This window comes from Quercus lobata, chromosome 2 (assembly GCF_001633185.2).
Source record: "Quercus lobata isolate SW786 chromosome 2, ValleyOak3.0 Primary Assembly, whole genome shotgun sequence".
NCBI classification, from domain to species: Eukaryota; Viridiplantae; Streptophyta; class Magnoliopsida; order Fagales; family Fagaceae; genus Quercus; species Quercus lobata.
In genome coordinates this window covers 54,413,130-54,474,398 of record NC_044905.1, presented here as the reverse complement: position 1 = coordinate 54,474,398, position 61,269 = coordinate 54,413,130, and the positions used below count along the sequence as shown (strand labels likewise).

At 35.7% G+C, this 61,269-nt stretch overlaps 4 protein-coding genes and 1 pseudogene across 6 annotated transcripts in view; all 5 read right to left on the bottom strand.

Moving 5' to 3' along the window:
* Window positions 1-601: 601 nt before the first annotated feature.
* LOC115975879 (TVP38/TMEM64 family membrane protein slr0305-like) lies at window positions 602-4,238 on the bottom strand. Its single transcript, XM_031096918.1, has 5 exons — window positions 3,832-4,238; window positions 2,921-2,982; window positions 1,616-1,670; window positions 1,202-1,300; window positions 602-772 (listed from the first exon to the last, which is right to left on the bottom strand). Exons 1-5 carry the CDS (start codon window positions 3,925-3,927, stop codon window positions 617-619), a joined length of 468 nt encoding a protein of 155 aa, XP_030952778.1. The 5' UTR covers window positions 3,928-4,238; the 3' UTR covers window positions 602-616.
* A 6,110-nt stretch (window positions 4,239-10,348) lies between these two features.
* LOC115975875 lies at window positions 10,349-13,106 on the bottom strand. Its single transcript, XM_031096916.1, has 2 exons — window positions 12,915-13,106; window positions 10,349-12,614 (listed from the first exon to the last, which is right to left on the bottom strand). Exon 2 carries the CDS (start codon window positions 12,572-12,574, stop codon window positions 10,757-10,759), a length of 1,818 nt encoding a protein of 605 aa, XP_030952776.1. The 5' UTR covers window positions 12,575-12,614; window positions 12,915-13,106; the 3' UTR covers window positions 10,349-10,756.
* Window positions 13,107-15,951: 2,845 nt separating this feature from the next.
* On the bottom strand, window positions 15,952-19,464 carry LOC115975878 (annotated as a pseudogene).
* A 10,664-nt stretch (window positions 19,465-30,128) lies between these two features.
* Window positions 30,129-35,751, bottom strand: LOC115978165. 3 transcript variants are annotated; one of them, XM_031100186.1, is made up of 4 exons: window positions 34,912-35,751; window positions 33,888-33,942; window positions 31,272-31,606; window positions 30,129-30,885 (listed from the first exon to the last, which is right to left on the bottom strand). In XM_031100186.1, the coding sequence occupies exons 3-4, from the start codon at window positions 31,392-31,394 to the stop codon at window positions 30,361-30,363; spliced, it is 648 nt and encodes a 215-aa protein (XP_030956046.1). In that variant the 5' UTR covers window positions 31,395-31,606; window positions 33,888-33,942; window positions 34,912-35,751; the 3' UTR covers window positions 30,129-30,360. The 3 variants fall into 3 exon arrangements, with proteins under 3 accessions (XP_030956046.1, XP_030956048.1, XP_030956047.1); XM_031100188.1 differs by having other exon boundaries at window positions 34,935-35,751; XM_031100187.1 differs by having other exon boundaries at window positions 35,455-35,751.
* Window positions 35,752-61,190: 25,439 nt separating this feature from the next.
* LOC115975874 (zinc finger protein CONSTANS-LIKE 2) overlaps window positions 61,191-61,269 on the bottom strand; it is a 2,641-nt gene continuing 2,562 nt past the window's right edge. Inside the window, exon 2 of the mRNA XM_031096915.1 lies at window positions 61,191-61,269. This exon is cut by the window's right edge and continues 481 nt beyond it. The gene's annotated coding sequence lies outside the window, so the exon portion shown is untranslated.

Here is a 61,269-nt window from a genome sequence, read left to right as displayed (position 1 = left end):
TTGCTGCCTGAACCTCCATATTCCATCACCAAGTCTCCTTAGTTGATCGCCTACATCCTTCTGACTCTCCAAGTATGTCTTTAGCCATTTTTTTTAATACAACTAGCCATTTCATTCCACATCTAATCAACATCTTCGCCTAAATTCCACTTGCCTTCTTTTGTCATTTTATCTTTAAATACATTTTTGATTCTCTCCCTTGAAACCCCACCACCTAACCATTGAATTTATTAGTCTAATACCTCTTCTTTTCCATCTTCCAATACAAATATCTAGTACCACCACCCTATGTTGCGTGGCTACGCTCTCTCCAAGTATCACCATACAACCTTTACAACACCTACCATCCACTTTTCCAACATGACCATTCATGTCTCCTCCAATAAAAATCTTTTCCTAATTTGGTAACCCTTGAATCAATTTATCCATGTACTCTCAAAACTTTTGCTCAATGGATCCTTCCAGTCCTATTTGAAGAGCATATGCACTAATTATGTTAATTTTTTCTTCTCCTAGGACAAGTATTATTAACATACTTTTATCCCTCATCCTCCTAAGTCCTAACCTCAACAACTTCTTTTTTAGACATTTATCAATGATTATACTTATCTCATTTTTATTTTTTATGTTTTCCTGTATATAAGAAACAAAAATCAGTTCTAAGAGAAATATGAATTTTACAAACCTTGAATCCAGAACCATGAATTGCAATCGCAATTGACCGAAACTGTGGATAATCCTTCAACTTGGAAATAACAAATGATCTTCCAATCTGTGCAGGAATCAAGATAAACATATTTACCCCATATGCATAAGTATAAAACAAATAACTCCAAAATAAATTGTACAGCTGAAAAACGGAATAAAACACCACAAGAAAAAAAGAATCTGAACATTAGAGGAAAAATACAAAAAATTAGTTTGGTAAGATCCTTTCATGACCTTGATTGTTAAGTTACAAATGCACCCAATGGGTCTTGTACCCATGACCTCACTCTCCATCTAGAACTTATAAGGGGAGGAGGTGCCAGTTGAGTTAGAACTCATTGGGCATCTTATCATTTGAATTTGTAGTATTGACAAACAGTATATGAAATTTTAATAAATGAAGTGCCTCTCTCTCTATCAGCATGTACAATCGACCATCCAGTGGAACTAAAATACTAGCAAATATGCGCCACCTAAACAGTCAAAGACTTACTGTTCTTCCAAGAAGAAATGCAGCCCCTGCACCAATACTGGCACCAATCGAGTCAGCCACAAAGCCCACGGGCAGCCCAAAAAGATAACCACCACCGAGCTGAAACATGGAGAGAAGATCAGATAAGGCAGCACTCTTTTTTTTTTGGGTGGGGGAGGGGAAGAGGGGTAGCTTAACTAATGCTTTTCACAATTAGAAAATTCAGAAATGAACAGAAAATGAGACAGGACTGCAAAGGGAAATGCTTATGAGAAACAGAAGTCGATACCATCATTTGCTATTTTTGAGCATATTCAATTTTTTAAAAAGAAATCGTAATGCTTCCAAAAAAAATAAAAAGAAAAGAAAAGATACTAGTATCATTGAAGTTGGGTAAGGGTTTGCTAAAGCATTGCAAATGGGGATATTGCTTACAGTTAGTACTGATGCTGGAACTGCCAAGACTGTCAGGGGAATGTATGCAACAGCCCTGCCAATTATCCAAAAGAGTAGAGTTAAAAGGTTAACAAAAATCAACATTCAGCATTAAGTTATTCATTATTCAGAGAACCAGTTTAATGCTTAAGTAAGCAATCCACCATGCCTAAATATTTCCTGATTGACTAAAAGGCTGAGAAATCATGAAGATTTCGCATAAAAAATGTGCATATTACTATTCCAAAATATCGAGTGTTTCATAGAGATCTCGATGATAGGGTTCTTTTACTTCATGCCCTTTAAATTAATAGCATAAATAACAGAGAAATCAAAGCTCTTTAATTTAGTTTAGAGGAATCACGAAGCAAACTTGAAAGTCAAAGAAACAAATGAGAAACCACTTATTAATATGCAGTCCGCATAAGACTTTAATTCCTAAACCTATTGAAATATGAACTCATCTGTGCTCAGACTTGTCAAGGAAACGAAATCATAAACTTAAACTTAACCATTAATCTTAATAACAAAAAGGGCCAGTCTCTCAAAAAATTTCAATTAAGCAAAATAACTTTTTCGTTCTATAGCACCATTTCCAATCGAAAGGGTTAGATTCAAGTCAGTCTTCTGAACATCCCTAACCAAATTAATCAATGACAAATAAATTAAATGAAGTTCGAAATCAGCATATATGTTCCAAATATAATATAGTTTTCCATAATCCCAACATAACATAATCAGCAGGTTGGTTCAAGTTGGGTTCGATTAAGCAATCTAGTTCGAAATTGTTTTTCCATTAGTATTATAAGTGGCCAACTTCAGTTTGGATATCCATGTGATATAACAAGTAGATAATTTACGAACTCATTAATATCATTCACACATATATAGGATCTACTTTTTTTTAAAGGAGGGGAGGGGAAGCAAAATTGGTTAATCACAACTTTCAGAATATGTATTATCGACCATTTTTAAGCTGGCCAGATCAGACTGTCAAACAGTCCATGAAACATGAAAATAGGATTAAAATTCTGCAAGCATAGTTGCATAAAACTATTAGGAAAAAATTTACAAAGAATATACTTCAGGCCAATAATTAATTGAACTCTTCAAACAGCCCTTCTAACATGTGCCATCTATAACAGGGATTCCCACTTAAGCGATGAGTACAATAAAAATGTGATTTGCAATTATATCAGAGTTAAGAACCTTATTCCCAAAGACAGGAGCCAAAAATCAAGATTACCATTTGATGCAAAGTAGAATAGTGAATCACTAAGCATTAGAAGTTTGCAATTGACTTACAGCACAAGTGGACCCCAAGGTCCAAGATCCTGCTCAACCCATAATAAGAAGTTCTTCAGAATCTGCAGAAAGCAGATGATGCGTAAACCTTTTACTTACTCAAAAAATATTGTAAAGCTTTTATAATAAAAAAAAAAAAGGTTTTCCAGAATGTTCAGGATATAATGTTTATCAAGGACGAGATCCACAATAAAACACTCTTGTTGCAACCAACAAAATAGAAGAACAGATGCTATAGAGTAGAAGAACACACCCTAACATAAACACACTACATTGTCAAATATGATTTAAATGCAAGACTGTAGACTGAGACTGCAGGCTCTGATATAGTTACATAGTACCAAAGCACTATCCTTTTCAGGAATCCAAATTATATCAAACTTAGAAACTGAAGCTAGCATAAGAATATGAACTAGGTTTTGCGACCAAGCTGATATCTTTATCTGTAGACAGCCTGAATACCAAAGTGCCATACAATTTTTCATGATAGGAAATGAACTCTTTTGCAATTAAAAAATCAAACTGGGTACAGAATTACATGCCTACTTCAAAGTGAAATTATATCCCCATAAAATTGGGGGGTTTTTTAATCTTCCTTCTGTTCTAAATTTTAATTTGCAGTGACTCAAAAAATGACCATTCAGGGACAGAAACATCAGCTCAGATTTCAATCCAATCCCAGCAAATTGCTTACAAACTCAAAAAAAACTCCCTTAATTGATCTGAAACCCCAACCTATCCTAACCCAAAATCCAAAAGATTCACAAACGCCCCACACAACAAAACTAAACAAAAATACCCACTAATCAATTTCACCAAATCTGATACAAACACAAGAAACTCATCTCAGGAAACCCACAAAAGATCCTCAAAATGCAAAAATGACAGAGACCCAGATGAAAAAATTGAACCTTTTCAATGGGGAAAGTGAAACAAGCGGTGACCACCGCAGCGAAGAGGAGTAAGATAAGTGTGATCCTGAGCGCTGAACCCCATGTGAACGCCATGAAAAGCCTGCGACGCCAAGGCCTACACTCCTCGTCGTCAACGCTGTAGTCGGAGATTGCTTGCTTCAGCGACAAGCGAGCCCTCAATCCACCAAGGTTTGCCAGATTTTTCACCTTTTATTTGGTTTTGTTTGAGATTTTTTTTGTAACACTCGGAAAAAATCCAAAAAAATTGCACAGTAGATTTGGATAATTTGGCTTTAATGTTATCAATTTTCCAAGTAACAACAACAATAATGCGATGCGAGGCCTCAAACAAAAATGTTCGTTCTGTCTCTCAGTCTTTGCGTCTCTGACTCACAGATATATATATATATACACACCCGTTTGCATTGCGTGTGATCGTTTGTTGGGTTAAACTTAAGCACTATACTTAAACGTGGAAACAGGAAAAGTTTGCAATGGGCCCATAGAGAGAGAGCACTGCTATTTTCTCTTTGGGTTTTTTTTTTTTTTTTATTTTGCTAATTTATTAGATCAAATTTTAATAAAAATTTGGCACTTTGATTAAAGGTGAAAGAAAAGAAAATATTAGTAGGAAAAAAAAAGAATACGAAGAAAAAGAGGAAATTTGCCGAGCTGAATATGTTTTTTTTTTTTTTTAAAGTTTATTTGTTTAGCTACAATTTTTAAAATTTTAATTTTTTTTTTTCTATGTATGACTATGATTATACTTTTTTTCCATAAAAAAAAAAGAAAGAAATGGTTATACTTTTAAAAACTTAAATTAGTAAATACTAAATTAGGTGGTATCTAACCTCTTTTTTCCTATGTGTAATGAAAATTGATTCAAAATTTGATTGTGAGCATTAGTATTGGTACTTGGTAGAGGCAAATTGCTAAAATTTTAAATTTATCAACCAAATATAACAAAATGCTCCTGTATCAATGGAGGGAAAGCCAATTTTTTTTGTTATTAAGCTACAATGCATAGTTATCTTTACGTGTGTACAATAGCCAAATTTTTTATTGTGTTGGTGGTGTTGGCTGTTGTTTATTGTAGTAAATATATTATTTTATTGTGTTGAATGCTAAAATAAAACCACTAATGTAAGGTGTATGGTTTTAAAAACTAGATTGGGGGCAAAATCATATTTGCCTTCGGTTCCTGATTTTTACCGATTTTAGACATTTTTACCAAACTGGACTGGTACCCGGTTGAATCGATTGGATCAGTCGATCCAATTCAATTTTTTAAACCATGGTTGGGTGTTTTGTAAAGTGAAGTGGTAAAATCATGGTTTTAAAAACCAAACTAGACGGACTGGTCAGACTGGTTCTACCAAGAATCAGTACAAAATGCCCAAACCGATCAAAACCGGGAACCGGAGGCAAATCTGGTTTTGCCTCAATCCGATTTTTTAAATCATGGATAAAATAGATAAAATAACTTTTTATGGTACCAAATTGCTAAATTTTTGGCACCATCTAATACTCTTTGGTATTTAACCTCTTTTTTACTTTTTTATTTAGATATTAATATCATGTGTGTACATACGCGCATGTGTGTTATATTTACATATATGATGCATATGTATGTATAATAAATAAAAGATCAATATTGTTTTTGGATTAGAACAATATGTGAATATATATTTTGTTTATTATTTTACCTAAAAGCATGGCCAAATATATTCTAAACATAATAAATACTTAATTAGTTGGTGTTTCTGATGTGTATATCGTGAATATCTTATGTGTAATTTTTCGATAATAAAAGAGTTGTCACATAAGTTAAAATAAGTCATGTCATTGCTCTATTAGACATAGGCCAAAAAAAAAAAAAAAATCTAACAGAAGTTAATAGAGAGACTAATAGTGCTTTTTTTTAAAAAAAAAAAACTGTAGGAACTAATAACGTTCACTTGAAACTTTAAATATCAAAAATGCATAATAGGCAAACTTTAGAGACTAACATTGTATTTTTGCCAAAATTATCAAATTTATTCTTTTTTGACTAGATTTTCTATTCTTATTAGTTTTTTTGTTGAGAAGATTCTATTCTTGTTAGTTGGTTACCGAATGTTTTTAGGTTTTGGTTTGTGAAATTATTTTGTTCCATGATATTTTTAATATCATTTGGAGTAGGTTTTGTATCTTGTCTTGCTTTGAATTGTAAGACGTCATTTGAGAGTTTCTCGCATATATTACAAGGCTAACATCTAAAATAGGGGTAATAGGGGTTCCTCTTCTTTTTCTTTTCTCTTTTCCTTTTTATACATGTCATGTGACTCATGTTGTTAATAATTATGCATGTGATTTGAAGCATTTGGTTTATGTTCATTACTGTAGTAGAACTTAATAGAAGATGTTTGTTGGAGAAGCTCATTGAATCCCGTTTCCATTGAGAAAGCTAATTTTTGGCTACCTAAAAAAGAGATTTAAATTTTGAAAATAGAAAATATTTCATTGTGTATAAAATTACACCAAAAAATACACATTAAAAAATAATGTGTTTTTTGAGTGGATTTTAACCATACCATTCATATTTTATTGATGTATCTTTAAAAAAGGAATATATAAGTTTGTATCGTAGATAGACATAAAGTGTGATAGTTGGAATTGATATTGGATTTTTTTTTTTTTTTTTTATAGAAAAAGTATTAGAGTAATTTTTGTTAATATATAAATTGATTGATAAATCAGGTTACAGATTAGACTATGGGTCTGATTATGGGGGGGTTATGAGTTTTTTTTTTTTTTTTTTTTTTTTTTTGAGAGAGACGAGAGAGAGAGAGAGTTTCAACCTATAGCGTTCACTCCTGATAATAGCTATTTATTATTAAACCGAGACATCAATTAGTTTTTAACGTAGGCAGAAATTGAACTCTAAATCTCTTATTCAACCCACCTCTAATTATGGGGGTGGGTTATGAGTTAAGTTGGGATTATAAGGAGTTCAATCTTAGTCCAGCTCAAATCTAATATTATTGATATGTTTCAACCTTAGAAGTGACTATTGACTAATTCCCTTCTTGTTGTGTCCCATTTTCCTTTATTTTCCTAGCTAGCTGGGTAACCAAACTCAGTTGTATGTCATTGGACGATTTGGGCATCAAAGTTTCCACTAGTTGATCAACATGATGTTTTGCGAAATTATTTATAGAACTCACTTTTGAATTTTCAAATCTTATTATCTGATAACTAGAGCCAAACAAGAATTCTAATAAATACTTGTAATTATATATTTGAATGATATTTCACATTTGCGAAGATGGTGGTGTGAATCAGTTACCAATGCAAGTTTTGAAGAATTGTTCGCGAGAACACCCTAAACTTGTGGAAGTTTTATTATGTAATCCAGACAATTCATGGCCCAAAAAGACATAAAACCAGTATATCCAATCCTACTGTTTGAGACCCAATAGTAATATCTTGGCCCAATGAGATTGCTAATTAAAACCACAGACAGGTCTCACCAAATAAAGGAAAAGACTGCAGGCAGGTTTGAGGTCAGATAGGAACCCTATTTTATTTAATTTTTCAAGATTGTTTTTTTTTTTTTAGGAGTTGGATGATTAGATAAGAATATGATAGATTGTTAGGTTAGTTCTTTCTACCAAAAAAAGGTTTGTCCTTGAATAAATATGACACAGATCAGGGTTCATTTGAGTTACTTGACCATCTATATATATATATATATATAGTTTGATGTTGATTAATAAAGTAAACTAGAAAAATTATTATTGAGTTAGTTTTCACTTTAAAGGTTTAGAGTCTTAGCTCTCTCTAAGTATTCCATTTATCAATTAAAAGGTCTTACCAATTGAGTTTGTATCAAAAAAAGGTATGATTTTCTATTGATTTATTGGAGTAAAAAAAAAAAAATATATATATATATATATATATATATGCAAGAAGATGGGAAGTAGATGGAGTTTTTCATCATGCCCACCATTATTATTATTTTTAATTTCCAAAGTACAAAATTACCCTAATATTTTTATCCTTCTATTTTTAATAATAAGAGCATAATAGTAATTTACTCCTTATTCTTTCAATTTTTATTTATCTCTACCAAATAGCAAATACATGTCTAAAAACACAAATAGTTTCTATCCGTACAGTACTCTCATTCCAACCAAAATAGAGCATAATTGATTTTATTTCTTATTATCTTAAACATTGATTGTCCAATAAATCTTAAAAAAATAAAATAAAGGAAAATATTTCGAGCGGTTCAAATAATGAAGTACTAAAATCCTATTCTTATCTATAAATAAAATAAAATAAAATAAAAAGACAAAAATGCTTATTCTTCTTGTTTTTTTTATTTTGTTTTTTTATGATTTGTAATTTTTACATAGACTATTAACATAGCAAATGTGGTTTTTTTTTTTTTTTGCTAAAACTTGTGTTTAATCATGTGGGTTTTGATAAATAATAATAATAATAATCTTCTCCATTTTGAAATGGATAAACATATATCCCATAATTTGTATTAATTACTATAAATTTCTATTAAAAATTTCAGTTTTATGATGATTGAGATCTTTATCATCAAATCAAAATATCAATTGATTTTTTTTTTTTTTTTTTTTGGTAAATGAAGATTGAACCCAAATCTCTTATTCTTATAAGAGACTAATATAAATTTTAATGGATACACATACGGCCCATAATTTGTATTAGTTATTATAAATCTAAATGTGTATAGAAGACAACTTAATTTAATATTTCAAATGAAGTGACATTCTTAAATATATTAATGTGAAGTCTCTCCATTTTACATGGCACCTTTTGACACAACAAGAAAATTTAAGTATATGTTTGACTTGACCTTTTAAAAAAAAAATGTTTACATTACAAATTTTTTTTTTTTTTTAAGGTATAATTATATTTTCATCCAAATTATTATTGAATAAAATAAGCCAATGCTATCCCTATCAATCAAAATTCAAAACTCTAGCTTAACCTACTGATTATACTGACTATTCCTTTCATTTCATACTTGGCCGAGAAGATTCTTTAGAGCCAGCGGAAGAGTAAAAAGTTGCATTTAAACGACAAGAAGTTGACCTCAATGTCCTTTATTAAAACCAGAAAACGACACTCCTTTTGCAATCGTTTCCAACGGTACAACGTAGGAAACAACCTTTTCTTTTCTGGCTGCTGCCTATGGTGGAAAAAGGCAAGATTTTTTGTTGTCGTTTTTTTCAAGGGATATCTACATTTTCTTCTCTTTTTCTTTGCCGTTGATTACGTTCAAAACTCTTTTTAAAAATTTTTTTTTTTTTAAATCTCCTTCAGAAAATTAATTATTACAAAAATAGAAAAAAAAAAAAAAAAAAAAAAAAAAAAAAAAAACAGAACAAAACAATAATACATTTAATTTGTGGACATAAAGAACAAGTAACACATATAATTTACAAAAATTAAATGTTTAATATTAATCAAACCATACTTTGTCAATAGTTTTGTAACTCATTTGACATTTTTTTAGTATCAAAAAATAAAAATAAATAAACCATACCTCTTACAACACTACATAAAAAGGTTTAGACAAAATAGAATCTTCTGCTAAGTTTAAAACTGAAAAACCCAAATCTAATGAACAATGTGGGAAGTGAAACCCTATGGATCATTAACACAATCCTATATTAAAAAAGAATAAGATTTTCTTTAACAATTAATTGTAAAACTTTCTTCTCAAAAAAAAAAATTTTTGTAAAACTTAAGAGTTTGGTTAAGTGCTTTTCAGACCTCATAAGATTTATGAGTTTATGGTTCATGTCTTTATTTTTTGAAAAAAAAAAAAAAACATCATTTTTATAGAGCAATAATTATACCTTAATTTATGTCCTTAGAACACTAGTTAACAAAAACCTAAGCTAAAGATCTTATGAACTGCTTATAATAGAAAATTAATTACTCCTAGTTAAAATCCTTTGCAACCAAGCTTTAACAAGGAAAAATAAGAGTTTGCATTTATTTAGGATCTCTAGTCAAGATTTTGCTTTGCGTAGATTGTGAAAAAAATGACGAGGATGCATATAAATCCATGATATATATATATATATATATATATATATATATAAAATATGAATGAATAGAATTGGTTTGGATTCCCTAACAATCTTTTTTTTTCAATGGTGTGTGTGAGTTTTGGCCCCAGGCCTCCAAGGCAAGAATCTTTCTTATTGTTCATAAAAGTAGCAGTAATTAGCATGAACATGCAATTTACAGTCATTGACTCATGCAGCTCTAAGATCTTGCATAGTACATAGTTCATACATAAAATAATTTGTAAATTTACTTAGCAATTGCTAAATATAAAGCTTTTATTGGTTGTATATGCCTCAAAAAAAAATTGAGAGAGAGAGAAGCATGTATGTGCCTAAAAACAATACTCGGTAATTAAGTTAAGATGCAGTTCAAGCAGAAAGCAGGTATCAGAACGGCAAAGTATACACCAGAAATATGCAACAACTATGATGCCCTATATTGATATCAACCAGTACTTATTTCTATTTCTGACATTCTGGACATCTCAAACTCTACAAGCGTGATAACCATATTTTATCTATATTTATATTGAAAAAAAAAAGTTTATAAACAAATAAAGAATGCCATCTGATCTAATGAACATTATGAACCAATAGATATAACTCTCATTACCTCATACTTTTTCCTCCTCAGTAGCAACTCAAATTTCTATCAGCACTCTAACAATGGCCTTCAATCCTTTTTTTTTTTTTTGGCTTGAAGTCAGGAAGGATCTGCAATCCATATTATCTCTATAGTGTCATTACGCCGCTATCTGAGTGCTCCACCTGCTAAGAAGATTGCACAAATTCATCCTCTGCATGTGTCAAACCTCTCTAACGCGCTATGTTGCACAGAGGGCATTGAGCAACACATGAACTAACATGAGGTCTACAAAATACTGGTGCCCAATTTGCCCATCTCTCCACTTCATCTTTGCTGGAGCCCGGCCATAATGCACTCCATCATTGCATCGGTTATCAAAATGCCAAGGAAATGTCATATCAAAGTCATCAATCACGCCGGAAACTGCCCCAGCTTGCTTCAATTTCTCCACCAATACCCCATTAAACGCCTCCATCTTATTGGGGTTAAATGCAAGTGACCGTGCATATCCACCAGTTGCTATTGTGGTCCTGTAAAAAACCTTTGGCACTGCCAGCCCTCTCCGCTTCACTGACTCCAAAACTTCTGCCCAAAACGAAGCTGCATAATCTGCCCCAGCAGAGAAAGCCCTTATGTTTTTCCACTTAACACCATCATGTAATCCAGAGTTCATGATCATAGTGTCTGGAACAGTGTCTTCTGAGAAGTACTGTTTTAATAAATTCCTAAACCCTTCATCTTGCAACGAATTCAAACCTTCATAATTCTTTGTCTCATTCCAATGCCCGTTGAAAATGCTAGTAATTCTAACTGTCTGAGACGGGTCTTTTGGATTTGAGAAGTTCATATCAAACCGCCTAGGAACTGAGGGGATCTCAGGTAAATCTAGAACAAAATTGAGCATGTTTCGTATCGTGTCAACATGATTTGAGTCACCCCAGAAGAAAATCCAGCGATTCTTCAAGCAATTCCAAGCAGAATCAGCTACAAACAATCTAAAAGTACAGTGTGTCGAGTAGACCCAACCATTACTCTCTAACAATCCTAATGAACCACTACACCATGGACTCTGGCATGGAAAGTCAGGTTTTAGGCATCGGTACCGCCCATCATTACCAATTTCGCAATCATCATTCTTACCATGCCGAGTCCACCTCCCATACCAAATATCCCTGCTAAAATCAGATTCTTTACAAGTTTGTAGTTCAGGTAAATGACTTGAACCTTTGTAAAACCTGATTGGAATCCTACGAAGCTCACGGTCAACTGCAAACCGCCAAGGTGAAAACTTCAGACCCTCAAAGTGCCTATAAAGCAAGATCACAGTGAGATGGTAATCCCCAACAAAATCCGGATGAACCTGAAGTGAAACAGAATAAGACCCGTTGCCAAAATCTTTGACTAAAGGCCTAGATTTATAAGAATCCCCTGAAAGATCTGTCTCAAAGTAATCCCCACCTAAACACCTAGGATTTCCATACTCATCCAGTGCTTGAAAACCAAACTCATGGATTTCACCAGCTGACAAACTAATCAAGTTCCCACCTCTATTATCCAAACCAGGAATTGAAATATTCAGTGTCTTAGAATCCTTACAGGGTTCACCTCCTGGAGCTAACCACCTGGCCAGAAGATTGGAGGTCAAGTTGGGTTCCAATTCAGCTGAAACCCAACTCAAATTTGACAAAGCTATGTGGAGCATTTGATTCCTGGCTGGTTTTTTAGGAAGCCCAGTTGAATTCTTAACAATAAGTGGTTCAAGAATGTTGGAATTGAAGTGGGTCGGATTAGATACAATGTTGGATGCGTTAAGATGCAATTTTTGATGGGTTTGTGTGAGATTCACAGGACGAGTGCTGACCTTCATGGTTCTGTAATCTTGCCTGAGCCTCCAAGCTTCAAGAAAGCTCTTAATGGTGCACCCATCTACGCTCCAAACGACAACCATCCCAACAAAAACAAAAGCTGTCAGCAACCCAATGCGCCAGTGAAGCAAGGGACCTGACCTTGACATCCATGGATTCCAAGGTGGTGAACTCACTGCCTTCTCTGGCATCTCTAATCCACACCACCACCACTACCACAAAAGCACCAACCTAGAAAAAACACACCCAGAAAATGCAAAAAGAAAAAAAGAAAACCAGGTTAACAAGTTAATTTCTTTCTCAACAAAAACCAACAAACAATAATAAAAAATTTTAAAAAAAAAAAAAAAAAGACACTTATTTTCTCAAGAAAATTGAACACATGGCACATGCACATGCCCAGAAACAAAAACAAATAATAACAACAACAAAAAAATGGAATCTTTTTGTTTTTGTTGGATTAAAGCATAAGTTTTGATATTAAAAGAAAGATGAAAATAACAGAAAAGTAAAAACTTGACTTTAACTTACAGGTTATGTTACAAGGTAGGAATTTTTGTTTCTTTAAGCTTCTCTAACAGATAAAATCCCTCCGAGAAGGGAAGGCCCGAAAACGAAGCACAATGCAGCTCTCAAATATTGGACTTTTCTCTTTCTTTTCTGTTCCTATGGTCTCAACTTTCAACAGAAAGAAAGAGAGACTCAGAGAGACAGAGAGAGAGAGAGAAATGGTTCATTATTTTTTACTCTCTTTGCCTTTTATAATAATTACAAAAGTATTTTTGTTTTTTTTTTTAAACATGATAATTAGTTATAATTACAAAAGTTCGTTAGCAATAAATTGGCTTTCTCAAAAATAGTGTAGCCAAAGACAGAAATTGAAAATAAAAAAAGTGATGTTTGTATTTTTGGATATAAAAAAGATTAATTATTAGATGGTTATTAAAAATGGAGGGAGTGAGGTAAAGTAATTTTAAAAAAAATTATGTGTCCAATATTTTCATAACACTTTTATAATAAATCCAAGTAAAAGATTGTTATTAATTATTAAAATTTGTTGTAAAAGTGTTGTTAAAACGTTATGGACTAGCACTTGTCAATTTTTTTTATTTATAAAATAAAAAGAGAAATGTCATGTTCACAATATTTTTAAAATAAATTTTATATAACAGATTATTATTTGCTATCACTAGTGGGTAAGAAGGTGATTTTACTGCTGGATTCAAATAAAAATCCTATAACAATCTACCAACTAATATTTGTTGTGAAAATTTTATAGACTTAGTACTTCTCAAATAACAAAAAAAATATTTGCATTTTTAGACATAACGAAGATTAAATATTTTATTATAAAATATATTTGTATTTCATGATTATGAAAAATGGGGAGAGTGAGGTGAAGTATTTTATTTTATTAATAGAAAAACAAAAAAGAGATTTTTTGTATTTTTAGACATAGAAAAGATTAATTAATAGATGGTTACGGAAAATGGAGGGAATGAGGTGAAGTGTTTTATTTTATTTTTGGGGGGGTTAGGAAAGAAAGAATGAAAGAAAGAAAGAGACTTGCGTGAGAGGAAGACAATTTTTATAGTGTTTGGACCAAAATGCCCTTGATATGTTGAAATAATGGCAGGAATGTACGGATGAATAATGGAGGACAGAGAAAGATAAGCCGCGTTGTGACTTTGTGATAAGATTGGAAAGGCTCATTCGTCGGTGATTGCGGTGATGGCATTTATGTCTTTTTATGGGCACATTAAATTAATTGTTGGGGAATGTGCATGGTGGGTTTGGGCAAGTACCAAACGTAGCTCAGCTTTAAAAGCAAAAGGCATCTTTGTAATACGCAACCACGTGCACTGTTTTCATCATCTGTGCGGTGTCCATCACAAACAGTGCTTAAAAATTAGCTATTCCAATAGGTGGCCTTGCCATTGTGGGTCCAAACCAAAAAAAGAGACAAGAATCCAAAACTAAAAAATAAGATCTATAAAATTTTAATATATAAAAGACTAAAATATATTTTGGGTCTTAAAGGTTAAAAGTTAGAATTGTTTTTAGTCGGTTTGGGAATTTGTTTGTTTGTTTTTGTTTTTAAATCTTATTTGTTTAGTTTAGTATAATAGTATTTCATAACTTATTTACATAGTATTTATAATTTTTGATAGCTTAAGAGTAAGATATCATTTTTGGTAATTTTTAGGTTAAATGTGTTATGAAAAATTATGAATTGTTTTATTTCAAAGCAGCTAAAAGCTACTTTATTTGCAAGAAAGCCAAGACAAGAAGTAAAAAATGAAGCTTTTTTTTAACAATTCTCAAGCTCACACTTTATTTTGTCCCCTTATGCTTTAAAATTTTAATTTTAGTAGTTGATGTTTGATTTTGTTATTATATTGGTTTTTTACGTTTCAAAATTATCACTTTGTCTTCATGTCTGCAACCAGCTTCTAATCCAGGAGTTAATTATAGAACTTGATGCTAAAGCTGTTATTAGTCTTCTAACCTGCAATACAGAGTCCTTTGCTCAATATGCTCCTCTTATTGATGACTGCAGGAACATGCTACACCGGAAACCTTTGTGGAAAATCCAGCATTGCTATAGGGAATCTAATGCTTGCGCTAATGCTATGGCCAAAAAGGCAGTCTCTAGTCATCTAGATTTTTGTATATTAGACACTCCGCCTGTGGAGTTGTCCCAACTGCTGATGCAAGACCTTTCTGGTCTATTTTGTAATCGGATCTGTAACTACACAGCCCCTGTGGCTGCTGTTTAGTTTTTTCAATATATTCCAGGTTTACCAAAAAAAAAAAAAAAAAAAAAAAAGTTGGTGAAATGACATGACTTTCAAGCAGTTTGAGTGGCTCACAAATATCTAACTCTAATGAAAAGTGAGGCACCTGGTAAAATAAAGGTTAACTCTAAGCAGCTCGAAGTTATACTGGAAGCTCATAGTGGTGGTGCCACATCCAGGGTGTTCCCAGGAACACCTTGACTTAGAAAAAAAAATTATATATAATAATTAAAAAAAATTATTTGTTTACCCTTAAAAAAAATTAGGAACACCTTCAAATAAAAAATAAAAAAATTATTTGTTCTACTTTCAAGCAAAAAAAAGCCCAAAATTTATTTTTTGAACAAAAATCTAAAAAAAAAAAAATCGTAATAAAGCAAGCCCACCGGGGAAAAAACGCCCAACATCAATCTTAAACAACAGATGGTAAAGCAAACCCAATCTAAAAAAAAAAACAAAAACAAAAACAAAACCAAAACCCAATATATGCGTCCGCCAATTCATCAAGTAAAGCAAAAACTAAAATCACAGAAACCTAACATAAAGAAAAAAACCTCACCAGTTATCAACGACAACAACCAACAGACAGCGCCTCTGCCTCGAGCAACAGAGCACATCGGTCATCACATCGGGCCTCAAACTCGAGCTCCAGAAGACCAGACGTGTTGCTTGATGGCCCCCCTCAGCCTCGACGTGTTGCTCGACGGCGCCGCCCCTCAACCTCAGGCCTCCCTGCTCCCTCAACCTCAAGGTATTTCATCTTTACACTTAACTTCTCTCTCTTTTTCTCTATTACATATACGGGTTATTGGGTTAATGAGTTTCTCTCTGTCTCAATCTCTCTCTCTTTATCTGAAGAATGAAAGTGAAATGAAATGAGATTCTCTCTCCCTCTCTCTCTTTAAGACTTTATCTGATTCTCTTTGAACTATGATTGGCTGATTACTTAGCTTTACTTTATAACTTTATTAATATTTGCCCCTATTTTTGGCTTTATCTGTTAGTGTTGGTATTGGTGAGATACAATTAATTGTCTTTTAGTGTATTTGTGATTTGTGATTGTGAATTTATCTTATTGGCTCTTGTGATTGGGGGCCATGGGGCTTGTCTGTTGAGTGGGGGGTGGATGGGGGCATGGGGCCGGGGTGGGATATTTGAATTGGGGGAAGTAAATGCACATAGGGTGTGTACTAGTACAAATAATAAACAATAATTTAATTAACCAATAATTAATTAGGGGAAGCAACTAATAAACAATAATTAATAATTTAATTAACCAATACATTATAAAAGATAAACAAATTAAATTATGTTAAGCTAAACAATAATTAATAATTTTATAATTAATGAAATAACAATATAACAAATTATAGTTTATAAAAGACAAACAAATCAATGAAACAACTAAACAACATATATACTGGAGCCGCCATTGGGTAGTCTAGGAAAAATTCCTAGAGCCGCCACTAGAAGCTCAATTGAAATTCATTTGGGAATGCAGTTACAAAGTTGAGAAATCACATATAAGCATTTTAATCAGCTGCAATTTTCTTTTGATTGCAACACAAACTACTCGATTATGAAGTGTATATATCCAAGTAAGTCAATAAACAAACTGAAGCTACTCAAACTTCACACAAGATCAGCTTGGTATGGAGCAATTGAATCACTTATGAAATGAATTCTACCCTGAAGAGCCTAACTTAACTGAAATCCTAGAAAGGAAAGCTAGTCAAGCTCAAATAGGACCAGCTAAAGAAGGATATCACTCGCCAATACTCATGAGATGAATGAGTGAGCTGAGAGATAAATGAGTGAGCTTGAGCAGTATACCACTCAGCTCGTTTAGAGCCAAACACAGCAAGAAATTGTTTTACAATGAAATGCAAGCAATGGACTTCTTAGTAAATTACACTAATCCATCATACATAATACATTTCATAGACTATTCTGCAATACTTTTTGATAACTAAAGGGAAATTAAATAGACCATTCTGCAATATTTATAAATTTATAATTTATAAGGCAGAATCTCAGCCTTATCAACCTCCGCTTCAAATTGAAATGCATGAGATATTTTAAATTATTGTTTTTTTTTTTTAATAAGTAAGATATTGTAAATTATTGTTGAACAAACAAATAGGAAATAGTTTCCATTAGGAGTGGAGGTTTGGGTTACCAAGATGCAAAATTTATAATTGATTGACAGCAATTGAATCTGAGAAATGAGAAACACATTTTGTTTTTAATAGATGCAGCAAATTTTCCACCCTGATAATAATTACAAAAAAAATAAATAAATAAAATAAAATAAAATATTTGAAATGATTGTCCACCCAGATAAAAACAAAACAAAGAAGATTATGGAAGCAAAATGGACACTTGATTTATCAAAACTAATCAGAAAGTAAAACTTCATGTAAAGATTCTAAGTTAAATAACTAACATACTTTGCCCTGCATGGGACTCCCCACCAGGTGTGCATCCAAATCCACCATCCAAATTTTTGCAACTTACGATGTAGCTCACAGCCTTTTCCACATTGATTTTATTCAAGCAACGTAATATTGAGAGACAACATATAGCAATATAAGAGAACCTATAGAAAAAAGAATAGGTTTGGTAAAATATGTACTACTTGCAAAGATGCTAACCCCCAAAATCAAGAGATGTTAAATAACAAATCAGAAGGGGAAAGAATACCGTGTATTATCAACTTCACCCCACGTGTCCCCTGAAGAGGATCCATCTTCATTTTGCAGCCCAGCAACATTTGACTTATATATTAAGAGCCACAAGAATTGCTAGATATACGCTGCTTTATATTTGGTTTAAATATTAAAGTTTGTTGATGCCTAAATCTCCTGTAAAGAGCCATCTACGTCTCTGTACCAAACTGAGTAGTTTAAAAGTACTGATTCCAACCAATATGTAATATCAATATGATGCACAAGTTGAATCTACCAGTTAACTATCTATACAAAGAATTGCAATATTTCTAAAAATTATGGCTAGTGCAGTATTTCAAAAAACAAAGCATAGTATACAATACAATTTCAAAGTCCACCAATAAGTATGCCAAAGGATACAATTAGTCACCTTATCAATGTCAAGAACATTTAGCTTGTCAAAAAGGGCCAAAACCTGTACGGCGCTTAGAGTATACAGTATGTGAGGATCATGTCCAAAGTTACCGCCAAACACCTCTGCACAACTAATTAAATCATTATGTGTTCATTACTATAATCATCTACATTTTCCTCCCTCTCTCTCTCTCTCCAAATTTTAGAAAGCTTAAAATGTTAAACCATTAATTGATTGGACTTTTTGAATAGTTATAAGTATAACCATCTAAAAATTCAAATATTGGAAGATTCATAAGCAAATTACTATAATCATCTTCATTTTCTCCTTTATCTCTCTCTCTCTTATTTTCTTTTGACTTTAGAAAGCTGGTAATGTTAATCATTAATTTATTGGGCTTACTGAATAGTTACGAACATCTCAAAAATCATGTATAGGAAGAATCACAATCTTGGGGAGAACCATCAGACAACAAATTCTAACTCATTGATGTATTATATTTATAACAGAACGTAACTAGACAACGTAGTTGATTTAGGGTCTGTTTGTATTCGCGTTTGCTGCGCTGCGTTGCGTTTTCTACGTTTTCTCCTTTTTTTTTTTTTTTTTTTTTTTTTTTTTCTGTTCACGCATTTTCTTTCTCACAAGTGGTTACTGTTCATGTACTGTACATGAACAGTAGCCGCAACATTTGACCAATTTTAAGTGAACAGTGCATTCGTGCACTGTTCATGAACCCACAAATTTCATTTTTTATCAACTTTTTCATTAAAAATGGGTCCCACGGTACTATTCACACATTTAAAAATTATTTTGCTACAGTATTTTCAGTTTTCAGTTTTCAGTTTCAGCAAAATAAGTTCTATCCAAACACACACTTAATGAAGAAACTGAAGAATCTCTACAAACCTCATCCACATCTACAGTGTTGAGCTTTTCCAAAAGATCCAGAGTGGTCAATCCCCAGTATGCCCCACTCATTCACAAATGTTCCATCACAACAGATACAAAATCATCCTTCCTCTGGGTTGTTAAATTTTTTTTTAAAATGAAAATTTTAGACATAAATGACAAAAGAATCATTTCAACAACCCAAGATACACTTAGATCATGAGGAAAAAAAAAAGTATATTTATGAAACACACCTTTTCAACTGTTAAAATGTGTTAAATGTGTTTCTCAGCAGCAAGCTCCCCCATTTGGCAATTAAGCTCATCATCAATTCTAGGATTTTAAAACTTGATCCACTAACAATATAGAAGTAATTATATAGAAACTCAACATTTTTTAAAATTATATAGAGTTGAGTTCTGTTGAGGTTCAAAAAATCATAACACAAAGCCCAAAGAAATAGCACCTTGGGCCAACTCCATGGAAAGTAAAAAATTGAAAAAGGGTTGAGCTCACAAAAGCAAAGGATGGTGGGCCTAAAAGATTTGAAGCCCAAGATCCGTGAAGGGGCAGGTTTCAGAGCCCATGAAATAAAGGGAAGAAAGAAAAAAAGGCCCAGCCTGCCAAGATCAGAGGACTAAAAAGAGTCCAGTAGAAAGAACTGGGCCGAGATCCCAAAGACTACCAAGGGCCTGGGATCCCTGGGACACGCAACATAGCCAAAGTGCGATTGAGACAACTTGAAAAGGGAACCAAAAAGCACAAGAAACGAAAGACAGATATGTCCTTCTCAAACGCTCAACGATGCAGTAAAAAAACCAGAGAGCTTGGAAAGCAACAACTCGTAAACAAAAGGCTAGTACCTTAAGGAACCCAGAAAGATGAACCATAAGGGGAAGTAGCTGGGGAAAACCTTCGACTTGGCAGGGAAGGATTCGACTCACTTGGGAAAAATGACAAAAAGGAAGGGCAGCCAAAAGCTAGGTTTGAAAAGGTAAAGGCTTGGAAAAATTGAAGGAAGAGAGATGGAAGGTTCACTCTCCAAAGAGCACCCTGGAACGGAAAGTCAGCAAGTGGCTTTCAGGAAAACAAAACTAAAAGAAGAAAACTATAAGAAACGAAGAAAGAATCAGCTGTTAGAGTGACTGGCATAATAGGGGCTTTGGTACCCAGGGAGCCAAAAAGGGGAGATCAATGGTACCTTGAACCCTAAAATGACACTATAAAAAGGGGAAGGTAGCCAACATTAAAGCACAATTTTCGGCAAGAGTGAACCATAACAGAATCATTGAGAAAACTCTGTAAAAAGTTTAGAGAGAGTAATAAAAGAAAGAGAAATACTCCCCGATATCCCAATACAGCCACTATAGAGCATACTCGGATTCGAAGGGATTTAAACTTTGCAAGTCTTGGAGGCTTGAATAACCATCCAAGTCTATGATTTTTGAGTTCATTTGGACCTTATAGCATGTCTCAGTAAGTACATTGTAATCCATAATTAAGAAAATAATCAAATATTTCATATTGATTTAAGGATCCCTAACAGTTATTGCGTGATTTACCTTATTATATTGCTTTCCTTTTGCTGCGCTTCTTGCTGTTCAATATATATATATAATCTTGTTTGCTAGTGTATACGTGTTGTAGGATCTTTGCTCTATGCACCACTTAGTTCGTAAACAGCCCATTTAGCTACGATGAGTCAAGCCCAGTTCCTTCAAACTACAACAAGAGGGCCCAGGGTCCTTGCTTAAGTTTGGGCCTAGACACTGTCAAAAAGTGACCCTCACAAGTTCTTTATCTGATCTAATAGAAAATCATTGAATCAAGTTCTTCACTCATAGGTGGTTAATTAAATCAGTTTCACATCTCATTGTTACAGACAAGATTCTAAATTTTTCATTCAATAAAAAACAAAGATACCCATAACACTGTTTTTGTAGGATTTTTTTTTTCTAAATAACCAAATCCCTCAAAGAATTTCATTATTTAGCAAAGTTTTGAAACTATTTAGCAATCTAACAAATTGAGTCTTTTAGACTCGACTTTGATCTTTGAAATCGAGTGGGGAGGAGTTGAGTTTTAATGGAAATCAAGTGTTTCACACTCGAGTTTCATACTCGAGAGTGACACACTTGAGTTCCAGAGGCAGAAACCCAGATCCCACACATACCCAACTTTGAACCTAAATCTCACAAACCCAGCTCTGAACTCATATCTCCCCACAGTAGCAAACCCACGCCCTCTGATCTTCAGCAAAGACAACAAACCCAGGCGAATCCAAAGGGACACCGTTTGGTTCCAAGAATCGGCGGCAAGGTTCCTTCTTCCTCATGCGTTTGGTTTCCCCCATCTCTATGTTTTTCCTCTAATTCTTTGTTTTCTTGTCTAGGTTGGATTTGATGATGCTTCATTGGGTTGGATTCCTCATGTGTTTGGTTTCCTCCATCTCTATGTTTTTCTTGTCTAGGTCTCCATCTCAATGGATGTTTTTCTTGTCTAGGTCACCATCTCCATGGAACTTCATCTTTGGTTTGGTGAAGGTCGTAGCCTAACAAGGAAATCGAGTCGCGGAAACTTGAGTTCCATGGAACTCGACCTCTTCACACTTGATTTAGTACATCAAAATCAAGTTCTCTGCACCCAATTTGTTAGATTGTTAAATAGTTTCAAAACCTTACTAACTAATGGAATTGTTTGGGGGATTTGGTTATTTTGAAAAAAAAAACCCTGTTTTACATTAAACCATGGGCCAAATTGGCCATTTACCACTTTTTGCAGAAATTATTAGCAACATACCACTGTTTACAAAATAAGTAGCAATATAACACTTTTTTGAAACTCGAGTTTGTTGTGTAAATCAAGTTCTAAACACTCGAGTTTCATAAAAAAACCTTGTGCTAACATGGATTTTTTTATTTAAAAAATGTCCCATGGAACTCAAGCTTGGTAAACTCGAGTTCTATGCAACACAATACTCGAGCTTACCAAACTCGAGTTCTTTGTAAATACAAAACTTGAATGTAATTCTCTTTTTGTTTTCCTCTATAGTACCTGAGCTTACCAAGCTCAAGTTCCTTGTAATATGGAACTCGAGTTTGTTAAGCTCGAGTTCCTTATACTTTTTTTTTTCAATAATCAACAAATAAACATAAACATAAAAATAAGTAATTTTTTTCATTTGAATGCACAAACATATGTTTTTATTTATTTAAATAAAAGCATTGTAAAATATAGAAATTTTAATTACAAAATATTAATTTTTAGGCCACTTGTAAGGTTGAATTTTATCAACCATCTTGTTGGCTTTATTCCGTGCCAAATTTGCTTGTATTTTAGCAATTAGTAACCCTGTATTTAGATGAGAATCATGTAAGGGTAGTGTGTGAGAGAGTGTGAAGAAATGCTCAAGATTGTGCAAAGAAGCAGGGACTCGCGACTAGATCTCACAGGTAGCTCGTGGCTTGCAAGCCGCCAGAAGTTGCACACATGCCAAGCTTGCAGAGAAGCTAAACCGTCATGCCAGCTGTAGCACTACAGGACAAAAAGTCCAGTCTGGCCATTCAGTTACCTCGTGGCTGGAACTTGCGACTCAGTCAGGTCGCGAGGCCAAGCTGTCAGCCAGCTCTGTTTTGAAAAACTGACTCTTCGCATTCCACTCTCACCTTAGTATATATACTCCTTATACCCACGAAATGTAGAGAGCTTCTAGAGAGAATATTGAGAGAGAAACTCTAGAGAAAAACAAGATTGACTCATCCCCAATCTTCACATAGAGACTCTTCAAATTCCTCTACTTTCACCCTCTCTATTGTTACATCCTTGAAAGGTACATTACCAAAACCTTTTCTCACCATACCCACATCTATGAGAAGGCCATTTGGTATTTGGGAAGCAGTTAGGAAGGGATCAATTTCATATTGGTTGATGTTATGGTCAGTAGCGGAATCCAATTAGCTAAAGAAGAAATAGGTTCAGCACTATGAGGGTGCTTTTTTCTTAGCACACAGGCCCCTGTAGAAACAAGGATCTTGGGCCCTTTACTTGTTGTTTTGGTGGACTAGGCTTGGTTCACCACAGCTAAATGGGGTTGATTACAAACCAAGTTATGCGCAAGTCACATAAAGCTCCTCAAGACGAAAATGCGATTCTTCCTAAGTAATAAAAATATCATTATAAGTGTTTTAGTGTCATAAAATGACCCTTTACTCTTAAAAAATAAGTAAAATAAGTATTCATAATATTCACAATGAGAAAGAAATTGAAATAGAATATTTAAGGCTTATCTTTTATTATATAAACATTTAAAAGAGTTCCTTCACTTGGTACCCTGGGCGTACTATCGTGGGATCCGGAGCGTATTGTCATGAGATTCCGGGACGTACTAGGCCTGTAAGAACCTAGAATGCTGATTCTCTAAGCTGTATGATCTTTCCTCATGCTTATTATGTAATACAATTTTGTTCTTTCCCTTCACCTCTATAGGTCCTGCATAAAAAACACACTATACAATACACATATCTTCAAATAATTGTTAGTTTCTTAGATTAGGATATACATTTTAATATATATACATATATGTAAATGAATTTCATGAGAATGATTTAGCCACGAGGATCCTAGCCCTAATTCTCACAGACTTAGTGCCTTTGCACAAGACTTGTGGGATTTGGAACTCAAGTCCAAGTGTCTTTACTTAGGCATTGCCTACCAAGATAGTTAGGTGAGAAGGATTTTTGTGGGAGAGAGTGATAATTTGATATGTGCATGTTTTGGCATATGTTTCTTTGGAGGCTAAGTGTGTCCAAGGCCCAAGTTGAAGTGAGGACCTTGGTAAAAAGACTAAGCTTTTGGCTGAGTAAAAGGAAAAACTAACAAGTAAGAATATATGTATTGAGCAGCAAGAAACAGTAAAGGAAGACAATGTAATAAAGAAATACGCGAAATAATTGTTAGAGATCCTCAAATTAATATGAGATATTTCATTATTTTTCTTAATTGTAGATTACAATGTGCTCACTAAGACGTGTTACAAGGTCCAAATAAGTTCAAAAATTACAGACTTAGATGGCTATCTAAGCCTCTAAGATTTGCAAAGTTTGAATCCCTTTGAATCCAAGTATGTTCTATAATGATTGTTTTTGGGATACCGGGTGCTGTTTTCTACTTTCTTTGAGTTTTTGACAGAGTTTTCTCAACGATTCTTGTTCTGATTCCTTATTGCTGAATCCCCTTTCAATGTTGGCTACCTTCCCCTTTTATAGTGTCATTTTAGGGTTTGGATACCACTGATTCTCCCCCCTTGGCTCCCTAGGTACCAAAGCCACTGTTATGTCAGCCACTTTAATGGTTGGTTCTTTCCCTGTTTTTGATAGTTTTCATATTTTAGTGCTGTTTCTCTAAAAGTCATTTGCTGACTTTCTATTCCGGGGCATCCTTGGGCAACTAACTTTCAATCTCTCTTCTTTCAAGGCTTCTTACTTTTTAGACTCAACTTTTGGTTGTCTTTCCTTGCTATCATTTTTCCTAGGTGAGCGGAATCCATTTTTGATGGGTTGAAGGTTTTCTCAGCCACTTCCTCTTATAGTTCTTCATTTTGGGTTCTCTGAGGTACCAGCCTTTTGTTCATGAATTGTCACTCTCCAACCTCTCTGGTTCTTTGTTGCACCACTGGGTGCTTGAGAAAGACATATATGTTCTTCGTTTCTTGTATTTCATGGTACCCCTCTTGAGCTGTCTCAATCCCAGTTTAGCTATGCTGCACGTCTCGAGGATCTCGAGCCTCTGGCAGCCTCTGGGTATCCTAGCTTAGTTCTTTCACTGTATTTTTCTGGATTTTTAATGGCCTTTTTGCTAGAAATCTGAACATACATAGGGCCTTGATGTTGATTCTTCTTACTATATGTCCTCTACTCTTACCCGAGATCCTTGCTGCATGTCCTCTGACCGAGATCCTTTTCTTTTTTCTTTATTATTTCTTTCTTTTTCCTTCTTTTTGGGACTTTGGGCCTTCATGATCCTTCTTAACTTCATGAATTGGGCCTTCTTTTGTTAAGGCCCATGGTCTTTCCTTACTTTTCATGGAATGGGCTTTCTTGTGAAATTTTGGCCCTCAACAAGCATAACCTCATTGGAGTAGGAGCTTAGAAGACTTAGGTACACTGGGCAGATTAGACTTGGAGGGTCTTCTGCTGTTCATGTATCCCAACTACATTCTTTAGTGGATTATTCACCGCTTGGAGGGCGACCGAGAGGTTTTACACCGAGGGCTTCGGTTTCTTCTTCGATAACACATCGTGTGTTGTCCTTGTGTTTGCATCTCTCTTCCCTTAATCTTTATCATTTAATTTCTGCTGTGAATGTGATTTTATTTGGTCTAATATTGTTTATCAATTCTGTTATATATTATGTTCATATTTGGTACATTAATTGTTTGATATTAAACTTGAATTGGTATTTTGTTTATTGAGGGTCTAAACGTTCATAGTGCTTTATACGCTATTTGAACATTCAATTGGTATCAAAGCGGGTTCACTTATATTGGTTTCATTACCTTAGTGTGATCCTTGACCCCATATTAAGATGGACTAGTCTCAATCCCTTAATGCTCCACCATATTTTGATGGTAGCAATTATGCCTTTAGGGAGGTACGGATGAGAGCATTTTTGTGTTCTATAGATGAATCTCTTTGGGATGCTGTTGATATTGGATGGACTAGGGCGGAGGCAGCCAAATCCACGTGGGATAAGGCAGCCCTTGCGGCGTCAAATGCTAATAGTAAAGCACTTAATGCTATCTTTTGTGGTGTATCTCCAGATGAGTTCCACAGGATATCTCACATTACCATTGCCAAGGAGGCGTGGTAGATATTGGAGACCACGTATGAGGGAACAAAGAAAGTGAAGGATACCAAGTTGCAAATGATGACCACTCGGTTCGAGGAGCTGAAAATGAGTGAGGATGAGTATTTTGACTCTTTCTATAGCAAGTTGAATGAAGTGGTCATCGGCAAGTTCAACTTGGGAGAGAAAACGGAAGACTCAAAAGTTGTATGAAAAATTCTTCATTCATTGCCGGAGAGCTTCTATGCAAAAATGACTGCAATTGAGAAGAGTAAGGACCTTGATGAAATCAAAGTCCAAGAGCTGATTGGTTCTCTCCAAACGTATAAGCTTTCATTACTGTTGTGCAGATAACACCCCAGGACTCAAATCAATAACAGTAAATAAGCAGAAATTAAATAACAAGCACACACAAAGAATACAAGAATTCACTTGGTTCGGCAAACTGCCTACCTCTACGGAGACGACGGAGAAATTTCACTATAAAAATTAGGGAGATACAATAGTGCACTAGAACACTCTCAAGAAACCCAAATCCTAATACACCCTAACTCTCTCACACCCATAAGACAAGAAAACACTATTCTTCTTCTTATGCGGCTGCTGCTAGGGTTTTTGGAATTACTCCAATTCTCTCTATTTTTCTCAATCAACTTTGCTGCACCTAATCACATATATATAGATACATATGTTAAGTCGGCTAATGAGATTCCTATTACAATTGGGATTCTATCAACTTATGTTGACTTGGGCTTGGCAATTCAAGCCATACGGCCCACATCAACAAATCTCCACTTTGACTTGAATTGATTAAGCTACACGAGCAAACTCCTCCATCACCTCCACCTTAGCCCTTAAGGGCTTACAAGCTACAAACATTAACCAAGTCCAAGTAACTCTTGAACTTATCTGTTGGAACTGACTTTGTCAACATACTAAAGGATTCCCAAGTCTTATTCTTTTGTAGTGACCCATCTCTTCTACATCCCTGTAAGACAATGAATCTCCATTGCTAGTTATGAGAGCAAAGCTAACCATGTCTTCAAAGCCGTATCTTTGTGGTGCTTTCTGAACTCGCTTCTCTCAACCTTTAGCAATTGAAAAAGACTCTTCTTGTTGCTGCTGTGGATCAATCTCAACATCACGCTTATCACTAGGTGAACTATTCTCATCAAACTCCACCTCAACAGTTAATTTCTCCTGTGGACTATCATCACATGTCTCTGCTTCATTTTGTTTCAACATAAAGACTTCATCAAATATGACATCTCTGCTAGTCACCGTTTTCTTTGAGATTGGATCCCAAAGCCTGTAGCCTTTAACACCTTTTTCAAAACCAAGAAATATGCATTTTCTTGACTTCAAATCCAATTTAAAACGCTCTCCACTCTGCACATGCACATAAGCTGGACAACCAAAGATTTTTAGACTCGAATAATCAACTGGTCTACCTGACCAAATCTCTTCTGGAATCTTGAAATCAATGGCTGATGATGGAAATCTATTAATAATGAAGCTTGCTGTGTTAACTATCTCTGCCCAAAACACCTTAGGCAACCCTGCATTCAATCTCATGCATCTGGCCCTTTCTGCTAAGGTTCTGTTCATTCTCTCTGCAACCCCATTCTACTGTGGAGTTCCTTTAACTGTGAAGTGACAAGTAATGCCTTCCAATTCACAAAATATTATGAATTCTTTATCTCTATACTCTAGTCCATTATCTGTTCTAAGGTATTTTATTTTCCTGCCAGTCTGATTCTCAACCTATGCTTTCCACTTTTTAAATATGCCAAACACATCAGACTTATACTTCATAAAATAAATCCATACCTTTCTAGAGTAGTCATCAATGAAACTGACGAAGTACTAAGCACCGCTATGAAAAGAAACTGATACTGGACCCCAAACATCTGAATGAATGTAGTCAAGAACACCCTTACTTGTATGAGAGCCTGTCTTGAAACTGACTCTATGCTGCTTCCCATACACACAATACTTGCAAAAGTCGAGCTTGCATGTCTTCACCCCTTTCAATAAATTTCTCTTGTGCAACTCTAACATACCACGTTCACCAATATGGCCAAGTCGCATATGCCATAATTTTGTGTCGTCAGTGTTGGACTCCACTGGAGTGGTGACTGCAACTCTTCCTACAATTGTGTTCCCAATCAATCTGTAAAGCGTACTTACTTTCTATCCCTTCATCACCATCAAAGCACCTTTGGTAATCTTCATGATTCCACCCTTTGATGAGTGTGAATAGCCCAAATCATCCAATACTCCTAAAGAAATTAAATTCTTTCTAAGATCTGGAACATGTCTAACATTACTAAAAACTCTCACAACTCCATCAAACATCTTGATCTTCACGGTACCAATTCCAATAACCGGGCATGTAGCATCATTACCCATTTGGACCATACCACCGTTGTAAGGCTTATACGTGTCAAACCAATCTTTCTTTGGAGTCATATGATATAAGCATGCTGAGTCTAAAACCCAAGATTCCAATAGAACATTGTTACTTGATGAAACTGAAAGTAAATCTGCACCAACTTCAATGTCATCTGATATTTCTTCAGCAACACTAGCTAATTCTAGGAGCTTCTTTCCATTCTTCTTCTCCTCTAAATGCTCTTTCAACTCTTTACATTGATTCTTATATTGCCCTTTCTTATGACAATAAAAGCACTCTACGTCTTTCTTTGCACATGATTTAGATTATGATCTATTCCTGTTGGAGTTTCGTCCTTTTGACTTGCTTCTACCCCTATTGCTTGAATCAGACTTTACAATAAGTCCATCAGCCTGAGAACCATCGCAATCTTGCTTCATTTTTATATGTGACAAGAGAGCACTAGTCACCTCCTCGAGTACTATAGTCTTTTTCTCGTACATCAACGTAGTCACTAGATGATCAAAAGAAGTAGGAAGCGACGCTAATAAGAGTAACGCTTTATCTTCGTCCTCATAATTCACCCCAAAACTCGACAGTTGGGTGTTCAACATATTAAATGTGTTGAGATACTCCAACAGATCTAAACCCTACTTCATATGCAAACTATACAGTTGCTTCTTCACGTACAACTTGTTCGTCAGATTTTTTCTCATATAGAGACCTTCTAGTTTTTCTTAAACCTCTTTTGCGGTCTTTGCTTCTAGGATATTGTGAATGACCTCATCACCTAGGTTGAGATGAATAGCGTTAGCTGCTTTCTCATCCATCTCTACCCATTCTACATCCTTCATTGTTTCCGGTTTTTTCTCCTTCCCAAGCAAGGCCTTGTGAACTCCTTGTTGAATTAGGAGATCCTTCATCTGCCTTTGCCAAAGAGAAAAATTTCCCGTACCACAAACTTCTCTACATCATATTTTGTGCTTGACATCTTTACTGTATTCAAATGATTGAATCCTAACTTGGCTCTGATACCACTTGTTGTGCGGATAGCACCCCAGGACTCAAATCAATAACAATAAATAAGCAGAAATTAAATAACAAGCACACACAAAAAACACAAGAATTTACGTGGTTCAGCAAACTGCCTACCTCTACGGAGACAACGGAGAAATTTCACTACAAAAATTAAGGAGATACAATAGTGCACTAGAACACTCTCAAGAAACCCAAATCCCAATACACCCTAACTCTCTCTAACCCACAAGACAAGAAAACACTATTCTTCTTCTTATGCGGCTTCTGCTATGGTTTTTGGAATTACTCTAAGGCTGTGTTTGGTTCATGTAAAATATTTTCCGGAAAATAAATATTTTCCGGAAATGCTATTTTCGAGAAAGGAAAATGTATTTAGGCTATTTGGCTGCCTCAGAATTCCTTTTAGGTAAAATCAATTCCGGTGTTTGGTTCGTTCAAACATTTTACGGAAAATGCTTTCCGTTTTACAGAAAATCAATTCCCATGTTTGGTTCAGTCAAACATTTTACGAAAAATGGAATTCATTTTTTACGGAAAATCAATTCCCATGTTTGGTTTGTGGATCATTTTACGGAAAATATGAAATGCCTTACAAATTCAAGCACCTGCATTACCTAGACGTATCTGTAACAGTACAAAAATAAGCATTCACTTCAACATCAAAAATAATCATTTGAATATACCCATAATATTTATATAAAAATAGCCACATCAATCGTTCACCATTGGCATTACACCTCCATGGTGTACAAAAATGATACCTACTCATGGTATCTAAACAGTACAAATACATAATTTGGGCAATTGTATTGTCCTAATAATACAAAAGACTACATATATAATACAATGGTAGATCAATACTAGTACTACAACAAAAGTTAATTCCTAAAGCTACCATCACAGTCAACATGAAACAGACAAGTCAAAGTTATGAGAACAAAAAACCATCCAACCACAGCTTTCTCAACCTAGCATTCTTGGCTAGAAATTCCCGTGTTATCTTCTCATTTTCACAAAGATGGTCAAACGCAGTTGCGAGCATGTCTTCGCTATACCCATCCGCCATCATAACCATGACCTCATTGTAAAGAGCTGTGTAATCCACCGGTCCCCGGTTGATTTCTTTCAAAGCCACAGCTATTTCCTTCAGCTGATTAGACAAATCAGTCAGCATACTATCATCAGCATTAGAAGGTGCACGCCCTCTTTTGCGGGACTTGGAAATTCCCGACCCAGTGGTGGATGACTCGACTACATTCTTCCCTTTCTTGACCACACCTTCCTCCATATTGTCTGCAACAAACTCAGCACTATCCCCATTGTCTGTCTCATTCTCAATATCCACATAGGACTTAGAAAAGCCACCCATGACTGTGTCCTTCCCCACAACAATAGCTAATTCATCATACATCTCAATTTTTTTGTTTAGATACTCCGCATGCTTTTGATGCATTTGTAAGGGAGAAAGGAACATATAATAACAATGCAATAATCACTTCACTCATAAATTCAATATTCAATTCAATATAGATGCCATTTAGGTCAATGATAAACAAAAAAATCTGTTAGAGAACAGGAGACATAACCCATGATTTTGAAGATAAGTACAATAGAAAATACAATATACAAATGCTAAGACCAGATTTTACAATAGATCCGCATATGAAAGTTATATTTGAAAAACCTTATAAAAGTAATGGAATCCTGAAAAGGATGACACTATAAATTTCATATAAAAAGGGTACTTGAGCAGCCTTATCTTGTTCTCAATTCATAGATTATAAAAGGCAAAAACATATTTTATCATTTATATTAAGAAAATATAGTTGGAAGCCATACCATGACTTCTTCTTGGTATGTCTTCGCGTCGCATGTTATCATTTTTAGGTTATCATCCCAGCCAAAGCCACTCTTCTTTCTAATAGTCTGAATAATGGACCACATGGTCCTTAGAGTCCGCATCCGATTTTCAACCTAAGAGGGGTGGCACTCAACCCTAAATTGGGCAGTTATCTCCTTCACTATAAGTGCAAAGGAGCCTGCCCTGAAAGTGCTAGAGGGCTTGTTGCCCTTTGCAGCCTCCTACGCAAGTATCCTAAGCATCGTTGAGTGCATGGGTGGTAGCCACCTGAACTGCTTGCTGCTGCTCACCTTCTCTTTGCCCTTTGACATTACTACATATGAAAATTGTATAGTGAGAGTAGCATTTAAAAATGAGAGTAGCATTTAGTAATTACGCTCAGAATATGAACAACAAATCAAACACACATACAACCACGCTTATAGATGTGCACAACAGAATGAAACATGCTAACACTGGAAATAACAATGTAATACCATCAAATAACAATGTAATACTGAAAATACTTTTTCATTACACCACCAGAAGTCTATGGTAAATACATTGTCTTTACAAAAAAAAAAAAAAAAAAAAAAAAACATATATTATAATCATAGAAATCTAAATAAAGTACTACTCTCCATTCCTGGTATAATCAAATCACATAGCTTAGCATATCTCATTTCTCTTGGCATTCCACAGTCCACTGTCTTCAATGGACTCCTGACGTGATTGTGTTTCTTGTTGGGGGTCACTAGACTTTACTTGGTTCATTACATCTTCCATAATATGGTCATTTGGTTCAACCCCCATAATGTGATTATGAACCACACAACATGCTAACACTACTTTCACTTGGGTTTCAAAAGACCAAAATGGTTTTGCATCCAACACTTGAAAATGTTTCTTCAACACTCCAAACCCTCGCCCAATGGCAATTCTCAATGAAAAGTGTCGGAGGTTAAACAATTCTTGCTCATTCTCAGGAGGACGATCACTAAACTCTTTCAAGTGATATTGCACACTCCGATAAGGTGACAATATTCCATTTTTATTACCATACCCAGCATCACCAAGATAATATTTACCTACATATATTAAAAAATAAAATCAAATCACTACTATGCTTAGGAAAATGCACAATATTTATTAAACTAATAAACCTAAAAGGTGAAGTAATCGTATAATACTTTTGGGAATTGAAAATCCCCCTGGCCTAGCAAATGCATCATTTAACACACGTAAATCATGTGCACTGTCTTCCCATCTAGCCAATACATAAGTGAACTTTAAGTCAAAACTAATGGCAGCTAACACATTTTGTGTGGTTCCATCTTTGCAACCACGAAATCTTCCTTGTATTTTAGGTGGCACAGATGCACGAACATGTGTACCATCTATTGCTCCAACACAATCCTAATTTTTGACAGAAATAATGGTTTAAAATTGCACAAATCTTCACAATTTACAAAAATACACAAGTCGCAATATTTACCTTAAAATATGGGTAGAACCTTCTGCTATTCCTTATCTCTGGGGGTGTATCTTCGCTACGCAGTCTTATTAGAGCTCTATATAATTTCAGGACCCCTCTAAGGACGACCTTGAAGTATCTATGAACAGTCTCAGTTGATCTATAGATCTGACTACCCATTACACGAAACCTCATATTATGACCAATAATGTGTAAGAAAATGAGCACTTGCTCCGTAACAGACATGTGAATAGTCGGGCATACGTGCTCCCCCTCAGTGAGGATGTAACATAAGTGGTGGAAAGCTATAGGCTTCATCCTAATTTGATTCACACAATGTCTCTCACTTCTATGCAGAATACTATTTATGTATTCCTCTCTCTCGGCTGCATGATTAACATAAGGCGCCCTAGGCAGTCGTCTACATCTACGCCGCAATTTCCTTAACAATGCAACCCCCACAAGGAGGATAGATGCAACTGAGGCAAGAATTGCGGCTTTGGCTTTTTTCATCATCTAAAAAATCACAAACACTATGGTCTAAAAGATATGTAAACAAGCATGCTATTGATTACACAGTAAATAAAAACAGCCACAAACAAAAAACATCTAAACCACATTGATAACGAGTACCAAAATTTTTATGCACATATATTTCTGTATAATTGTAACATTAACAACGTACACAATATAATACCATCACAATCAATATTTACACCAACAAATCACATTGCATTCTATTTCTGTATAATTGTAACACCAACAAAAGTTACAACATAATACCATCACAATCAATATCTACACCAACAAATCTCATTGCATTCTATTTCTGTATAATTGTAACACCAACAAAATTAAATTCTTAAATCAATATTTAAATAAAAAATGGATAATTAAAAAAATGGATAATTTATTTGTTTATTTCTTAAATAAAAAATGGATAATTAAAAAAAGTAAACAAATAAATAAATAATTATATAAATAGATAAATAATTATATAAATAAATAAATAATTATATGAAGTAAATAATTATATAAATAAATAAATAAACAAATAAATATATGAGTATAAAACAAATCTGATATATTGCAGCATTTGTATGCATGCATTTCTGAAATTAGTTCAAATATAGTTCCAAACCTTTTAGTTTGTTGAAAACCCACTTTGCCTTTTCTTCAACTGTGTTTGAGAAAGTCTGCAATGAAAAGAAACCATTTAGTAAAAAGGGAAAACAATAGCTTCAAAACTAAGCACAAATACTTCCAAAGTAGCACGGATTCTACATCATCAAACAGATGTGCCAAAACTCTTAGTATTATGGTTAGCTATAATAAATGTGATAATATTAAAATGGCTATAAATGGTCATGTCCTCTATTAATCCCCAAATCAGCTGCCATTATAAGTCAAGAGGTTTACACTAGAAATGCAAAATCTACAAATATGATTTCACCAATCACTTCTTAATAAACAATCTAGGTTATATAATCTGAAGAGACAATGCTCTAGTTGGCAGGATTTTCAGATGAAAAAAAGGTTCTTTGTAAGACTAAAAGTTCTTTTCTGTCATCACCACAAAAACAACATAAATTATTTTTAGCAATATTTAACATGCTAATCATTGTTACAGAGTAGAAATCATACAAAGAAATTTCAAATCCATTTTGAACATATCAAGATACACTCTAAATCCAAACAATATTACCCTTATTTGGTGTGACCAAAGTCTCACCCAGTTAAAAGCTATATCAAAACAAGCTGCAGCAAGTTCAAATTTCACTAACATTTCACACAGGAGTTAGTTAATTACCAAATCACCATCATAGCACAAAAATCCCTTCAAACATACAATTGAAGCACATCATCCGGAGTAACAAATCCCTTTCAACCATTTTCTTTCACATTAGAAAAATCCACCTCCCAACCAACGGATCTCTCAACCTACTGCTAGCTTCTAACAATTAAACTACGATAAACAGAAAATCAACAACTGGGTACAGCTGAATCAAGCCACATTACACACATAATGACCAAAATATAACACTACAACCAGATATAACACAAGGAAAATGTCACAGTAATAACAAATTATAGGTAAAGACTTTGCACAAGACTGACAAAAAGGAAAACACAACACACAAAGATGGGGCAATAGCAACACACACCACACTCAAAATGATGTCTTTACTTATGTTACAGAGCTTCCTCCTCCTTAGCTTTCTTTGTAATCCATTATCTCCGAACCTTTTGACAGCGCTCTCTCTCTCTCTCTCTCTCTCCAACTAATGCACTAGCTCCAATCCTCCAAACATTTTCTTTCCCATTAGAAAAAACCCTTCTTTCAATTCATTATCTTTTCCTTAAAAAAACCAATAGATCTCTAATCCTACTGCTAATTTCTGACAACCAACTCATGTATAGCAGAAAATCAACAAGTGGGTACAGTAGAATCAGGCCACATTACAAACATGATGACCAAAATTGAGGGTGGGTCGGCTTTTTCATTCTCTATATTTTTGGTGTGTGGATCGGAGTTGTGTGGATCGGACTGAGAAATGAACTGAGAGAGTGGATCGGACTGAGAAATGAAGTGATGAGAGGGTGGATCGGACTGAGAAATGAGGGTGGATCGAACTGAGAAATTTTGGGGATCGGACTGAGAAATGAGCTATGTGGATCAGACTGAGAAATGGAAAAGGGAAACTCACCGTGCGTGGAGAGGATTGGCTGCGTGAGGGAGAGGATCTTGAGCGTTTGGCGTGAGGGAGATGGTGGAGCTCGGTGTGTGGATTGGAGCTTGGAGCTTGGAGCTCGGTGTGTGGATCGGAGCAAAGAGCTTGGAGCTCGGTGTGTGGATCAGAGCTTGGAGCTTGGAGCTTGGTGTATGGATTAGAGCTTGGAGCTTAGTGTGTGGATCGGAGCTTGGAGAGCACTTGCTGCTTCGAGTGCGTGTGAGAGAGCTCAGACGGAAATTGTTTGAAGTGAAAGTGAGAACTAAAATGGCTTTCCACCTTGGGTCACTTATTTTACGATCAACACTGAAAATATTTTCAGTTTGACCCAATTTTTCGGACCAACCAAACAACCTATTTTATGGAAAAGCATTTCTGAAATTAGTTTGAAGTCAAAACAAACACAGCCTAATTCCCCCTATTTTTCTCAATCAACTTTGCCGCACCTAATCACATATGTATAAATACATATGTTAAGTTGGCTAATGAGATTCCTATTACAATTGGGATTCTATCAACTTACGTTGACTTGGGCTTGGCAATTCAAGCCACACAGCCCACATCAACAATTACCAAATCAAAGAAAGAGTAAATCACTTGCTCCTAAGACGATAAATGAAAGGGTAGAAGTTGACGGTTCATTGGATAAGGATGTAGTCGAAAAGGATGTTGCCTACCTTGCAAAGAATTTCCGCAAATTTCTAAATTTCAAGAACAGTGAGAAATTTGGTGATAAAGGGAAAGTCATGAGTTCTGGAAAGGAAAAGAAGTACTTTAAAAGGAGAGAAGGAAAGGAGTCCCAATCTACTCAATGAGTCACTTGTTTTGAGTGTAATGGACATGGCCATTTCAAAAAGGAATGTCCTAATTACTTGAGATCGAAGGGCAAGGCGTATGCCACCACTTTCAGTGACTCAGATTCCTCCACCTCTAATTTGGAGGATAGCTGTGATGAAGAAGGAAATTTCTCAACGTTCATGACTGTGGCTCATGTTGAGTCTTCGGAGGACTTGAATTTGCTTGTAGAAGAGCTTGGGGAGTATAGTGATGAGGAATCCTTGGGAATTGTAGAAGAATCAGATGCTAAAGAAGATGAAGATACAGCTAGTCTTCAAGAGAACTACAATTCACTCCTTGAGAAGTCGGGAGAATATGCAAGGGTGGCCAAGGCAGCTGTGAAAAAGATGAAGAAAGCTGAGGAGGACTATAGAAGTCTCCTAGTGAGATATAAGGAGGCCAAGTGTGAGATAGAGACACTAAATGGCGAGCTAACCGAAGCTTACACCAAGGTAAAATTCCTTGAGCTTGAGGTGGTTCAAGCAAATGCCATGGTAGAGCAAGTATCCACAAAGAAGCTTGATGATGTCATTTCCTCTAAAAAATCCTTCTCCGACAAAACCAGATTGGGATGCATTGAAGAAAGTAGTTTAGCTGTGAATATCTCCAAAGAAGTGAAATTTGTAAAGGTCAAAGAACCGGTTGTAGTTGCCCTTACTGTGGAGAAGGCAAATGTTGAGAAGAAGAAGAATGTGGCTGACCAGGGGGTGTTGAACAAGTCTCGTAATCAATCTGTGGTCAAGTCTGAAGCCAGAGCAAAATCTCTTCCACGATCGCAAAGAGGTCCTAGAACGAACCATGTGTGTCATCACTGGGGACTTCAAGGGCACACCTAACCCAATTGTCATAAGCTGAGAGCATTAAGGAATGCAAGTGATTAAAGGTCAAGAGGACCAAGAAATGACAAGAGGACTTGGGAAGTTGAGCCATCAAGAGGTCGAAATGGTGATCCTGGAATGATGGACGTGATGAAGATGATTGGAGCATTCACCAACTGCTTGGAAAGCTTCACTAGAAGGTTTGAAAGTCCTAACTCTTGTACCCAATCCTATAGGGATATCACCCCAAATGCGCATGTCGTGTGGGTGATGAAAGGTACTCATGCATAAGCTTCACAATATGTCCATGCATTAATACTTCCTATGTTATGTGACTTTGTTTGGTTGTGTGCCTGTTGGTTGTTGAGTTGATTATTGGTTGTTTGCGTTTGCTTTAAATGCTTTTACATTGCTGGCTTTGATCATTATTTTTTGTGTCAAAAATCCAAAAACACATAAAAAGTAGAAAATCAAAAAGTTTGATCGACTTTGTTGAGTTTTGTCTCATAGCATATTTTGCCTTGTACCTTTGTACTAATGGCCCTGTGCATCTACAAGCATAGCTTGTTCCCTATGCACTTATATCATTGTGGGAGAACTCTTGACATCTATGTGACTGTTGTAAATAGATCTTCAAACTTGTCATGAATGATTAGTAAATGGTTTTGTTGATCTTGAGACATGCATAGACTTGTGCCTATATATCTTCCCACTCATTTATTTTTTTATTTTTGCTTAAAAGGGCTCTCAAATGTAAATCTCCAAAAGAAAAGAGATAATGAACTGCAAAAGCCTGTTGCATATACTAGTATTTGACTAGGAAAAAGGGAAAGCGGCCTAAAATAAAATGTTTAATGCCCAAAAAGTCAAAGGCTTGCTCATCAATTGAAATATAAAAAAAATCAAGCATTGATCTCACAATGAGATGTATAGATTCAAAAAGATCAAATGATATGATGTTTATGGAGCCAAATGAAAAGCTTCAGAGTTATGTAATCAAGTTATGTGGGAGGTTATATATGCATATTTCTATAATTGAGATGGGTCACATTATTTGGTGCTAATTGTGTATGCCTTGGTTGAATTGATCATTGAAGCTTCACAATAGACTAAGGACTATTTTATTTTTGATATCCACACACTTCACACATGTCTATGCTCAATGAATGCCATATTCATTTGTGTGATTGTACTTGATTAAATGTGTTTTCACATGCTCTATCCTTGTTGATCAAATACAAAAAGATTTTTGAGTGTTTTAGTTGTTTTTGGAAAGTACTTTGTTTTTACAAAAATTGTCAAAATTTCAAAAACAGTGTTGCCTTGTTCTGGCGACTCAGTCGCGGGTTGGTCCAATCACATGCCCCAGTTGTGAGCCTACTCAAAGATTTTTTGCGGTTCACTGGCGGGTCAATGTCTCAATCGCGAAAAATACTTAGAATATTTTTCGAAATTTGGGATTTTAATGGTTCTCGCGGCTCAGTCTAGCGACTTGTTCGCGGGTGGAGGTTCCAATCGCTAGGATACTCAGAGATTTTCGCGGCTTACCTTGCAACTCCCTTGCAAGTAGAACTTCCAGTTGCGAAAAACACTTAGAAAAATTTTTCAAAATTTGTGTCTTGAGTGTTCTGGCGACTGGCCCTGGCAACTTGCTTGCGATTTAACCCAGTCGTGAAAATCGCGTGTTTTGCGTAAATAGGTTAGTTTTTTAACGTTTTCAATTTTTCCCTCGAACTTTTGTGACTATTCATTGTCTTCCCCATTTCAACTCTCTTTCATACTCACCATGTCACTCTCAAAAACCTTCATTTTTGCTTCATTTCAACTTCAAATCTTCAAGAAAAATGTATGGGTTTTCTCTCTCTCACTACATATTTCATGTTTTGAGCTTTGTTTTCTTGGATTTATGAGTCGTTTTTTAGTTTTGTGATATTTGTGGTTTTGGATATGGGCTGGGTTCATGTTTGTTGAGTTTGGGTGTTTGGGCTTGGTTGATATTGTTTCTAGGATGCTAAATATGGTTGTTATCATGTTTAATTTCATTGTTAGAGTTTGTAAATTGATCTATGCTGGTTGGTAAATCTCATACTCATGTTTATAGGTCTCATTGTCATATGCTATTGTTTTGTGATATACTCTATTTGTGAGTATAATTGGTTCAATATGGTTGAGTTTTGTTGGTTGGGTTATAATGTTTTGACTTTTAGTTGCTATAGAGATATCATGTATGCTACTTCTGCCTTGAGGATACTGTCTGCTCTGTGTTGGTTTGATCATATCATAATCATTAAGATATGTCTCATAGACATATACTTTCTTTTGGATAAATGTGGTATACACTGCTTCAAGACTACTGAGTATTGCTTGTTGAAATTTGTGCTTGGGAATGTGCCCTAGAGTGTTCTTGTCTGAGTTGTTGTGTTGATAGGTTGGTCTATACCTTTCTGATTTAAGCTTTCTCATTCAAAACCTAACTCTAAACTATGTCTAGATTGATTGTTTTGGTGCAATATATTTTTTTTTTGCACTAACATGTTACTAATGGTATGAGTGTCCATCTATTGTGCTTTGTTTTGTGGCATTTTTTACTGTGTTTACAGATGGCTCCTTCTCCTACAAAGAAGAAGACTACTGCCAAGAAGAGTGATAAAAGGCTAAAAATGGACAACAACAAGTTTAGATCTCTTCAACATTTTGAAAGATATAGAGATTTCTACTTGAGGCAACCATCATTCAAGAAAGATTTGTGGACTTGATGGATTTGAACGACACCTTCATTCTAAGCTGTTTTGAGGGCAGAGGTTAGGAAAGATTGCTGGGTGACTTGCCTGGAGGGTGTGAGCCTCTTATCAGAGAATTTTATGCAAATGTTGTGCTGAGAGAAGAAGAGTTAAACTATTGGATTAGAGGAAAGGAATTCAATATAGATGCAGGTGATATAGATAAGGTACTAGGTCTTGAAGGACTAGATGACCATGACTTCACCAACTACAATGACCATGACTTGTCCAATCTCACATTGGTGGAGCAAGAGAGGGGAGATGCCTCAACACTACTGCCTTCCCAACTGACATGAGGTGTTTAACCACCATCATGATGTTCAACTTGTACCCAGTTAGGAAGCTAACTACAATCAATAATGCCAGAGCTATATTTCTCATGGAGCTCAAGGAAAACACCTTCATTGACATCAATTCTCACATCTTTGACACAATTGTGGATGAGACTAGAACAACCTCTAGGGCCAAGTTGATTTTTCCCAGCCTTCTTATGAGGCTTTTTAGACTAAAAGGAGTTGCCATCCCTCAAGGTATCAGTCTCATGGCTACACCCTCAGCCATTAACAAACTGACCATCACAAGGATACAAGTTCGTCTCCTAGGAGATGAAGAGGAAGAAGGTAACCAAGCTGAAGGTGAACCCATGTACACTGAGACAGAGGCTGTAGGACAAGCTTCAAGCTCAAGAGGTCGAGACAAGACGAGCAGAGTTTCATCTTCATCAGCTGTACCTCCAGATGCATTCCAAATCATCCTGGAGAGGATAAATAGGCTTAGAGAGGTCCAGAATGAACACAATGACAGACTAGCTGCACTTCAAGATCAGATGACTACAATTTCAGCAAAATTTGATAGCTTCACTACCCAGCAATAACCCTTTGGCCGTTTCGATCAAAAAGGGGGAGATTTTTGGGGTAGCTCTTGAGGGGGAGTGCCAGTTTGAGGGGGAGCTTGCACAAAACTTACATTTAGTAGTTTTTACTTTATAATTATTTGTTGGTGTTAGTATTATGTTTTGGTTATTTGGTTTATGGGTTTGCTATGTTAAAACACTTTGGTTAATGTTTTGGTTTAAAACTCATGGATTTGTTTTACTTTTAAAACTCTTATGGTACCTTGGTTTACATATATATATTGATGATGTTTTTCAGTATGATCTGTTTGTTTATGGTACTTTTGTACCCATGTTGCTTTTGTAAGCTTTTAGGGTTTGTTTCTATGTGTTTTATAGGCTTTTATGGTTTGTACCATACTTATGCAGCCTTTATGCTTTGGAGCCTAGTACTTCTAACTAAATGTTATGCATTTTCTTTAAGTACTCTCACTCTTATGCCCAAGTAGAATCTTGTTCCTAGATGCATATACTTTCTGTATTGTGCATTAGTTGAGTGTTGGACATGCAAGTGATTTGCATTAAGCTTATTAGCTTGTATGTTCGGATGTTCATTCCAAGTGTGAATGAGCATTGTGGTCACTATTTTATAGTGATTGCTTGTATGGTCAAGCCATGGTTTATTACTTAATTCCATTTTGCTTGATCGCATTGTGCTGCCTCATATGCATTACAAGTTTTTCTACATACAATAATCATATTATGTTGTTGTGTTTCAGGAGATACTTGTTCATATGATTCAAGAGCTACGCAGATTCTAAAGTTAGGTGTGAGTGAGTTTTGTTCAACTGTTCCCAATTCACATGTTAAGTTTAGAGTTTGTTTTAGGATTTTGTCACGGAATAGCCAAAGGGGGAGATTGTAAGGTTGAATTTTATCAACCATCTTGTTGGCTTTATTCCGTGCCAAATTTGCTTGTATTTTAGCAATTAGTAACCCTGTATTTAGGTGGGAATCATGTAAGGATAGTGTGTGAGAGAGTGTGAAAAAATGTTCAAGATTGTGCAAAGAAGCAGGGACTCGCGATTGGATCTCGCGGGTAGCTCGTGGCTTGCAAGCCACCAGAAATTGCACACGTGCCATGCATGCAGAGAAGCTAAACCGTCATGCCAGCTGTAGCACTACAGGACAAAAAGTCCAGTCTGGTCATTCAGTTACCTCGTGACTGGAACTCGCAGCTCAGTCAAGTTGCGAGGTCAAGCCGCTAGCCAGCTCTGTTTTGAAAAACTTACTCTTCGCATTCCACTCTCACTTTAGTATATATACGCTTTATACCCACAAAATGTAGAGAGCTTCCAGAGAGAATATTGAGAGAGAAACCCTAGAGAAAAACAAGATTGACTCATCCCCAATCTTCACATAGAGACTCTTCAAATTCCTCTACTCTCACCTTCTCCATTGTTACATCCTTAAGAGGTACATTACCAAAATATTTTCTCACCATACTCACATCTGTGAGAAGGCCATTTGGTGTTTGGGAAGCAGTTAGGAAGGGACCAATTTCATATTGGTTGATGCTATGATCAGTAGCGGAATCCGATAAGCTAAAGAAGAAATAGGTTCAGCGTAACCTCGTTGAAGTAGGAGCTTGGAAGGCTTAGGTATACTGGGTATATTAGGCTTGGAGGGTCTTCTACTGTTCATGTATCTCGACTACATTCTTTAGTAGATTATTTACCGCTTGGAGGGCGGCGGAAAGGTTTTACGCTGAGGGCTTTGGTTTCCTCGTCGATAACACATCGTGTGATGTCCTTGTGTTTGCATCTCTCTTCCCTTAATCTTAACCATTTAATTTCTGCTGTGAATGTGATTTTATTTGGTCTAAGATTGTTTATCAATTCTGTTATATGCTTATGTTCATATTCCGTTCATTAATTGTTTGATATTAAGCTTGAATTGGTATTTTGTTTATTGGGGGTCTAAACGTTCATAGTGTTTTATATGCTATTTGAACATTCACCACTCACACCCCTTGTTCATTCATTTTTAATACACTCATCAATTTCTAACTTCTCGGAAGCGTTATGGTCAAATTGGTTAAAATATTGGGGGTTACAATGAGAAATTAGAACAACATGTAAAAGAAAAATCTCACTCCATTTCTGTTCAGCATTATTTAAAAAATTGTTCACTATTTTTTGCATAAAGTATTCTCTGTTCACTGCATAAATTGTTCATTGTTTTCTCATAAAACACCTAGTGAAATTGTGTTTTCTAAATTTAAAAGCCAAATCTGAATGGTTTTTGATGTTTAAATTTCACAATAATTGGATCTGTTTTTCTACAGCGATAAAATCTATTTCTACATTAATAAAATTTGCTCCCTGCACATCACGTTTACTGTATATTCAAATTTGCTTACTATATATTCAAATCTGCTTGCTGCATTCATAAAATCTGTTTTCTGCATTAATTAAAACTGTTCACTATTTTCTTATAAAAATTGTTCACTGTTTTCTGCATAAACTGTTTTTAGCATTCTGCATAAAATTATTTTATGTTCAGGATTATTTAAAAAATTGTTCATTGTTTTTTCTATATAAATTATTCTCTTTTCATTGCATAAATTGTTCACTATTTTCTAATAAAACACCTAGTGAAATTGTGTCTTCTAAATTTAAAAGCCAAATCTGAATACTTTTTCATGTTTAAATTTCACAATAATCGAATCTGTTTTTCTGCATTGATAAAATTTTTTTCTACATTAGAAAATTTTGCTCTCTACACATCATGTTTACTGTATATTCAAATCTACTTATTACATTCATAAAATATGTTTTCTGCATTAATTAAAACTGTTCACTGTTTTTACATAAAAATTGTTCACTATTTTCTGCATAAATTGTTTTTAGCATTTTGCATAAAATTATTTTCTATTCATGATTATTTAAAAAATTGTTCACTGTTTTTTCTACATAAAGTATTCACTGTTCACTGCATAAACATGTTTGTGGTAAGCAGTTTTAATATTGGCTTAATTAAAAATGTTCACTATTTTCTCATAAAAATTGTTTAGTGAATAATTTATGCAGAAAACATGACGTGTAGAGAGCAAATGAATCAATATTTAATGACGCGTTGAATTATATTAATATTTATTTGATCTAGAAATGAATCAACAAAGTCGTCTTATTTATTTTCAAGTCTAATTTTTTTTTTTTTTTTTGGTGAGTGCAAAAATAGACCATACTTTGTGTATAGTATATCCTATTCGAATACAATTTTAAAATTGGATTGATTATTGACTACTAAAATAAGTAAGTTTTTTTTATGATAGTGGGAACAATTCAAATAATCTATGTAGTTTCAGCATCTCCTGGTCAACGTAATTTTTTAAAAAAAAGAGGAAAAAAAAAGAAGCCTATTCCTCCATATCTCATATGGGTTTCATAATTATAGGAATTGGCTCTCTAAGCGATATGGGCCTCAATGGAGACATTTTACAAATAATCTCTCATGGCACTTTTTGAGTGGCCTAAAAATTAATATTTTGAAATTAAAATTTCTATATTTTACAATACTTCTATTTAAATAAATAAAAACATATGTTTGTGTGTTCGAATGAAAAAAATTACTTATTTTTATGTTTATTTGTTGATTATTGAAGAAAAGGTATAAGGAACTCGAGCTTAACAAACTCGAGTTCCATATTACAAGGAACTTGAGTTTGCTAAGCTCGAATACCACTAAAGAAAAAAAAAAAAAAAGAGCATTATGCTCTATTTTGTATTTACAAAGAACTCAAGGTTGGTAAGCTCGAGTATTCTGTTGCATGGAACTCGAGTTTACCAAAATCAAGTAACATGTGGCATTTTTTCAATAAAAAATCCACGTCAGCACAAGTATTTTAATGAAACTCGAGTGTTTAAAACTCGATTTACATAGCAAACTCGAGTTTTAAAAAGTGGTATATTGCTACTTATTTTGCAAACAATGGTATGTTGCAAATAATTTCTACGAAAAGTGGTAAATGGCTGATGTGGCCTTAAAACATGTAAAGAAAATATATTTATTTTTGTCAGGAAACAAACACAACCAGTACAGAAAATCTAATACCTAATTTCAAAATTCAAACTTTATCAAGCAAAATCTCCAGCTAAATGAAATCAACCAAAAATATTAAAAATTAAATCAAATTTACTAGAATTGGTCTATGCCCTTAGAAATGTCAAATGTGCAGAGCATGGTAGAGTCAATAAGCGTGAGGCAGTAACAGAGAACTAGTTCAATTTTCCTCATCTTGTAGAATAATACAATTTAGTCCGACCCATAATTTTTGTTTTTCATTTTAAACCCAACCCATTTGGTTGGGTTCAGTTCACTTGTTGATGAAACCATGGTTTTAAAAACTAGTTCAACCAAAACCAAACACTAATCCGGTCCGGTTATCCTGTAAAACCAAAAAATTAAGAAAATAATTAGATAAAACCAATAACCGGCGTTTTAAATCGAAAAAATCGAAAACCGAGATGGTTCAACTAGAAAAACTGGAAACTGGGATGGTTCAATCGGTTTTGCTAAATCAATGAAACATATCTAGAGTCGTGCATTTTGCAGAAAAATCTAGTTGTTTTTTCTCAAATTTGTGTCTGCGATTACTGAAGTAAAGCATGGCATCAGATGTTAGCCTCTTGGAGCAATCAAGATTCCAAACCATGTGTGGAAACACAGATCTTCTCACACAAAGAGTGAGAGATTTTCAAATCTTCAAAGAAAAAGAGGTTGAAAATTATTTTTTGGATCTGGGAGAAGAGAGACCACAAAACAAAGCACAAACACAGTATTGCTTGAATTTCTTGAAATGAGCTTCTTGAAATGGGTCGTGTTATAATATATATATATATATATATATATATATATATATGTATGTATGTATTACCACTACTTGATAATTATGATTTAGCTTTTGATATTCATGGAATTTAGCTTTTTTCTTTTCTTCTTATGATAATTATGATTAGAAAAAAAATTTTAATTAATTAAGTGAATAAACTTAAAAGTTACTTAATTTTTCTCTAACATTAATTCATTAATATAATAATAATAATAATAATTGTAAGGACACGATTCCTTTGCGGCCCACTAACATTTTTGGGCTCACGCAATAAAGGTCCCTCACAATATGATTTGTAGAGAATGGGCTGGAAAAGCTAGCCGCTGGCCAAGTGGCGATGCCCGGTCATGGCTTTAGAGGAAGCTCTAAGGCGTCGTACCCCGTGGGATGGAGCTCCTCGGAGCTGATCCGAGGACCTCTTGAGATCTTATCCCGGTTACCCAACGACGGGATTTCTTCCGTGAAGTCCAGTCTTGTTGAGATGTTTCCCCACGTAGTCTTCCTTTTTTTCTTTGGGGCTGGCCTCCTCCTGTGATTTACTTACTTCCTTATTTTATACTAGCTTGCATTCGCTATCCTTCGCCCACGTGTAGGGTCAGTCTTTACAAACACTGACATTTGTCCCATCAGTCCAATCCCGGAATTGTTGGGGATGGTTTGATAAAGCTGCAGAGTACGGCTCTGTCAGGCGCTGGGTCTTATCTTAAAGGGTAGTAAGGATAACTTCCCCAAGGTATTTTGGATCTTACAAATTCGCCCCTACGCCAGTTTTACCCCTTTGTTCCGGTGGGATTATGGATATGCCGAGGACTAAACTGTCCTCGGCTGTCTCCCAAAAATTATTTCGTGCTCGGCATTGTAGAGTTTGGGCCACATCTCTCCTCGGATTGGGCCTTCAGAATCTCTAAGGGCAAATGGGCCTGGTCCACGAATTGTCGGGCCCCACAATAGCCCCTCAAAACCCTTCTGTCCGACTTCCGGGTTGGAAAGGAGGGTTTTGGCAAACCCGGGCCTAATAGGGCTTCTCAGTATATTGACCCGCATTCTTTATGTGAAGCGAGTTCAGGAAGTCAGCGGTTTTCAAAGGATTCCGTTTAAGCCCTTTTGCTTTCTCCCCGCTCGGTTATTCCATCCTTTGCCCGCTTGAATGTCCCAGACGCGCCCTTAAATGAATTCCCTTCACGAGGCACATTTATGTCCGGCAGCTCATCTGATAAGGTGGGGAAACGGAACGGACGCCTCTTTTCTCTTCAGATTCTTTTGGAAACTCTGAACGCATTTAATTCCATCCGTTTTGCCCTTCCTATAAGAAGGCAAGCAGGTGGCAGTGACTTTCGTACAGACTCCTCTCCTTCCTTCTGAAATCCGAAATCCGCATCCCCCTTTAGCGTCCACTTAGCCCGTTTGTTATACATCATATCCGCATACGCCCTCCATAACGAATGATGAAGGAAACACGCTCCTCCTCAAAACGCCATATTCTGACAAAACTTGAAATGGCTCGGTCAGGGCAAGGGTGGCGCAGACTTAAAATCTGTCCCGCCTCTCTTTTAGCCAAAATCCGAAGCAGGGGCTCGTCATGTCGACTTCTCGGCGTGATTGAGTCGAGAACAACCAAGACCAGCACCACCCGACTCCTCACGAGCGTACCTAATATGGCACCAGCGTGTTAGGAGTCAGGGCTGAGGCAGGGGCTAAGTGCTTCTGCTTCTCCCTCTTTTGCTCCCTGGTGCCCTCCCCCGCCTTCTTCTTATAGTCTTCCCAGCACCAGTTCCGTTCTGGTGCTTTCTCTTTTCCCTCTTTTGCTCCTTTTCTTTCTTTTTATCTCTTCTCTCTTCTTCTCCTCCTTCCTTACTCATATCCTCCATCTTCTTCATTCATCTCCTCCATCTTCTTCATTGATTTCTTCCTTACTATTTCCTTCTTCTTCGTTTTCTTTTTTTTTTAAAGTGAGTTCTTCTCTTAGCATGAGCAACAATGTGGCAGAGATTGGAGAGACTTCGAAGACAAGTTTAAAAAGCGCTTGACCGTTTGCTTATCTGTACTGTGGATGTTAGTGCTGCTTCGGCAGCCCCTCTTTTGTATAGGCTTATTGAAGCCCCTTTTTGTACGTTGTAATAATTTTTCATATTAATAAAAGTTGTTTCTATTTCACTTTGCATGTTCTGTCTCTTTGCTTTTATAAATTTGCAAAATGCTGTTCGGCTCAATAATATCGCATTTAAATCAATGACGACTAAGACCAAAATACTTAATAATAAAAAAGGTGTTGCCATAATTTCAATAGAAGTGCTCGGCATAATAAAGCAGACCAGTAAAAAGTAATACTTACCCCCTGCTAGCCGAGGAGAGAAACGAAGGCTTGATGCCTTGTGAGGAATAACCGTTTCAAAACATACCACCCACTAAATGAACAGACCTCTTAGGTCGTTGTATACTGGGGCGTTCCACCACCTTCCTTGCTCCTTCGTCGGGCCTAACCCTTTAGGGTGTTTAAGCCGTGGATGAAATGACCTGACCTTTTTATCCAGTAGCCCATATTGCGAAGTCCAAACCCTTTTTTTTTTTTATCCGAGCAGTCGGTTTCCCCGTAGGCTTGGGTCCGAGGAAAGTACAACGCCCTGGTTCTGCCCAGAGCTTGTAAAAATTAAAATTTTTGTATTTGGTTTCCCCATAAGCTTGAGTCCGAGGACCATACAAGGCCTTGGTTCTGTCCAGAGCTTGTAATAATTAAAATTTTTGTACTTGGTTTCCCCATAGGCTTGAGTCCGAGGACCATACAAGGCCTTGGTTCTGTCCAGAACTTGTAATAATTAAGATTTTTGTACTTGGTTTCCCCATAGGCTTGAGTCCGAGGACCATACAAGGCCTTGGTTCTGTCCAGAACTTGTAATAATTAAGATTTTCGTACTTGGTTTCCCCATAGGCTTGAGTCTGAGGACCATACAAGGCCTTGGTTCTGTCCAAAACTTTATGCTCTTTCCTCAGGTGTCTCATAAGTTGCCGAGCAGGAAGTTGTCCTCGGCAAAGGTTATTCCTTGGTGTGGGCCATAGTCCGTGGGCTTCCATGCAGAACGGGCCTAGGCCGCGAATTTATTAGGCCCACAGATTCTAGAGGCATTTCCATAGTCTTTGGTCACGCGTTACTTTTTGGCGTCCCAGTGTTCGAGGTGCGCCTTCACGAGGCTCCTTTAATCTCAGGGTTGCAGACGGCATTGGAAATCGAGCCGGAGACATTTTGTCTGTAGCGTTCCTTGGGACGCTGCGTGAATTAAATGCCATCACCTCATCTTTCAAATAAATAGGAGAGAGAGTTGCTTTGCCTTCACACAAATTCTTCAGTCTCCTCTCCTAGTACATCATGTTTGAGGCGAGGATTGGGGCAAAGGAGCTCTCTCCGCCACAAAAGCGCCGTGTCTTCCTGAGACTCCAGATAGTGAGGTATGGGCCAAGGAGGCGTAGACTCAAGAGAATATTTCAGTTCGAGAGAGGGGAAAGGATGTTTCTCCCTTTTTTAGTCAAAATTCGAAGCAGGTTCTGGTCATGCCAGATTTTTGGTATGTCCGAAGAAGGAATTTCCACCATCAGCGCCGTCTGCCTTGTAGCAGGCAAATTTCTGCGGGGGCTTCCCAACTTCCGGCTCCCTGCATCCTTTCTGTAGATGGTGTTAGCCTGAGGTCAGGTTCTTTGGCTGCCTGAGTTATGGGCATGTAGAAGCGTCGAGGAATAGTTTCCTCAGATGACATTTTGGAACAGTAGCCAACCTCTCCTCTGAGATATCTGCTCGGCATCATCTTCACTCCTTTGTACTTTTCTTTTGCTTACGCAGTTAACTCTAATGTAAACTTGTTTCAGCTTTTGTTGTACACTGTACTGTTCTTTTGTCTTAATAAAAGATGCGTTTCTTTCTTTATACATACTTTTTTGCAACAACCACTTTGGGCCTGAATATTAAATCTAAGCCTGCCTTAACAATATTCTGGGCAGAAGAATACTTTAACACAAATCCTTTAGTTTAAACTCGCAAATATTATCAAGTATAATAATGGTAATCCTCAATAGATTAAATTCATGGAACTAACCGGGATAGCTGTTGAGTGCTGTGCGATGCACGCCAGACCAACTCCGTATCGCACCATTCCTTTTGACACAGGGGGACCCGAGGGCAGACCGGGGACCCGTGCAATTAAGGTGTTGACCCTACTGTTAACGAGGAGTTTTCTTCGGATGGATCATGAGGTTTACGTGCCATAGTACTTGGTTTCCCCATAGGCTTGAGTCCGAGGACCATACAAGGCCTTGGTTCTGTCCAAAACTTATAAGATTATTTTTATGTACTTGGTTTCCCCATAGGCTTGAGTCCGAGGACCATACAAGGCCTTGGTTCTGTCCAAAACTTATAAGATTATTTTTATGTTCTTGGTTTCCCCATAGGCTTGAGTCCGAGGACCATACAAGGCCTTGGTTCTGTCCGAAACTTATAATCTTTTTATGTACTTGGTTTCCCCATAGGCTTGAGTCCGTGGACCATGCAAGGCCTTGGTTCTGTCCAAAACTTATAAGATTATTTTTATGTTCTTGGTTTCCCCATAGGCTTGAGTCCGAGGACCATACAAGGCCTTGGTTCTGTCCAAAACTTATAATCTTTTTATGTACTTGGTTTCCCCATAGGCTTGAGTCCGTGGACCATGCAAGGCCTTGGTTCTGTCCAAAACTTATAAGATTATTTTTATGTCTTGGTTTCCCCATAGGCTTGAGTCCGAGGACCATGCAAGGCCTTGGTTCTGTCCAAAACTTATAATCTTTTTATGTACTTGGTTTCCCCATAGGCTTGAGTCCGTGGACCATGCAAGGCCTTGGTTCTGTCCAAAACTTATAAGATTATTTTTATGTACTTGGTTTCCCCATAGGCTTGAGTCCGAGGACCATGCAAGGCCTTGGTTCTGTCCAAAACTTATAATCCTTTTATGTACTTGGTTTCCCCATAGGCTTGAGTCCGTGGACCATGCAAGGCCTTGGTTCTGTCCAAAACTTATAAGATTATTTTTATGTACTTGGTTTCCCCATAGGCTTGAGTCCGAGGACCATGCAAGGCCTTGGTTCTGTCCAAAACTTATAATCTTTTTATGTACTCGGTTTCCCCATAGGCTTGAGTCCGTGGACCATGCAAGGCCTTGGTTCTGTCCAAAACTTATAATCTTTTTATGTACTTGGTTTCCCCATAGGCTTGAGTCCGTGGACCATGCAAGGCCTTGGTTCTGTCTAAAACTTATAAGATTATTTTTATGTACTTGGTTTCCCCATAGGCTTGAGTCCGAGGACCATACAAGGCCTTGGTTCTGTCCAAAACTTATAATCTTTTTATGTACTCGGTTTCCCCATAGGCTTGAGTCCGTGGACCATGCAAGGCCTTGGTTCTGTCCAAAACTTATAATCTTTTTATGTACTTGGTTTCCCCATAGGCTTGAGTCCGTGGACCATGCAAGGCCTTGGTTCTGTCCAAAACTTATAAGATTATTTTTATGTACTTGGTTTCCCCATAGGCTTGAGTCCGAGGACCATACAAGGCCTTGGTTCTGTCCAAAACTTATAATCTTTTTATGTACTTGGTTTCCCCATAGGCTTGAGTCCGTGGACCATGCAAGGCCTTGGTTCTGTCCAAAACTTATAAGATCTTTTTATGTACTTGGTTTCCCCATAGGCTTGAGTCCGAGGACCATGCAAGGCCTTGGTTCTGTCCAAAACTTATAATCTTTTTATGTACTTGGTTTCCCCATAGGCTTGAGTCCGTGGACCATGCAAGGCCTTGGTTCTGTCCAAAACTTATAAGATTATTTTTATGTACTTGGTTTCCCCATAGGCTTGAGTCCGAGGACCATGCAAGGCCTTGGTTCTGTCCAAAACTTATAATCTTTTTATGTACTTGGTTTCCCCATAGGCTTGAGTCCGAGGACCATGCAAGGCCTTGGTTCTGTCCAAAACTTATAATCTTTTTATGTACTTGGTTTCCCCATAGGCTTGAGTCCGAGGACCATGCAAGGCCTTGGTTCTGTCCAAAACTTATAAGATTATTTTTATGTACTTGGTTTCCCCATAGGCTTGAGTCCGAGGACCATGCAAGGCCTTGGTTCTGTCCAAAACTTATAATCTTTTTATGTACTTGGTTTCCCCATAGGCTTGAGTCCGTGGACCATGCAAGGCCTTGGTTCTGTCCAAAACTTATAAGATTATTTTTATGTACTTGGTTTCCCCATAGGCTTGAGTCCGAGGACCATACAAGACCTTGGTTCTGTCCAAAACTTATAATCTTTTTATGTACTTGGTTTCCCCATAGGCTTGAGTCCGTGGACCATGCAAGGCCTTGGTTCTGTCCAAAACTTATAAGATTATTTTTATTTTTCGACCACAAGCCCCTACACCAGGACGGGGAAAGTTGGTCTGAGGCTGGAAGCCCCTAGAGACATCCGCGCCCTCATTACTACGAGACGCAGCCCCTAGCAGAAGCTTACGTCGGAGCAACAACTAGATGTCGTCGGAGACGGAGGAGGTCCCAGAAACTTCTGCTTGCCCATGAGTCGATTCCACCGCCACCCACGCCAGCGCGCATGCTTTCCCACAGACGGCGCCAATTGTAAGGACACAATTCCTTTGCGGCCCACTAACATTTTTGGGCTCACGCAATAAAGGTCCCTCACAATATGATTTGTAGAGAATGGGCTGGAAAAGCTAGCCGCTGGCCAAGTGGCGATGCCCGATCATGGCTTTAGAGGAAGCTCTAAGGCGTCGTACCCCGTGGGATGGAGCTCCTCGGAGCTGATCCGAGGACCTTTTGAGATCTTATCCCGGTTACCCAACGACAGGATTTCTTCCGTGAAGTCCAGTCTTGTTGAGATGTTTCCCCACGTAGTCTTCCTTTTTTTCTTTGGGGCTGGCCTCCTCCTGTGATTTACTTACTTCCTTATTTTATACTAGCTTGCATTCGCTATCCTTCGTCCACGTGTAGGGTCAGTCTTTACAAACACTGACATTTGTCCCATCAATCCAATCCCGGAATTGTTGGGGATGGTTTGATAAAGCTGCAGAGTACGGCTCTGTCAAGCGCTGGGTCTTATCTTGAAGGGTAGTAAGGATAACTTCCCCAAGGTATTTTGGATCTTACAAATTCGCCCCTACGCCAGTTTTACCCCTTTGTTCCGGTGGGATTATGGATATGCCGAGGACTAAACTGTCCTCGGCTGTCTCCCAAAAATTATTTCGTGCTCGGCATTGTAGAGTTTGGGCCACATCTCTCCTCGGATTGGGCCTTCAGAATCTCTAAGGGCAAATGGGCCTGGTCCACGAATTGTCGGGCCCCACAATAATAAACATTTTATTTTTAAGATTACAATTAAACATATGTGATGGTCCATTTTGAGGAAAAATAATTAAATATAAACGAAAAGTATTATTAAATGTTATGTTTTTATATTTTTCTATTTTTATTTTCTAAAAATAAGATGTGAAAACTCACAAAATTTTTTTTCAAATTTTTATCTACATATTATTAGTAATAAATTTATTATATTTTTATTTTTATAATTATAAAATTATAAATAAATATTTATGACGTCACCGATTGAACCAAAAAACCGGTAACCAGTCCATTTTTCGGTTCTTTGACTGTACCGATTTTTAAAACCATGGATAAAACCCACATTTTGTCCCAAATGTTTTATTGGATTTATGGGTAGAAAATAAATTACTCTAGACTGACAATAATATTCACAAAATAAATTATTTATAATTCTCGAAAGTTAAATGATAAAATGATTTTAGTAGTGAGTTCAAATAAGAATCAATAAAAAAGTTCCAACTTAATTGTTGTGGAAAAATTTATAAAAATTATTGTATTTGTAAAATTACTTGTTGTAAATCAAGCATTTTAATCTTAGGCACTACAAGTGTCTATGACACTCCTCAAAGTCCTCTCACCTTGCCTTGTAGGTATATTTGTAAGATGCACAACTTAATTTAAAATTATATGTAAATAAATCCAAATATAGTAATAATTAGTGAGTTATGTGATAATAATAAAAAAAAAACACTAATTTTTTGATAAGTAAATTATTGTTTATAAAGTTTAATAACTAATTACGAGAGTATAGGCACTTATTGCAAAGGGAAGATACCCCCCCCCTCCCAAACACACACACACACATATATATAGGTAAAACTTAGAGAAAATGCAATTAGATTTTACAATTGAAGTCCAATTTTGCGCTATGTCCTAAAATATTTATTTTTAGAGAGTTTTATTTCTTAATTTTGGAGTTAAATGTGAGAACACATCATAAATATTCATCCAAGTGAGTTATTAAGTACAAAAATTAAAGAGTCTAGAATTAATAAATTGTAGAAAAATAAGAAGGAAAAAAAAAAAAGTGCTTCACAATATCAAAAATTAAGAATTAATAAAAAAAAATTAAAAAAATATGGACAATTTATATATTCTACCTAATAATATTCTTACAAGATTTTTTAAAGAGTGAACAAAATATAAGAATAACTATATATCAATAGTATTTAATTTATACATACATATATATATATATATATATATTGCCAGACCGTGTGCCACCAATTGGTGAAGGATGAGGGGGTACAAATCTTTTATAGCATTCAATCATAGACCAAGTCCATTGGTATTGGAGCAAATTGTGAAATCTCTCACAATTCCTCCCTCACAATGAGGCTCCAACGACTCGAACCTATAACCAGGCTCTGATACCACTTGTCGGACCATGTGCCTTACCAATCCATCCAACGACCAATTGGTGAAAGATGAGGGGGCACAAATCTTTTATAGTGTTCGATCGCAGACCAAGTCCATTGGTATTGGAGCAAATTGTGAAATCCCTCACACACACACACACACAGATATATATATATATATATATATATATATATTAATAGGCAAAACTAAGAGAAAATTCAATTAGATTTTAAATTGGAATTCAATTAGAGTCTAATTTTGCACCACGTTTTCCATCTAATCTAAGTTTTTAAATTTTTATACCAAGTCAATTAAATCAGTTTAAAAATTGGATTTCAATTAGAGTTTAACTTTGTGCCACGTGTCCTATTTAATCTTTTTTTTTTTTTAATTTTTATGTCAAATGAGTTAATTTAGTGTAGAAAATGAGGAGTCCAATATAAATAAAATATAAAAAACATAATCAACATATTTTTTATACTGTTTCTATATATTTAAATATTTTTTATGCGAAGATATTGAACGTAACAAACTGTACTTGAGCTAAACGATTCCATGCACCTACCCTCATTCAATTTAGGAGATACTATTTGCCCAATTTATTATTTTATTTTGTGTTATATTTAATATAATTTCACAAAAAATAATTATAAATTGATATTGTATATATAGTATCCAATAGTGAATTGATATTGTATAAGTGAGTCCCACGCATTTATCTACTAATGATGAATAGATTGTAAGAACTGCTAATAAGAGTTTCATTACACCATTCATCAAAAAAAAAAAAAAAAAAAAAATTTGCATTACATCAATTAATGGTAAATGTAATTGCAATGCAACGAGATCTAAAATCTTGATTTGTATCTATTATTTTCCATCTTTTCTCTTGTTAACACCAACCACCAAGTTCTCTATGATAAAAGTATGGCCTAATTTCTAGATTAGAAATTCTGGTTATAATGCTGACTCAATGGATACAATGCATAGTAGCTTGCCAAATGGGAGTGCAGGATTGATACTCCAATTGTTGTAGATCATCTATGGACCAAGCAAAAGCTAGAAAGCTCGGCCATGTTTATCTGGAAATACAAACATGAAGGTATCAATCTTTTACTTCACCTTTTCGTTCATGCATTTGTGGCATATTTTGTTTCCACTTGTGCATACCTTTTTCTACTGCACAGTGGAAAAGTGCAGAGGGCTTTTTTAAAGATCACTATCAAGTTACACTCTTTGCTTCTCTTTTTGACCTTTTGTGACCTTTTGCTTCTCTTTTCTAAAATGCAAAAGTTCAATAATCGTTGTCAACAAGAAGGGAAAGGTACTGTAGTATAGTAGAATCATCCACGGAAGAACATGAACATGTGTATATAGAGTGACACAGATGAAGTGCAGAAGTTCTCTGCAGTTGTGTGGTTATTTAACTATCTAATTGCTCTTGTTAACACCAACCACCAAGTTCTCTATGATAAAATTTTGGCCGAATTTCTAGATTAGAAATTCTGGTTACAATGCTGACTCAATGGATACAATGCATAGTAGCTTGCCAAATGGGAGTGCAGGAATTGACACTCCAATTGCTGTAGATCATCAATGGACCAAGCAAAAGCTAGAAAGCTCGGCCATGCTTATCTGGAAATACAAACATGAAGGTATCAATCTTTTACTTCACCTTTTCGTTCATGCATTTGTGGCATATTTTGTTTCCACTTGTGCATACCTTTTTCTACTGCACAGTGGAAAAGTGCAGAGGGCTCTTTTTAAAGATCACTATCAAGTTACATTCTTTGCTTCTCTTTTTGACCTTTTGTGCCCTTTTGCTTCTCTTTTCTAAAATGCAAAAATTCAATAATCGTTGTCAACAAGAAGGGAAAGGTACTGTAGTATAGTGGAATCATCCACGGAAGAACATGAACATGTGTATATAGAGTGACACAGATGAAGTGCAGAAGTTCTCTGCAGTTGTGTGGTTATTTAACTATCTAATTTTATTATATATATATATATATATAGAGAGAGAGAGAGAGAGAGAGAGAGAACAGGTGTCTTGGATTACCATGGTTAATAAATTACGTAAAGTATTATACGTCTTTTTTAAAAACTTTATATATTACTCTCGTATTTGTGTGTTTTAATAAGTATTACTGTTTCCTCAAAAAAAAAAAAATATAGGGATGTTTATCCTACATTGATTGTGTGTGTTAGAGTTTCAATCCTTATAATCTTAGGCTACTATTACAAAAATTAGGCCTTTTGTAGTGGTAATCTGGTTATGTAATATATTATAAACATGTTTAAAAAACTTTAGGTATTACTGTTTAAATATCTCATTGATTAGTACATATATTATTGCATTTAGAACAACTTTTAGTAGGAATTTTAGTGTCCGTTAATTTTATAAGAGCAATCATAGCAGTGGAGGTATATTGCTATATTGCTAAAATTTAGCTCCACAAACACAAAAATCTTACTGCAGCAATGGAGCCAAATCTAAAAATTTTAGCTCCATTGCTACAGTGCACATCTATCTATAGATGTGCACTGTTCATGAGAGCTAAAAAAAAATATATTATTTTATTCTCCCACTTGCTCTCTCTTTTCACCGTGCCTCTCTCTCTCTCTCTCTCTCTCTCTCTCATTCACTCTCATCTCCATCTCTCAACTCCGGTCTGCAGCTCATCCACATCGTCAACGTCGCAGCTTCATCGTCAACGCCGCCTCCTCTCAACTCCGGTCTGAAGCTCATCGTCAACGTCGCAGCTTCATCGTCAATGTCGCCTCCTCAACTCCGGTTTGAAGCTTGTCAACGTCGCAGCTTCATCGTCAATGTCGCCTCCTCAACTCCGGTCTGAAGCTCATCGTCAACGTCGCCTCCTCAACTCTGGTCTGAAGCTCGTCGACAACTCCGATCTGAAGCTCATCGTCAACGTCGCCTCCTCAACTCCGGTCTGAAGCTGCAACGATTAGACCCACGCCGACACCGTCCTCCCCAAGCCGCAAGCCATCGTCGCCGCCCATCTCTCTATTCTTTTTGCTGTGATTGAGTTTTTTTTTTTTTTTTTTTAATGTATTTTCATATGGGTTTGGTGGCTGTGGTGGTGGTGGTTGATTTTGACTATGGTAGTGGTGGTGGATGATTTTGGCTTTGGCAGTGGGTTTTGTGGATTTTGACTATGAATTTTGTGGTTTATGACTGTGGTTGTGGTTGTGGCAGTGGGTTGTGGTGGTGGTTGTCATGGCTGGTGGGTTTTTTGGGTTTTTGTTTTGTTCTTCTACACTGGTTTGGCTGTGATGATTTTTCTGGATTTTTGTTTTGTTCACTAGTTTTGATGGGCACGGTGGAGATGTGGTTGTGTAGTAATTTTAATGGGTTTGATGGTGGTTGTGGTAGTGTATAGGTGGTTGAAAGAAATATTATTTTATTGTAGTGTTTATATTATTTTATTGTATTAAAAGTTAAAATAGCTCCACTGCTGTAGGGTGTGTGAAGGTAAAATAGATAAAGTAACTTTTTGTATAGCTAAAAAGCTAAAATTTTAGATCCACTGCTGTGGATGCTCTAATAAATCTGTTTGTAATTTTGGGTTTATGATTGTGATGTGAATTTTAGTAATGAGGGTTGAAGGTTGAAAGTTCTATTTACTGTACCAAATTGAAGACCTTGGTCAAGCGACATTTAAGGCTTGGCCATGCGAAATGGGACACGCCATGCGAAATGGGACACGGGCTCTCGGTAGACTCTCAGCCAACCAAGTTCTAATTATCCAAATTCTGAGATTTTCTTCTAGGACAGTTTGTATAGCCACCTCAAGTCTTAACTTTAAGTTTATAAAACCCTTATTTCAAACTTAATTTGTGAAAAGGAAGACTACCACAGAAAAACGTAGAGAGATTTAATCTTTGTCTTCCCTACTTCTCACATTGCTATGCCTTTAAGATCGTTTGATTGTTTCATATGCTAAGATTACCAAATGAGTGCTGGAATTGCTGTTGAAACCACAAAGACATCAAAAATCTTCGAGAAGCCTTAGAGTGACCGAGAGATCGATTAAGTGGCTGTGAAGGAACAAGACAAGAATCCGTAATAGCTAACAAGCAGAGTGGGAAGCTTGAGTACATAGTCTGACTACATATACAGAAAGTTGTGTGAGTATCATTTGTATTGTGACAACTTTCATTGTGGATTGATCATTTAGGCTTGGCCTCAGAGTATTTTAACTTATTGGATTTTCACTCCGTGAACATATGCTAGTTTGTATGCACGTGTGTTTGTGGTATATATGCATTATTGTTGTACTTGAAATTGATTAACTACATGGACTTAATCTTGAACTATTTGTTAAAATTGGTAGTAAAACACATCAGGTGTCTAAACGTTTAGTTAAAATAATTTTAATTAAGAAAATTCTTAGCTTACATTGTATACATTTATTTAGTTTACAATGTAAGATTTACATTGGTATTATATTATAAACTTATAATTAAAAATTTAATGTATTAAAAAGGAATATCAATATTATTATAAGGTTAGGATAGTTATAGGTTTACATTATATTATCGATGTAAATCTTACATTGCTAGTACGATGTAAATCTTACATCAGTAATTATTACTTCACATCTATTAATTAGTGCACACTCTTTCACACCAAGTGTATTCCAAGAATGTGGGAATTTTATACATAGTATGAAAGTGCATAGACATTAATTGTTAGATGTGAAGTAATCAGAGCATTATAATTCTTTGCAATCAAGCTATATTCTGAACCTACTGTATTTTCAACTGTGTCTTGGGTATAGAGGTGTCGAATAATCTTGCCATTGTGTACACGCATGTGGCTGAAACCATGAATAAGATGGATCACCTTTACTCAGAGTCAGAGGATCGAGATGATGTCATTGGACCTTTAATTCTGTGGTTAAGCTTTTGGTTCTTTTATAAATGTGAGGTTATTTCACCTCGAAAATAAGCATTAATTCATATCAAATGAAGAATATCACGGCCAATCTCTGTCCTCCTCCTCTGGTTGCATCTGAGCCTGGCTTGGTGTAATTTCACATTCAAAGAAATGAGAATCTTATCCCTCTCAGTGTTTCCTCAGTGGGGAAAAGAGCACTTTTACCTCACAAATGTCGTTGCAGAAATGGATACTGTAATTAAGGTCCCTAGTTAGAGCCACGAAAGCCCTTCCCTTTAATCCTTTATTGCGAAAAGTTCCATCTCAATCTCATTTCCTTGAATGAACTTTTGCTGGATGAAGCTCACTATATATATATATATATATATATATATATATAGTATATACTGACATCGACTTTTTTATGCTAGGCCGATGAAATGAAATGCTCCAATAACTGAGAAGAATAAAAATTTGTGCAACGGGTAGACCTTTTAAAAAAAAATATTTATCATCTCTAACGTTCTAAATCCTCCTCCAACATTTTTCAAAAAAAAATCCGTCTACAACTACAAGCATTGCTTCCCAATGTAGTATTCTAAGAAAACCCAAGTACTCATTTAGGGAAGGCAATTGTATATAAGATTTACATTGTAGACTAAACAAATATGTACAATGTAATACATTTTTATGCAAATATATACCATATTGTATGCTTTTTTGCAAATGTATACATATTTGTTACTTCGATGTAAGATTTACATTGATAGTAACCAATAATTATCCTATATTATTTTCTTCCTCTTTTTTTTTTCGAAGCAATATTTAACTATCACTTCACCTAATCCACCAACATTGAAATAGCTAGAATTTCTTGACAGTGTTGGTTCTTTGTGTTTTTACAAGAAGAGAAGATGACTCCATATGGAAAAGTTCATGGATTACAGCATATACCATTCTAGATGAACGCCACAATCAAGTTTCCTTTTTCTTCTACAGACATGGACAGTTTCTTACCTTCGGTGTTGTATCATGACCTAAAAGACCGAGAATCTTCATCCCATAGTGCACTAACAGAAATGAAGCCAATCGGTAGCATAGAGATGGCACTGTCGCATAAAAAGAGAAAAGTGTAAGGATAATGGGCCCATTAAAAGCCATCAAACAAGAAGCTATGAGAGCTAGCTTTAATTATACGCAAGCATGTGGCTGACTTCGTTCATTTTTCTCTTCAAGATTGTATTAAAATGTTTTCTGTCCTCATTGTGGAAATTTGGTATTTGAATATGACACTGGTGGAAGCGCATTCCATCCGTAAGGGAAAAAATAAATACACATAAAAGAAAACTTTATTTGGCTAATTTCATTCCTCATCCACTAATAAGTTATAACACCAACCAAAATTCACTGTCAATAATATGGATTTTTTTTTATCCACCAATAACATCAACCAAAATTCAGTATTAACAATATGGATTATTACCACTCGTTTACTCATAAATCATAATTAAGAACTTTTACAATCAAAACTCTCACGAAAACAAACTCAAAACCCATTACATTTAATTTAAGCTCTCAATACCAACTAACAAATTCATAAATGAGATGCTCACTACCCCAATACATCAAATGGTACTAATATTCTTCTACGAGAGTCTTTTCTCTCCCCATGTAAGAGGATCCTTGGATTGAAGAGTCTTCAATTTTAATGCTTTATAGATAACGAATACCCAATTCCTTATTAAATATTAAAAGCTCTTTCCTCCCAAAGAAAATCATTTCTTCTCACACCAAAAAACCTAACAAAGTCAAAATAGAAAATTTAAGGTAATTTCTAACATTTGGAGTTCAATGAAAAGATCAACAAGAACTCAAAAGGGAAATTGCAATTGCAAGTAATTAGTTTTAAAATGAAAATTTACATGCATTTACAAGATAAAATTACATGAGGCAAAGAAGTATAGAAAGTTAATAAGCA

Coding starts and splice junctions, on each gene's coding strand:
- LOC115975879 (XM_031096918.1), bottom strand. CDS start 3,927: ATGGCGTTCACATGGGGTTCAGCGCTCAGGATCACACTTATCTTACTC. Junction 2,983..3,831: donor TCACTTTCCCCATTGAAAAG/GTTCAATTTTTT, acceptor TGCTTTCTGCAG/ATTCTGAAGAACTTCTTATT. Junction 1,301..1,615: donor TTCCAGCATCAGTACTAACT/GTAAGCAATATC, acceptor TCCATGTTTCAG/CTCGGTGGTGGTTATCTTTT.
- LOC115975875 (XM_031096916.1), bottom strand. CDS start 12,574: ATGCCAGAGAAGGCAGTGAGTTCACCACCTTGGAATCCATGGATGTCA.
- LOC115978165 (XM_031100186.1), bottom strand. CDS start 31,394: ATGCGGACTCTAAGGACCATGTGGTCCATTATTCAGACTATTAGAAAG. Junction 30,886..31,271: donor CATACCAAGAAGAAGTCATG/GTATGGCTTCCA, acceptor TCTCCCTTACAA/ATGCATCAAAAGCATGCGGA.